This window comes from Capricornis sumatraensis, chromosome 4 (assembly GCF_032405125.1).
Source record: "Capricornis sumatraensis isolate serow.1 chromosome 4, serow.2, whole genome shotgun sequence".
Classification (NCBI taxonomy): Eukaryota; Metazoa; Chordata; class Mammalia; order Artiodactyla; family Bovidae; genus Capricornis; species Capricornis sumatraensis.
The window spans coordinates 15,288,623-15,360,711 of record NC_091072.1 but is presented as its reverse complement, the minus strand read 5'-3'; positions in this window follow the sequence as shown (position 1 = coordinate 15,360,711).

The window sequence follows — 72,089 nt, the reverse complement described above, 5'->3', positions numbered from 1 at the left end:
CTGTGCTCTGAAGCAGAAGAAGCCACAGCAATGAGAAGCCGCCCCCACTTGCGGAGACTAGAGAAAGCCCCCACCAAGCAATGAACACCTAGTGCAGCCAAAGGAGAAAAACAAAGTAATTAATTAAATTATTTTTTTTTTTAAAAAAAAGAGAGAACTCTCATAATTTGCAGCCAGATATCAGATGAGGCTGCATTTCTTTGAAGACATAACTTTGCTGGACATCCAAGATGGATCACTCCCAATAATGCCAATTGGTGTTGACTTCTGGCCATAGACTTGACTGACATCATGGACCAGACCCGTATTCAGGACTTCACTTGATAGCTAACAGTATGGGGATCTCTACAGGGTCCTCCTAAGAGGGAGTGTAACAAAACATCTGGATGGAATTTCAACACTCTTTGTGGTCTGTTCTCAAAAAACATTCAATATCACTTTTGTCACATGTTCTTGATCAGAGTGAGACCAGGATCAGACAGAAAAACACTGGATAAACTTTGAATCTAAACTCTATCATTAGCAACTCCCCTGTGCTTCGAAGTTGGTTTTCAATTAATACTGTTTTGAAGGACATAAAACATTTAGGTTATAATCTTTATGTGTGATTTAATAAGAATTCTTTTTTTTTCCCCCTTTGTATTCAGTCAAGATCCTCTGGAGAAGCAATAGGCTACCCACTCCAGTATTCTTGGGCTTCCCTGGTGATTCAGACAGTGAAAGAATCTGCCTGCAATGAGGGAGACCTGGGTTCTACCCCCTGGTTTGGGAAAATCCCTTGGAGGAGGACATGGCAACCCACTCCAGTATTCTTGCCTGAAGAATCCCCATGGACAGAGGAGCCTGATGGCTACTGTCCATGGGGTCTCAAAAAGTCGCACAAAATTGAGTGACTAAGCACAGCACAACACATACAGTCAAGATACAAAGAGATGACTCATTGGAAAAGACCCTGATGCTGGGAAAGATTGAGGGCAGGAGGAGAAGGGGGCAACAAAGTATTAGATGGTAGGATGGCATCACTGACTCAACGCACATAAGCTTGAGCAAACTTGAGGAGGTAGGGAAGGAAAGGAAAGCCTGGCATGCTGCAGTCTATGGAGTTGCAAAGAGTTGGGCATGACAGAGCAATTGAACACAACAACAATAATATTATATTCTGCAGAGTGGGAGGGGTAAGATACAGGAAATCAAGAACATTCTCCCATTTATACACTTGAGTTCTATTCCCAAGCCTGACCTATCATTGATGATACAATCATGTTCAAGGAAGTTATCAAAAGCCATCAAAAGGAGTGTTGAATTCAATGCCTTTGGCTGGAGAAGAAACAATACAAACATATGAAAAAAAAGAAGGATTTCAAGATTTGTATGGAAATACAAAAAACTTCGAATTGCCAAAGCAATCTTGAGAAAGAAGAATGGAACTGGAGGAATCAACTTGCCTGACTTCAGGCTCTACTACAAAGCCACAGTCATCAAAACAGTATGGTACTGGCACAAAGACAGACATATAGATCAATGGAACAAAATAGAAAGCCCAGAGATAAATCCACACACATATGGACACCTTATCTTTGACAAAGGAGGCAAGAATATACAATGGAGTAAAGACAATCTCCTTAACAGGTGGTGCTGGGAAAACTGGTCAACCACTTGTAAAAGAATGAAACTAGATCACTTTCTAACACCGCACACAAAAATAAACTCAAAATGGATTAAAGATCTAAATGTAAGACCAGAAACTATAAAACTCCTAGAGGAGAATATAGGCAAAACACTCTCAGACATAAATCACATCAGGATCCTCTATGATCCACCTCCCAGAATTCTGGAAATAAAAGCAAAAATAAACAAATGGGATCTAATTAAAATTAAAAGCTTCTGCACAACCAAGGAAAATATAAGCAAGGTGAAAAGACAGCCTTCTGAATGGGAGAAAATAATAGCAAATGAAGCAACTGACAAACAACTAATCTCAAAAATATACAAGCAACTTATGCAGCTCAATTCCAGAAAAATAAATGACCCAATCAAAAATTGGGCCAAAGAACTAAATAGACATTTCTCCAAAGAAGACATACGGATGGCTAACAAACACATGAAAAGATGCTCAACATCACTCATTATTAGAGAAATGCAAATCAAAACTACAATGAGGTACCACTTCACACCAGTCAGAATGGCTGTGATCCAAAAATCTGCAAGCAATAAATGCTGGAGAGGGTGTGGAGAAAAGGGAACCCTCCTACACTGTTGGTGGGAATGCAAACTAGTACAGCCACTATGGAGAACAGTGTGGAGATTCCTTAAAAAATTGCAAATAGAACTACCTTATGACCCAGCAATCCCACTGCTGGGCATACACACTGAGGAAACCAGAATTGAAAGAGACACATGTACCCCAATGTTCATCGCAGCACTGTTTATAATAGCCAGGACATGGAAACAACCTAGATGTCCATCAGCAGATGAATGGATAAGAAAGCAGTGGTACATATACACAATGGAGTATTACTCAGCCGTTAAAAAGAATTCATTTGAATCAGTTCTGATGAGATGGATGAAACTGGAGCCGACTATACAGAGTGAAGTAAGCCAGAAAGAAAAACACCAATACAGTATACTAACACATATATATGGAATTTAGAAAGATGGCAATGACGACCCTGTATGCAAGACAGGAAAAAAGACACAGCTGTGTATAATGGACTTTTGGACTCAGAGGGAGAGGGAGAGGGTGGGATAATTTGGGAGAATGGCATTCTATCATGTATACTATCATGTAAGAATTGAATCGCCAGTCTATGTCTGACACAGGATACAGCATGCTTGGGGCTGGTGCATGGGGATGACCCACAGAGATGTTATGGGGAGGGAGGTGGGAGGGGGGTTCATGTTTGGGAACACATGTAAGAATTAAAGATTTTAAAATTAAAAAAAAAAAAAAGAAAGAAAAAAAGAAGGAATGAGATAGCCTTGTCCATTTCAAGAGGTGATAGACTAATATTAAAATAAACAAAATAGCTAGTGCATAAATTAAGGCTAACTGTGTATTGCAATGTAGTGTTAAAAGGAGTGCTTTATAGCACTTTTTAGCAATTTGGCCTATAGAACATTCTAGTGTATTAAGCACAATATTGAGCTCTTGTTTCGAATACAGAAATTGCTGAGAAAGAGCATGATGGATTTTTTTACACATGCACTCCAGTGCTCAGATTTGCTGAAGCACTGTGCTCCCAGTCAATAGTACCCTTGTAGCTTGTTTGTTTAATTGATTGCAATGCTATGTCAACCATCACGACCAAAGTGTCAAATATTTGCAGACTGGAACACATAGTGTTTGGCACTACTTGGTCCTCCCCTCAATGCTGCTGCAGATGCTGCTGTTTACATATTATATTCAGCCAAACAGAAACCCAAATTTACTTAATTAAAGACAGTTATGTCCGTAGACAGCGTCAAGTCCATCAACGTTGCTGACAATTCTGATTTCAAAGAAAACAAGCACTAGAGTTTCCATCTCAGTTACATTGCTGAGTAATTGTTTTTGATTAATTAGTTTCCATATTAAAAGATTCAATGAAAGGAAGATGTTTAGAAGAAACAAATGTTTGTTCTCTGGATTTGATGATCTCGTCTTAGTACCTCGTTGCACTTCTAAATATTCATCTGCATTTTGCTCCATTTGAACAAAAATATGAAATGGAAAACTGCTGTAGATATGTTGTTGATTTTGCAGCTTTTGTCTGAGAACATCACAAGGGTCCGCATGCTTAACAATTTTCACATTGACTTGAACAAGGACAATAACATCTTAGTGTTTGCATAAATGTCTTGACAGGTGGGATCTTTCAGAGGGCCTCCTGATTAAATGAGCCTAGTGTTCTTGCCTGGAAAATCCCAGGGATGGGGGAGCCTGGTGGGCTGCCATCTATGGGGTCACACAGAGTCGGACATGACTGAAGCGACTTAGCAGCAGCAGCAGTGGTCAGACAAGGGAGCTAGCAGACAGCCCAGAATGCAGCCAGACAGGAGGGCATACAGGTATTACCTAGGGTTCTATATTTTCCCTGTTTCTCCTGCTCTCCACATTGTTAGCACAGAGCCACAAATATGAAGTGGGCCTTCCCTAGAGGGTAAGATGGAATGGAGATTGAGGAGCTGGAAGGAGAATGGCTGATACAACTTTCATAGTGAATTGTCAGGACTTGTGGAGTAGAAGAACGAAATTTTGCACTGAAGCTGCAGCAATCCCATTTTGGTTGAAGAAATATGTTCAAGTAAGTGAATTAATTTTCCCCAAACCACTGAGACTTGTGAAATCCAGCTGCATCAGACTTCAAAGTTCATAACTTTTCCATTCTTCCATGCTAAAAATTTCACTTGCATAGAACTAATAATTACACTTTTATATAAAATATCTACTAAAAAATAACACCATCATATAGTTGATAAAGAACTTTTTTTCTGTTGGTATAGTTTCATCTGCTTTGTGAAACTGACCAATACCTGAATACATTATAAGCTTGGAGGAGAGAAAGAACTGTCTTGATTTACTATATCTAAAATTCATGGGGCCCGGCGAGGTGGCCCCCGAAGTGGCCCTGTAGCGAACCCGCCCACCATTCTGTGGACCAGTCAAGAAATAAAAGCCTCCAGGCCCCTCGGCCCCACCAAAAAAAATAAAATTCATGCACCCAGTTTAATGTGGATAGTGCTTTATAAATACATTTGATCTAAGAACTGTGTAAAGTGAATAATGTGATGACAATATCAAATGCCGTTTTCAATCACATTATGTATGCTAGATTCTGTGTTAAGAGTTTAAATAAACCATCTCTTTTACTTTTGATATGCAATAGTGCCATTTGTTGTTGTTGTACAGATACGGAAATAAGTTCAGAATTTCATTAAAAGTAATGGAGGCTGCTATTAGATACAGATTTTGACATGCTCTAACCCAGAGGTCAGCAAACTATGACCCATAAGCCAAACCCAACCTTCTGCCTGTGAGACAAAAATGATTTTTACAGTTCTTAATAGTTGGAAAAATCAAAAGAAAACTCATCTTTTGTAACTCATGACAATTATATCAAAATTCAACTTCAGCATCCATAAATAAAGCTTTATTGCAACACAAAAAAACCAGTGGAGGCTGGATTTAAAGTTGTGTCTAACTTACTCCCAAACCTGCATGCACACTCTTAGCCACTGCTCTGTCCATCCTTCCCCATCTTTGCTCTGTGAGGGTTAGAGGAGAGGATGCTATCATCATGATATGGAATTTCATCTTTGAAGATCACAGTCCTGCCAGCTCTGATTCTCATGATATTATGAGGGAGCTCTAACAATTTGAGTGATGTTTCACTCTGATACAACAAGACTTCCAGGGATGGGAGAAGAGACTATGGTATTGCTAGGATTACCTAAGCGCTCCGGAGCCACAAATCCATGACGTTTTGGGATAGTGTCGATCATTAACCCTGGTGCTCTGAGTACTAAGCAATTCAAATTTGGGGATCTACTGAAAGTGTCAACTTAAGCCCTGATCATCCCACAGGTAGGCAGCTGATTAATCGTAGAGAGACTGGTGGTACTGGGGAGAATGCATAGGATCCCTTGCCAGCATACGGGACATTCTGTCATATTGAAGCTGTTCTCTTCTATTTTAAAAACTAAAACTCCCTAACTGACTTGGGCATGAACTATGGTGAAGTGAGAAATGCATCAAGTGGTTCAGGAAAACAAAAGTCTGGATCGTAAACCAATTTCTTCTCATCTTTGCAATTTTATCCTTCTAGGGATAAACTCTCTATCCGTAATTCAATAAGCCAGATCATTTTAAAGTTTTTTCAGTTCCAAAATCTTCAATTGAAAAATAAAATTATGATACTTGGGAAAAAAATCTGCAATCTAGTAATGATGATATGAGCTCGAACTTACTGCATCATTTTAGAGAAGAAAAGAGCCAGCCCACCCTTCCCCTAGTCCTCTGACTAGGGAGTATGGTCTGACCAACAGACTCTGCCCTGGAATTTGAACCTCTGGAAAGACACAGCTTTCTATCCAGGGAACTGAGGGAGACCTCTCAAGTAATTCTCCAATTTTGAAATCACACAATACAACACGGGGTCTATAACTGTGATAGTCACTCTTCTGCATCTTCAGAGATCCTGTGCTGAATATTCATGGCGTGGTAGGCTCTCCTTATGAGATTAGAATGTTTCCACCCACCATCAAAGCACATTGAAGATACATTTCTGAAGCCTGTACTTAAGAGGTTCTGACCAGTTTGGGCAAATGTGAATGATAGCCTATCAATCTATTCCCTTAGAAGAGATGGTACTGAACTTGGATCTATATTGTTAATAATGTAACCTTGTTAAAATGCTCTTCATAGACTGCAATATGCAAACCCAAAGTTGAAAGTGACACCAAGCCCAAATATTCTTTCTTAGTGCCCCCCACCTCTCTCTCTTCCTGTGAAATACACACACAAACACACACACACACTTCCCTTTGCAATTGGCAAGCATTCAGGACTCAGCACTCAATGACAATAGCCACATGAAATGTCCTGTCTATTAGAATTTTCTATAGAGCTTTAAATAACTCCAGTGATAGTCAGTTTCTTTTCTTCTTGTTTTTTTTTTTTTTGGTGGCAGCTAAAAAAGCTGCCCTTAGCCTGAACCAATTTATCAGTTTCAAAGGAAAGGATAATAAAACTATCATTTCCAGCCATAGCACCAAGGGTGCTGCTGATACCTTGATATTAAAGTTTATTAAAAGTAGAGCTATCTCTTAGTTTTTGATATCAAAATTGCTTCCAAGTCTTGTTAAGACTCTGCGTTATTCTGGATGGAAGAGAAGGGGGAAAAAAATGAAAGTGACCCCAATGGGGCGTTGAAGTGACTGAGCTATTAAACACTTAGCTATGGGGCTGATTTTGTGGGGTTCTTCAATTTATCACTCATACAACCTGCCAGGAGAAAATTAATTTAAAACTTACTTCTCTTGCAGACCTGCTCAAGATGCTCAAAAGGTGAGAAAGTTTTGCAGAAAGAGAGTCAAAATAATTGTTGACTCCCTAGAGATTTTTCTCGTTTCTACCTTTCCAATAACTTCCAATAAGTACTTCCAATTGTACTTTCTGACATTTTATCAACAGGATTTCTAAATGAGGGCAGCAAGTACATTTATTATTTATTCCTAATGTGGAATTATCCACAGGGAACAGTTTTAACCTAGGCAGAGAAGAGTCAGAGTAAATAATTTTTTCCATCAGTTGACTAAGGTTGAAGAGTTTGGTTTTAATGGGAGGTGATTGTGTGCTATTGGAAAGCACTTTGGAGACAAGTAGACATTTTGTTCATATTCTGGCTCTTCTACTCATGAGCTGTGTGCTGCTGCTGCTGCTAAGTCGCTTCAGTTGTGTCCGACTCTGTGCGACCCCATAGACGGCAGCCCACCAGGCTCCGCCGTCCCTGTAAGCATGTGCAAATTATCCAACACCATTGAGGTTTCTCTTTCATCAATATAATGGAAATATGATGGACCTAGAGATTATCACACTAAGCGAAATAGATCCAACGAAGACAAATATCATGTGATATCACTCATATGTGTTATCTAATGTTAAGAACTGACACATGTGAACTCATTTACAAGACAAAAACAAACTTACAGATATCAAAAACAAACTTATGGTTACCAAAAGGATGGTGGGGAGGGATAAATCAGGAGCTTGGCATTAACATACAGACACTACTATACATAAGATAGATAGGCAACAAGGATCTCACAAAACTCTGCTTAATATTCTGTGATATCCTAGATGAGGAAAGAGTGAAAAAAAAATATATGTATAAATGAATCGCTTTGCTGTACACCTGAAACTAACACAACATTGTAAATCAACTATGTTTCAATGAAATTTGACAAAATAAAATAAAATGGAAATACTAATACTCACAGATAGGACTGTAGAAAGAATGCTCAAACATTTGCCATAAGAATCCCTTTTATTGATATTATTATTATTTTAAAATCATATTCTGTCTACTTGATGATCTTTACTATTTTAAGGTTGGGCATAACTTATAAAGATTTTTGAATTATGTTTAAAGGAGATACTTTTGGGAACTCACGGCATTTGTTTAAAATGCTTGTGCAACAGCTGAGAAAGTGTGCCAATCCCCTTCCGTACACTACTGCATTTATTGGATCAGTTCTTCTGTGGCAGAATAAACTTTGATTCCTTACCCTGAATGTTATATTTTCCCCCTTCAACTGCCCACATTCTGGCTGCACAACATGGGCTGATGTCAACCTGAGAAGAAAAACTGTCAGATCAATGCTGAGCAATAAAGATGCTAAACTCAGAGTTTCTAGATTTAAGAGCTACAGATTAAGGCATGCAGGAGAAAGAAAAGCTTCAGATGTTATAGCAAGTCATTTCCTTCTCTGTCCCTTCCAACAGCCCCCTGGACATGAAGAAGAATTCTTCCAGCAAAGAAAGAGACAGCTAAACCTGAGGGATGTGAAACTCTTACCAAAAGGTCTGTCTTTGTGTTCTCCAAGCTTCTCCAACAAGGGCTAAGCGGGGAGATGAAGATGGATTGTTGATGAAAGCTTTTGTTGACCTTTCCTCTGAAGCTGGGGCAAATGAGAAAAGAGAAAAACTCAGCTACAATGATCAGTTCTAGAAATATAAGAAATAGCCATAAGAGATATGAGAGGCAAAGGACTCCCACTCAGAACTGTGAGTTACCTGCAGCACCCAAGTAGCACAGGGTAGCATTCAGAATTTTCTGTAAACTCAGAGGGGAGTGCAGATGACTGTTGGAGGGACGGGAAGGGAAGAGAAGAGATAGAGATGGAGCCAGAGATAGAGAGGTGGGGGGGGGGCAAAGAGCAGTTTAGAGTTTTCTTATAGGGAAAAAGGGACATGCTTCTGGACCATGTGACATGCACATTCCTCCCTGGGGATTATAAGCATCCTGTCTCCCTGGCTCCATCTTGGAAGATTTTTAGCCTCAGGTAACTGTCCAGTTACCACTCAAGGATACCCATACACTACTGGACCAACTACCAGATACAGTGAGATTTATCTTGAGTAGAAATCTTAGAAATAAGCAGCAGAAAACTTTTTTCAATGTAATGACTGGCTACTTTCCGAAATACATGGCTCTAGTAGTTTAAGCCTTCCTACATCCCCCTCTACTTATAAGTCCTAAAACCATCAAAGAAGAGGCAGACAGAGAAAAAAATATATATCACAAGAGAGGCACTAAGTTAAGATTATTTAAAAAATACAAATCACAGGACTTGAATTCAAAAGAAAGTGTAACTAGAATTTACCACAAAATAATCATAATAAATATAACTGCAAACACAGCCAGGACCACAAGAGCAAACACTGATATGGTGATACTATGTTTTGCTATATGCCAGACACTCCTCTGAGTCCTTTATACAGATTAACATGTATTATTCACAACTGCCTTACAACTTAGTTTATCGGTTAGGGTTGCCCTGGTGGCTTCGATGGCAAAGAATCTGCCTGCAATGCAGGAGACCTGAGTTCAATCCCTGGGTCCAGAAGATTGCCCTGGAGAAGGGAATGGCAACCCACTCCAGTATTCTCGCCTGGAGAATTCTGTGGACAGAGGAGCCTGGTGGGCTACAGTCCAGTCCATGGGGTTTATCTTGAGTGGAAATCTCAAGTGACTAACACTGTAACTTACTCTTATTGTCTTCACTTTGCTAATGGGAAAACAGAGGCGTTAATGTAACTTGCACAGAGTGACGCAGATGCAAGTGGCAGAGTACCAAGTCTGAGCCCCAGTCTACTTCCCTAAACACAATACAACTGCTTTATACATAAAAGAAATATTATTGCACTGCTCCCAGTTCTGTGACTTCCACACTTATATGTACTTGCCCAGAGCTATCCCCATGATGACAGCGACAAAATCCAAATTTAGGTCCCTGCCAGAAGTTGAGACTCAACACGATATGAGGAAAATAATAATTAAAAGACCTTTCTAATTGGAGACTAGTAGAAAGCAACATCTGTATGAGTGTTGGTGATGGTAACGTCTCCTAGATCCTATTTTCTCATTTGATTTTTAGAGCTGGATAATAAATGATTTGCTATCGTGAAGTGTTTCTATCAAGCTTTCTAAGTTAAAACTATTGTTTCCTGCCGTGTGAGCCTTTGGGAAGACAGTTACTGATAGGTAAGCTTGTCCGGTTATTATTTTTACAGAAAAAAGTTAGAAGGTTATAGAAACATATATACACCACAGTTCAGTCACTCTATTGTGTCCGACTCTTTGCGACACTATGAACCGCAGCACGCCAGACCTCCCTGTCCATCAACAACTCCCGGAGTCCACCCAAACCCATGTCCATTGTGTCGGTGATGCCATCCAACCATCTCATCCTCTGTCGTCCCCTTCTCCTCCTGCCCCCAATCTTTCCCAGCATCAGGGTGTTTTCCAATGAGTCAGCTCTCCGTATCAGGTGGCCAAAGTATCTGAGTTTCAGCTTCAACATCACTCCCTTCAATGAACACCCAGGACTAATCTCCTTTAGGATGGACTGGTTGGATCTCCTTGCAGTCCAAGGCACTCTCAAGAGTCTTCTCCAACACCACAGTTCAAAAGCATCAATTCTTCTGCACTCAACTTTCTTTATAGTCCAACTCTCACATCCATACATGACTACTGGAAAAACCATAGCCTTGACTAGATGGACCTTTGTTGGCAAAGTAATGTCTCTGCTTTTTAATATGCTGTCTAGTTTCTCTCTTTCCTAATCATGCCTTATTTAAAAATATATTTCAAAATTCTTTTCAGACTCCTGTCCTGGAAAAAGTGTTTGCCTCCCCCCCCCACCTTTTTTTTTAAATTTCTTTACTTTTTCTCAGTTGTGTAAGCTGGAGGGGAGGATTTGGTTAAGAAAAAAGTGTTAAGAGTCTTGCTGTGTGTTCCATTGTAGAGTAAACAGCCCCAGTCATTTATTCCAGGCAGATCAAACCATGGCCACATTATTACTTATTGTTTAGCTGCCTGGGTTTAGGAGGAAATTACCCAGCTACCCAGGGACCCAGGGTTTTAGCTTCAGATCCAGCTGTGCTCATAACACAAGGCACAATGCTTAGTGGCATTGTCAGCCATTTAACATAAAAAGAACATGCTGTAATCAAGTGAGGAGTGTTAAACTGTGTCACACTTGGGTCCCATTTCAGGGAGCCTAGGGGACCTGCTATTGATTTTTAAAGGGAGAAGAAAACACAGAAAATGCTCCCAAATGGAAAAGGGTAAGCTTCCTCTATAACACTTTTTTCCTAAAAATATTATTTTTTTCAGCTTCAACTTGTCAACATGTCCTCATTTTGAGAAAGTTGTCCTGATGGCTTTTCATATAATTTACTATCAGATTCCTAGTTTTTTGTCCATGTTATCAGCAACCAGGGAAAGTCAGAAGCCCCCAAAGGCAATAGTTAAGCCGTCTTGGGTGACACCTTGAGAATGGTATCTAGTTCTTAGCAAGAATAATGTTACCTGCCACCTAAATAAATGCTAAGGTTTAGTGTGTGGAAATAATAAAGCCAGAGAGATGAAGTGGATTCTAGATACATTAAATCTGGAATAGCTTCAAGTAACAGCCTTCAGCAATAAAGTGAAACTTCCATCCTGTATTCATAATGTCAGTGTGGTTGTGGAAATATAACTTTAAAATGTAAGCACCCAAGGTTGTCTTCTCAAAAGAATCTCTTCAGACATTATTTTAAGCCCCTTTTAACATGGAAGCATGGTGTCATCAATCGGGGGCCCTTGAGTGTAGACAGTAAGAATTCTGGTTCACATCCTCATGTTAGAGAGATTTCTCTTGAATTATTTAGAACCAAAGGTATTTCTACATGGACAAGTACTCACTCCAAGAGGAGTGAATTATCATGGAAAAACTGGACCCAGAGAGAAAGGGGACATGGAGAGTTGTCCCATCTTTTTCAATTGTGGGCCAGGAGGCCAAGGGTTGGTGTTGGAAGGAGACAGTTACATGGTTGGACACAGAATCAAAAATAGTCATGCTCAAGTACAAAATCCACTACAGGCTCTAGAAGTGAAATTAAAAGATAAATAACCACCAAGTATGCCTCTCTTCGATCCTGTGAAGAATTAGCAATTTTATTTGATCTATTTGGAAATCTCAAATCGGATTGAGATTTGAGAACTCTCAGAAGTTCTTGAGAGTTCCCTGGTGGTCCGGTGGGTCAAACTTGGTACCTCCATTGTAGGGGACCCAGGTTTGATCCCTGGCTGGGAAACTAAGATCCTATAAATGGCATGGCCATTAAAAGTCCTCTTATCCAGCACTCATCATTTAGCCTCACTGAGCCTGTTTCCTTTCCTTTACACTGGAGCTAGTGAGATATTGTCTAATTTATAACTTCCTCATGAGGATCAAAAGGGGATAATGCATGTTAAACTGTACTACAAACTATGAAGAAGTCTATAAATGTCACATGGTAATTAGGAAGTGAAAAGGTTGTGAAAAAATAAGCAGGTGCTTGAATGTAAGCTTCATAACTTCAAGGACATTTGTTCATTGACTCATTCTCATATCTAGAAAACAGTCAGGCACAGGGTACGTGCTTAATAATAAGTGTTGAGTGAGAAGATAAATAATTGTCTCACTTCTCTCTGGATGGGGAAAGATTCTCCATTTGTTTTTGAAAGTCTTGTCAAAAAGTACACTGCCTTTGCCAGCAGTGGACAACCTTGGTAAATTTCTTTCTTTTCTTTTTTTTTTTAAGTAAAATGAGAATGTTATCTTATTCCTATCCCAAGGGGAGAAAATACATTATCTTATTTGATCTCTTTCTGTGTTGAAAGCTGCAAAAACTGTGTGTATGCGTGCGTGTGTGCATGTGTGTGTATTCATACACACATGAAGACCTCAAGCAAGGCCAATAGAAATGCTAGTAAAAAGTCAAAATTTGAACCTTCTGCACCAACACTACCCTTATTCATGAATTTTAGCTCGCTATCAGAATGCACAATTGACAATGACCTTGGTATTTAGGGGCTTCCCAGGTGGCTCAGTGGTAAAGAAAGCACTTGCCAGTGCAGGAGACGCAGATTCTATCCCTGGACGCAGAAGATCCCCTGGAGAAGGAAACAGCAACCCACTCCAGTATTTTTGCCTGGGAAATTCCATGGGCAGAGGAATCTGGTCGGCTACAGTCCATGGGGTCGCAAAGAATTGGACATGACTGAGCATACGCATTCACTTGGTATTTATGAGAAGAACCTGGAAAACTGTTGACCTGTCCACACACACACATATACCAGTTCTGGTCTTTATTTTAAAACGTGACCTTATAATAACTATTAGGAAAAAAATACAAGCTTTAAGGGTGGAAATGTCAAACCACTTCATCATGTTTTGGATGGTTTTCCCATTTCTTACTATCTTTCAGAAATAAAAATTCAATGCTGTGGTAGGAGCTCTGTCTTTATAATGGCAACTAAGCTTGCACAGTACTGGTTATCTAGCAACACAGTCCACCAGACAGTGGCAAATAGAATTTGTGATAATTTTGATTAGAACTGGACTAAATTTTATCTTTATTCTAGCAATAGAGAGTTTCCTAAATAATTCATGGTATAAGTAAGTGTGCTGGAACAATATTTAAAATACTTCAAAGAAACAATTGATTTCAAGAGCCCTCTAGCGCTTGAGAAGTATCATTTATAAACAATTAATCAGCATACTACTTATAAATTATCCTTATGTGAGTGTTAATAAACAAGGTGCCTAAAGATCTCTATCTGTCAATCCTAAAGGAAATCAGTCCTGAATATTTATTGGAACGACCAATGTTAAAGCTGAAACTCCAATACTTGGGCCAACTGATGCAAAGAACTAACTCATTGGAAAAGACCCTGATGCTGGGCAAGATTAAAGGCAGGAGGAGAAGGGGATGACAGAGGATGAGGTGGTTGAATGGCATCACCGACTCGATGGACATATGCTTGAGCAAACTCCAGGAAACGGTGAAGGACAGGGCAGCCTGGCATGCTGCAGTCCATGGGGTCACAAAGAGTTGGACACGGCTGAGCAACTGAACTGAACTGAAAGACCTCTAGTAGGAAGCAATTTGCCACTCCATTGCCAGCTACTGTATGTCTTTGAAAGCTACAAAGCTGCCTTGACAGAATTCTACAGTGCAGCTTTTAAAAAATGTTCTGCATATTCAAATTGGAATCTTCCCCCTCCACACACATCTAGCCACATATACTCTGAGATTTTACTATAATAATAGTGAGATTTTACCATATTTTCTTCCCATTCAGAGAAGAAAACTCAATGTTGATTATGACTTCTTCGTCTGCGAGAATGAAGGATAGGGGGTCCCCACTATCTGCACTGGACTCTGCTCCCGGTCCTTCTTATACAACTTCCCTAAAATAAGCACCGTGGGAGCCTCTCCCACTGGCCCTGCCTTGTATCACTGGAAGAATAACTCTTTAGTCTCTCACCAGGGTTTTGGCAAAGAGCAGAGATCACTGAGTCCAGATTTCCCTGGGGAATAGTTCAAATTGCTTGTCCACTTGAATGATGGTCCTGGTGAAATGTCTAATTGATTAAACTGCCTGGTGTTTATTATTCTAATTGTCCTGAAGAAAGTCTGGATGATTCTCCATTAACCCACAATGAAACTCTGGGGGAGTATTTCCACAGCTCTTCAGAGCCTGTGAACCTAAAAGCAATTGGGCATATAAATTTAGAGAGTCTTATTTGTTATGCCAGCTTTAAGCAGAGGAAAAGAATGACCATATTCATACTATGTCAACATTCCTTTCAAATAACATGCACAAATGATGCTAAACATCTTAGAGTCCTTAGAGGGAGATCATGGACAGACACCATGGTACACACATGAGCCGCTGTACTGCTCACATTTGATGGCAAACAGCCACGTATGGCTGCTCTAGCATGTGTATCTTTATTCATAGTGGCAGATGAGACAGAAAATACATCTAGCCATGAAAATAATATGCTGGTTCATTTTTAGTATGGGTTTCTGCTCTCTACCTTTAGTTGGTTGATATTAATAACACTCTGCTCAGTGTTTTGTGGGGCTTCTCTGGTGGCTTAGTGGTGAAATAATATGCCTGCCAACACAGGAGACACACGTTCAATCCCTGAGTTAGGAAGATCCACGGAAAAGGAAATGGCAACACACTCCCGTGTCCTTGCCTGGGAAATTCCATGGACAGAGGAGCTTGGTGGGCTGTACTCCATGGCAACACAAAAGAGCAAGACACAGCTTGGTGACTAAACAATAACAGCAGTTACGTGGCAGTCTGGATGGAAGGGAGTCTGGGGGAGAATGGATACATGTACTTATGTATGGTGGAGTCCCTTTGTTCTTCATCGGAAACTACACTATACTGTTAATCAGCTATACTCCAATATAAAATAAAATATTTTATTAAAAGCCAAAAATGAATAACAATACAGTGCAAACTGGGGTTGAAGAGCAAGGAAGGAACATTGCAGAAGTGAGCATGGGAATGTTTTCAATACATGAGGACATGCTAAAAAAATGATAGAATAGACTAGTAATGGTGTTAGTGAGATGAGCAGGAGGGAAAGTCTGTGCGAGAATAACCACAAAGCTGAAGAGAGAGACAAGGATTGAGATCAAGAGGGGAACTAGGCATTGGAAACAATTTGCCATGGTTGAATCCAGCTTAACTCTGCTTTGTAACTATGATGTGATTGTCGTTGCATTTTTATTTGATCCACAGCTTGCATTTGGCTCTCACCTGGGAAGGCCTTAAACACTTGTGACCTTTGATGATACACTCCCCTGGGTACCCTTTCCCCTCCCTCCCTGAGAGCATGCAAGCATGCGAGCACGCGGTAGCAGACTCATAGCTTCACTGCAGGGAGAGTTATACAGACACAGAGCATCTCAATTCTTAGAGCCACGGATACTGATTAACGAGCCTGAAATGGTCTCGTTCTCCAGACATAATTGTGAGTGAATCAGAGCAAGCTGGGCATTTCATGTGATGAAATCTGCTTGTTATAGCAGACACTTCTTATACTTCTGGGTTTCTGGTTGAGAGAGCTTCAGAAAGTGTCTACAATAAACAGGAGAACATTAAAGTCTAAAATAATCTAATCTCATTTCATGTGAAACCTGAAGATTTCTTGCAGAAAGATGACGGTTGTCTCAGCTCTGATACATACTAAGTACGAAATAACTCCTTTAGTATGAGAAAATTGATGAGGTTTGGGATGGCACAGTGTCTCTAAGGTAGGAAAACAGCTATAATCAAATCTATGGAAAGATTTTTCAAGATGCTGGCTTGCTTGAACTTTTTAGTTCTTTGGAGTCAATTTAGTTTATAAATTGATAACTATGCATTGTGTTACTTTGTGGTCATTCCAAAAAGGTCAGTTGACCTCATTAAAAGTCTTATGCACTTTATTGCTGTTTTATTTCAAATGTTTCATGACATCTTTGGAAAATATGCACTCCGGGATCCTAAAATTGTATACCGGAAAGGATATTAATTTTGAAGGTAATCTTGAAGGTGGATTCATACAAGTCTGACTCTGGATTGATAACAAAGTCAGCTTTGTAGTGTTACATGAATGGTTCATGTAATGACAGCCATAGTCCTTTGTACAGAGCCAAAGATTTCAAGGTGGAGAATCATTCCCCGCGTCAATGGTGCTATGACTTTGGGGGTATAGAGATTTCCAGAAAGAATATCAACATGGGAATCTTCTTTTTGAACATTTGGATTATTCTAGAGCCAAATCCTGCTCACAAAGATGATTTGCTGGTGTAAGTACCTAACTGCTTGGACATGTGATAAGTTGGAAGGTGTAGTTCCTCACTAATTTTGCCCCCAGTTAGTAGACTTTATCTAGGAAATGATTTCAGACCTCAAATGCTACCCTAGTGGTCAGATATTTAGTTTTGTTTCTCCAAGTTTCCCCAGAAATTGTTCCTTCAAAAATAGATTTTGGAAGACAATATTAGGGTCTTGTTATGAAGATGGTATTGAGGATTATTTTGAAAATGTTAACCTTGTGAGATCAGATATTCTTGATTGGGCATATCAAAATAAAAGTTGCCATAAAGTGATACTTGAGGTTCCCTTAAGCACTATAGATTTAATAAATGTCTGAATATTCTTCAGGGAGCTTTTTTTTTTTTTTTCAAGTGAAGCAGGACTAAGGAGATGTGGGACATAAAATTCTGGACTTTGCTAAGAAATACTAACATTACTTCAGTGAATATTATCTGTTTCACTTAAAGATTATGTCATCTGCAAATAGTGAGTTTTACCTCTTTCCTTCCAATTTGGATGCCTTTTATTTCCTTTTCTTGTCTGGTTGTTATGGCTAGGACTTCCAATATTATGTTAAATGACAAGGGAAAAACATAAAAGCATATGTGATGCAGCAAAAGCAAGACTAAGAGAAATTTATTTCTCTTACATTAGAAAAGACGATAAATCTAAAATCAACAATCTGAGGTTCCAACTTAAGAAGCAAAAAGGGAACAAGGCAAAAATGATGAAAGAAATAGTAAAAATAAGAAAAATTAAATAAAATAGAAAGGTTAACAACAAAATTAGTAAAAAAAAAAAAAAAAAAATTATCAATGTCCAAAGCTAGTTCTTTCATGAGGTCAATAAGACTGATCTAGCTAGATTTTCTGAAAATAAAGAGAAAGAATACAAATTACTATGGACAAGAGTGAAAATGAAATTATCACCACAGATCTTACAGATATTAAGAGAATAATAAGAGACCACAATGAACAACTTTATGCAAACAAACGTAACAACTTAGATAAAATGGGCAAGTGTTGGGAAAACACAAGTTGTCAAAAATTGGTGTCAGCCTGAAGGGAAAGGACAAAAATGTTGGCTGCAGATCCCAACATCAACCCAACTTATATGAACTGTTTCATCTTCTGTTTTCAGAGCTGAGGATACTTGTGGGATTAGATCACATGTTACATCTGAGGCTTCGGGAGGAGCAAGAATGCCTGTTAAACCTCAGCATAAGTAGCAATTCATGATAATGGGGAAAATTAAAGGAAAGAGGCAATGGCTCTGATTTGATCAGAAATTATTTCTGGATACTTGTGAGATCAATGGGCTTCCCAGGTGGCATTCGTGATAAAGATCCTCTCTGCCAATGCAGGAGACATAAGAGATGCAGGTTCGATCCCTGGGTCGGGAAGATCCCCTGGAGGAGGAAATGGCACTCCACTCCAGTATTCTTGCCTGGAGAATCCTGTGGACAGAGGTGCTTGGTGGGCTACAGTCCATGGGGCTGCAAAGAGTTGGACATGACTGAAGTGACTGAGTATGCAGGCACATGAGATTAACTACCCATTGTTTTAATTGGTGTAGCACCTATATTCAAGGTTTCAGGACAAATTGAAAGGAAAATAAAATCCTGTCCCTCACGTTTTCATGACAATCTACTGTCCTCGTTCAGAAGTTGGATCAACTGTAGTATAAAAAAAGAGCACATCTTCATAGTTGTTGGAAATTTTCTCTAGACCTCACTATGTGCATTCTTCCTAATGTTAGTTTATGATTCTCTTCAATTTCCTTTTCATCTAAATTCCTGAGTATTTTGACAGAACAGTTGGCACTTGAACATAAGATAAGGCGAGTGGGCTCTTTATTAACTCAAAATTCTACCTTTTCCGTTTTCTTCAATATCTCCCAGGACTTTTGTAATAATATGCAAGTGGAAAGTGAGTCTCTCCAAATATTGTGCCAAAGATCTCAAAACAAGAAGAAGAAAAGTTACAACTAGAGCTGAGTTGTTGTTTTTTTTTAATTATGAGTCCTATTTACATTATATTATAGTGTTTCCTTTAGTCTGGTGGTAGAACAGCTGTTTAAAACGTACTTAACATTTCAAGCAACCTTTCAAAATTACATTCATTTCATAAGTAGAACTCTGCCAGCAGAAAGGAAAATGCAAGTCTTTCTGGGGTTTAGGGGGTCTCCTGTCTTTAAATCCTTTCTTCCTTCAAAGCCTAGGAAGTTCCTAATCTCCTAAGCAGAGCCTGAAAAGAGAAAGTCAATCAAGCATGAAATAGTGCTCCTTACTGGCCCATTAGGCTAACAAATGAGGCGAGTGTAAAATACCACCTTACAAATTGCCGCTCCTCTGCTCTTGTGTGTGTGCATGGTAACTGCATTGGATTGACTGGTAAAGGCACATAAACAGCATTTATTTTACAATCTGGAAACAGAGGAAAGAAGACCATTTCCTGTTGTCTAAGGGGCAACACTTCACACACTGGGCTCTGAAAAAACAGAGTTGGTGTCCTCACTGTGTATTTGAGAAATAAAAAACACTCTGCAAACGCTTACTGAACTGAATCAGGGGGTTTGGAATTCACTTTTTTTTTTTTTTTTCCGAAGAGGTCCTTTTCAAATACCTATGATTATTTCCCAAAGAAAATGTATTCCTGTGGAAGGGCCTAAGTGTTAGGATTTTATTCTCATCTCTGCACAAACTCAATTGACCTTATACAAGTGGGAAAAAATCTGAGGATCTCTCTCTCTCTCTCTCTCTTTTTTTTTCCGGTCAAATGGGAAGAATATTCTCTGCTTTTGTAGAACTATATGAAAGAGAAATTTGGATGTAAAATTTCTTTGGTAATTATGATGGAACGACACCTATTTGAAAAACTGCATTTAAGTATTAAAATTGCATGCTATATATGAAATTTAGGAAAATGGTACTGATGAACCTATTTGCAGGACAGGAATAGAGGCACAGACATAGAGAACAGATTTGTGAACACAGCAGGGGAAGGAGAGGGTGGGAGGAATTGAGAGAGTAGCATTGAAACATACGCATTATCATATTGAAATAGATAGCTGGTGGGACGTTGCTGTATCTCACACAAGGAGCTTCGCGCAGTGCTCTGTGACAGCCTAGAGGGGAGGGATGTGGGAGTGGGAGGGAGGCTCGAGAGGGAGGGCCATACTTGTGGCTGAATCGCATTGTCGTACGGCAGAAACCAATGCAACATTTTAAAGTAATTATCCTCCAATTATTATTATTATTTTTAAGTGGAAAAGTACACACACAGACACACACAGGCAAAACTGTATGCTTTCTGTGGTCTGGTCTGAAGTATGATCCCAAATAGTCAAAACCATAAAATCAATGGAAGTTTTTTTTCATTCAGAGCCAAAAATATTCATTCAGTTCAGTCGCTCAGTCATGTCCGACTTTTTGCGACCCCATGAGGGAGCACGCCAGCCTCCCTGTCCATCGCCAGCTCCCAGAGTTCACCCAAACTCAAGTCCATCAAGTCGGTGATGCCATCCAACCATCTCATCCTCTGTCCGTCCCCTTCTCCTCCTGCCCCCAATCCCTCCCAGCATCAGGGTTTTTTCTAATGGGTCAACTCTTCGCATGAGGTGGCCAAAGTATTGGAGTTTCAGCTTTAGCATCATTCTTTCCAAAGAACACGCAGACTGATCTCCTTTAGAATGGACTGGTTGGATCTCCTTGCAGTACAAGGGACTCTCAAGAGTCTTCTCCAACACCACAGTTCAAAAGCATCAATTCTTTGGCGCTCAGCTTTCTTCACAGTCCAACTCTCACATCCGTACATGACTACTGGAAAAACCATAACCTTGACTAGATGGACCTTTGTTGGCAAAGTAATGTCTCTGCTTTTGAATATGCTGTCTAGGTTGGTCATAACTTTCCTCCCAAGGAGTAAGCATCTTTTAATGTCATGGCTGCAATCATCATCTGCAGTGATTTTGGAGCCCCCCCAAAATAAAGTCTGACACTGTTTCCACTGTTTCCCCATCTATTTCCCATGAAGTGATGGGACAGGATGCCATGATCTTCATTTTCTGAATGCTGAGCTTTAAGCCAACTTTTTCACTCTCCTCCTTCACTTTCATCAAGAGGTTTTTTTAGTTCCTCTTCACTTTCATTAGTAGCCAATAAAGATGAGAGTAAATATCAAGTAAGACTGTTACTTATGAATTAAATAATAGAGGATCACTATCTAAATGTCTCTTTGAATTATGGAACATCAACACTGAAAACTATTGGGCCTCCGCATTCAGTTGGAAAGGAAATAAAAGTCCTTATTTTAGTTAAAAAATTAAATAAAACAGAAATTAAAATTAATAAAGTGCTTTCCTTGCACACTAAGAGTGGAAAATATCAGAGCTTAATATGATCAAGGAGAAAAAAAAATATGATCAAGGAGGCCAACTAGAAAAACCAAAAATATTTTTTGTGACGTTTAAAATTTTTTATTGTGAGCTGTAAATATGTGGGTCACTAAAACTATTGAAAGGGCCTTTGATGCCGTGAAACTTCAATATCAAAGCTAGAACTGAATCTTTTGGAAATATTAAAAAAAAATCCTTTTCTTCTATCATATAAATAATGTAATAAGTAATGCCAAAAGTTGAAGATTAGTGGGGAAAGGACAAATTGTACACAGGTGCTTCTATTTCACATCTTGAATATGTTTTCCACATTTAAAATCACCTAAAATGCTACTAATAAATACTATTTTAACCTTTAACTTCAATATGTATCCAATTTTATTCAAAACTATAAAATAGCAAGCATATAATATATTCACCTCAACTACATTATTCACATTGGATGTGTAACAGTTTTTGTAATATAGTCATGATTATAAGCTTTCTGCCTAAAAATTGTTATTCAAATAGTCAACATGGAGCCTATAAAAGAATTTTAAGAAAGAAAGCATAACCAATGTTATAAAGGCCAATATACTGGCATGTTGCCAAGCATGGCACCTACCCATATAGGCTGCAAATTCAGGTTCACCTGCACAACTTTTAAGTAGAAAGGTCTTACTAAGGCCATATTTTGTTGATAAAACAAAATCAGCCCTTCAGCCCCAGTCCCATTTCTTGTCACCCTGATTATTGACCTTTCACCTATCTTGACCCAAATTATAATGCATTACTGGAAAGACTACAAAGAATGGATTGAAGTATTGCTACTTTTGCAAAGTTCCCAGTTGGTTTTTAATCCTTTAAGCAGAATTAATTCTATGAGGAAATTTTATAGCAAACCTAGAAAATTATCTATGAATTCAGAGTAGCAGGTATACTTGTCTCAGATGACCTTAGACTGTCTGATGTACACGAACCACTTGGCAGAAACAATGTGTGCATCTTATCAATGTCAGCTTTTAAGAGAGTGTCTCATTCAACTCTGAAGAAAGGGAAAGTGGTAATTATGTCCACAGCAGAAGCTATAGGCTTCCTTCCTTTCCCTTGTCCTTGTTCCTTTGTCCTCAGTTCTGACATTAAAATACTCTAGAACATGAATTTTCAACAGAGACAATTTTGCCCCCAAAGGAGCAAAAATTAATTCTTGTTTTCAATTTTTATTGGAGTATAATAGTTTTACAATGTGTTCATTTCTATGGTACAGCAAAGTGAATCAGCTGTACACATGCATATATCCCCTCTTGTTTGGATTTCTTTTCCATTCAGGTCAACACAGAGCACTGAGTAGGTCCCTTGTGCTATACACTAGGTTCCCATTAGTTGTCTATGTTATACATAGTAGTACATTATATGTCAATCCCAATCTCCCAGGTCATCCCACCCCCTTCCCCCTTGGTACTGGTAAGTTTATTCTTTCTGTCTGAGTCTATATTTCTTCTTTGCAAATAAATTTCTTCTTTGCCAAGTCCATCTGTACCATTTTGAGATGAGAGAAAGGATGTTAAATGTTACTCCAAACACCCACAGTACAGAAAGACATTTACAGTACACCTGTGTATTAAAATGATATAGTTGGGGGATATAATAAGGGGGAAAATGTCTATTTTCCCCCAATAATAAGTAAAAGGTTGAGAAACACTGCTTAACAGGAAAAAAAAAGTATTCATCTTGTTCAAGTTTTAAAATTAAATAAAATGCAATATAAAAATATAAATGGTGAATGCAGTCTGAAGGTCACCTAGGCAGGCAACAAATGGGAAAAAAAAATTATGTGCTGGAGGGGAAATAATTGCCATTTGTTAACAGTGATGAAAAGCTGCCTATTCATGGAAGCCTGCACATTGTTAAAAATGGGATGCTTTCAAAATTGGAGCACGCAGAGGGTTACAGGAAAATTTCCCCAGAATACTGATGGTACAACGGCATGGTGCACAATGTTGTTGGTACATAAGCTGGTATTTGACTCATAGGGGCTGAATTGGAAGAGAAGAAACCAGAACCATAGACATCATAGTCAGTGTTGACTGGGGCAGACATGAACAAGAGACTGACATGTGACACTAAGTCATGAGATCAAAGTTTGTCTCCATTCTTCTTGGAGAGGAACTCATGGCATTTCACCAGAATGTCCCATGGCCTCCTTTCATCTTGTCATTGACTTGGAGACACTGGATGAGGAGATAAATGCTGAAATCTACTTGGCTTGAGTTTCCTACTCAGCAAGTCACAGCATAAATCTTGGTGAGTTTTAACGCTCACAAATGAAGTTTGTTAATGATCAGGATTGAAAGATAAAATCTTTATACTAATGTTTGGACTATGACATAAAACTAAAATTTTAGATGCTAATACAACACAGAGTAATAACAGCTTTAAAAATCCATCGTAATAAAGCTGTCATTTCAAGAAAATGGAGGCATTTCTGTGCTTCAAGAACTTCATCACCTCTTCCCTGGTGGCTCACCTGGTAAAGAATCTGCCTGCAATGCGGGAGACCTGGGTTCGATCCCTGGATTGGGAAGATCCCCTGGAGAAGGGAAAGGCTACCCACTCCAGTATTCTTGCCTGGAGAATTCCATGGACTGTATAGTCCATGGGGTCGCAAAGAGTCAGACCCAACTGAGTCACTTTCACTTTCACCTCTTCTACCAAGAACACTGCTGTCCTTTCATGATCCAACAGCCATTCCGAGCCACAAACATTTGGAGGAACCCTAGCCTTCTAATCCTGATCCTATCTCATGCTTTCCTTTCCTTTTGAAAAGGACCATGAAAGCTGAGCGCTGAAGAATTGCTGCTTTTGAACTGTGGTGTTGGAGAAGACTCTTGAGAGTCCCTTGGACTGCCAACCAGTCCATCCTAAAGCAGATCAGTCCTGGGTATTCATTGGAAGGACTGATGTTCAAGCTGAAACTTAGGCACCTGATGTGAAGAGCTCACTCATTTGAAAATACCCTGATGCTGGGAAAGACTGAGGGCAGGAGGAGAAGGGGATGACAGAGGATGTTTGGATGGCATTACTGACTCAATGGACAGGGGTTTGAGTGAACTCCAGGACTTGGTGATGGACAGGGAGGCCTGGTGTGCTGTGGTTCATGGGGTTGCAAAGAGTTGGACACGACTGAGTGACTGAACTGAATTGATGAATAAAAATGTAAAACAAGAGGACTCTGATGTCAAACTATCTACTTGACATCTCTGTTGAGATGTGTAAAAAGCATCTGAATAGTCATACTCAACACTGATCTCCTGAATAGACATACTCAGAACCACTTCCCTGGTGATCAGTGGTTAAGAATCCTCACTTCCCCTGCAGGAGGTGTGGGTTCCATCCAGTAAGATCCCATATGCTGAGCAGTGAGGCCAAAAAAAAAAAAAAGAAAAACCCAAAAAACAAAAACAAAAAACCCACCAACAAAACCAGGTGCCCTACTCTCTGCTCCTAACCTTAGTCTTCTTTTTGTCTTGATTTTTCTTTTCTGTACTTTAGTGAGTTTATTAGAAAAATCACAGATTTGTACCTTCAAAATAGACCTCTAGTTTAGCCCCTTTCCAAACCACAATCAATCCCCCACTTCCTTTACTGTTGAATTAATCTCCTCTACCTCCTAGCTTCTACTTTTATTTCCTAAAATCTGCTTTAAGCCAAGCAGCCAGATGATCTGTTAAATCATATCCGATCTTGTCACTCCTCTGCCCAAAACTCACAGATAGCTTCTATTTCAAAGTCAAAGTTCTTACTATGTTCATAGACACCACCTCCCAGCCACACACATATACCTTATCTAATATTCCTACCTCATTTCACTCCAGTTCTACCATCTTTCTTGGCATTTTTCAAACTTTCCAGAGGAGATCCTATCTCAAGGCTTTTAAATTTGCTCTTTCCTCTTCCTAAAATGATGGAACCTCAGATACCTTCTTGGTTAGTTCCCCCTTCCTTCATACCTTAATTCAAAATTCCTCTCGTTAAAATTTTTCACCAATTTCCTGCATGATCCAACTCATGGAATTTTATGCCTTCTTCTCTATGTTAATTGCTTCCTAACAGTATATATTTAACCTATTTATCTTGTTTACTGTTGATTTTTTACTACTGGACAATAAGCCCCACCAAGGCAGGAAATTTTGTCTGTTTTACTCACTGTTGAATCCCCATCACTTAGAACTGCATCTGTCACACAGTAGACATTATCTAGTGTGAAAAAAAAGTATTATTCACTCAGTCGTGTTCGATTCTTTGTGACCCTATGGACTGTACCCCGCCAGACTCCTCTATCCATGGAATTCTCCAGGCAAGAATACTGGAGTGGGTTGCCATTCCCTTTTCCAGCAGATCTTGGCAACTTACGGATTGAACCCTGTCTCCTGCATTGCAGGCTGATTTTTTGGCATCTGAGGCACCAGGGAAGCCCCTATGTACTATCTAGATAATTGTCAAATGAATGAATACATTTCCAAGGGTTTTATTTAGTAGCTTTGATTGAGTGGATATAGCAGAGGAGAGTCAGCTTTTGAAGGCCACTTAAAACATGATCTTCAAGTTTAATGTGCATTAATTCAGGGCTGCTATCAGGCCTTTGTAATCTTACTGGGCTCTGGGTCCCTTATGCATCTCATTGCCCTGGTCTGTCAGGTTCTATTTTATCTGCTTCGAGTCAGGAGAACTGAAGTCACTTCAGTTTCTCTCATCAAATTTCACTCACCCGCCTAAAGAAAATTCTACCCAAAGCATCAGGAGGTCCTGTAACAGGATGGGCTGGATGCACTGTGTTGCGCCACTTTTCCAGGCTACACAACTTCATTAGCAAATGCCTTTAATTGCAAGTGTTCTTCTTCTTCTTCCCAAGGAGAAATTATCCCTCTGGGTTATAATCTGACTAATGTAGCCAAAATCTTTCACCTACTCCTTCTTCTCCCTCACCTACTGTGTGTTTAACACAGAAACTGTCAGGCGAGCAAACTCTGTCTGTGAAGCGCTCCCTCTGTCTGTGTTTGGAGCATGTGAGGACCACATCTGAATGTTAGAGTTAACAAGAGGTTAAAGTATACAACCAACAAGGACCTACTATAGATCACAGGGAACTCTGCTCAGTGTTATGTGGCAGCCTGGATGGGAGGGGAGTTTGGGGGAGAATGCATACATGTCTATGTGTGGCTGACTCATTTCAAAATGATAGTGACTAAACAACAACAAATATGTATGGCTGGCTCTCTTTGCTATTCACTCGAAACTATCACAATATTGTTAATTGCCTATCAGTTCAGTTCAGTTCAGTCGCTCAGTCGTGTCCAACTCTTTGTGACCCCATGAATCACAGCACGCCAGGTCTCCCTGTCCATCACCAACTCCTGGAGTTCACTCAGACTCACGTCCATTGAGTTAGTGATGCCATATACTCCAATATAAAATAAAAAGTAAAAAATTTATAAATAATAAATATATATGGGTCACTGTGTGTGCTGTGTTTAGTCGTGTCCGACCCTGCGATTTCAAGGACTGTAGCCCGCCAGGCTCCTCTGTCCATGGGGATTCTCCAGGCAAAAAATACTGGAGTGGGTTGCCATGCCCTCCTCCAGGGGATCATCTGGACCCAGAAATTGAACCAGGATCTCCTGCATTGCAGGCTGATTCTTTACCAGCTGAAGCTCCAAATGTATATGCGCAATGCATATTTTCTTGAAAAAAGAATAAACAGGAGGCAAGAGCAAGAGGAGCACAGATGTTATGGAGAGGCCTCACTTTCTGAAGAGTGAGTTAGCCTGGTAGATGTGCTGGGCTGATCGGGGGAAGGAAGCAGCGCTCCGCTAAGATTCACTGAATCACTCCAGATCCGCGTCTGTCCAGAACGATCAGAGATTACAGAGCCAGGGAGTAGAATCTGAATTGTGATCCCAGAGACGGCTGTGATCAGAGGCAGGAAAATAATAAGTTCCAAGTCTCTGGAGTGAAGGTATAAATGGAAAAACAAGAAGAGAGAGTTCCAATGGATAATGAGACACAGAAATTTTAGGGTAGGCAATTCCCACCCGGAACAGGAATGATGAGAGGGGACCCAGGACCTGCTTTTATGAATCCCCACTTTAGGGCAGCTTGTGTGTCCTTTAATAACAAAAGAGTTCTTTAATCATCTTTTTGGAATTAGGTGGGAAGAATGACACTATTTCTGAAATAGCCTCACACCAGCAACTGAAACCCAGAGCACAGTGGCTGACCTGCAATGCACACAGAGCACAAAGCCACTACCACACTAGTAGAAAGCCTTTTGGAAGATGCTGGAAGACTCAATACCAGAGATGTATTTTGTCTCATCCATCAAGCAGGTTTCTGGAGAAGGGACTGGCAATCCACTCCAGTATTATTGCCTGGAGAATCCCATGGACAGAGAAGCCTGGCGGGCTACAGTCCGTGGGGTTGCAAAGAGCGGACACAACTGAGTCACTAACACATATCAAGCAGGTTACCAAAAGCTCCCCTAATTCTACCTCCTAAAACTTGGGAGATTTTATTGACAAAAGTATTTTTTTTACAAGGAAACCGAGGAACATTCTGTTGAAAGCATCAGCAGTGCTGGTGGAGTTCAAGTCAGTGACTAGAGCTGCAAGATTACATTTTCACCACATCCGACCATTAGTTGTGTGATCCATGTTTCCAGTTTGTCAAAGAACACCTTTTCCTAGATGTGGGGAGTGGCTTCAAGCTCCTTCTTTGCCAGTTAGGTGGGCTTGAGATTCAAAGTCCTTTGGGTTTGTCAAAAATGGCATACACAGACCAAAGCAGAACAACCATATGGGGATGCTTACTCACTGAGTAAATGTAGACAATATGGGACAATGTAAATAGTATCTAAGTAATAAAAGATAATGGTCAACACAGCAGGTCCGGTTCAGACAGTGTGAGCCTCTGCCATCTAGCCACTACTTGGTTTTGCTCAAGTCACTATTATGGGATTGGTCAAAAAGTTCATTCAGACTTTTTCATAAAATGGTACAGAAAAAAAACAACAACAACTTTTTGAGCAACCCAGTATCTCCACAGCTGTAAAGGAATCCAGACATCCAGTGTGAATTTGACATAAAAAAAACAGGAAAATTAGGAACATGTTCAGATGCCCAGGGTACTGGGAGATGTTTAAGACATGACACAGTATTAAATACTAAACACTGCTGCTGCTGCTAAGTCATTTCAGTCGTGTCCGACTCTGTGCGACCCCCTAGACGGCAGCCCACCAAGCTCCTTTTTTCCCTGGGATTCTCCAGGCAAGAACACTGGAGTGGGTCGCCATTTCCTTCTCCAATGCGTGAAAGTGAAAAGTGAAAGTGAAAAGTTCAGTGGTGTGCGACTTTCAGCGACCCCATGGACTGCAGCCCACCAGCCTCCTCCATCCATGGGATTTTCCAGGCAAAAGTACTGGAGTGGGGTGCCAATGCCTTCTCCAAAATACTAAACACTAAACTTGGCTAAAAGCATAAGATTCAGGGCTGATATTTCATTTATACATGCTGCTAGTTCTATGTACCAAATGTGGTCGCCTAATGGGTCCAGAAAGAACTGAACACAGAGTAGAGTATATATAGCTAATTAATATGCACTAACATTTATGGAGCATTTACAATGTGCCAGGATCTATGCTAAGTTAATTACACTGATTCTATGAGATATATAGTATTATTCTCATTTTCTGAATGATTGACGTTTAAAATGTTAAACAATGTACCCAAAGTCTACAGCTAGTTATGAAAGAGATGGGGAAAGACACAGACCTGTCTGATGCAAAAGCCCATGTTCATAGTCATTAAACATTCTACATCTCAATGTAGCCCAGAAGGAAAGGCAAACTATGATTATTTAAAATTTGATCAGAGCGTTTTAGAGCTGAAAGGTGATTGAGACATGGCTTTTTGTTCCAAATATCTATCACTCTCCTTCCATCAGGCAATCAGAAATGAGGGTATTAACTGTCAAATTACTAAAATGAGTAAGCTCTCAATTAACAGGTGAATGAACAAAGAAGATGTTGTGCATATACACAATGGAATATTATTTAGCCATAAAAAGAATGAAATTCTGCTATTTAAAAAATGTGGATGGACCTAGATGCTACTATGCTTAGTGAAATAAGTTAGACAGAGAAAGATAAATACTTTATATTATCAGTTATATATGGAACCTTAAAAAGAAACCAAATGAATAAATATAACAAAATAGAAAAAATAAAAAATAAAAAAATAAAATGAGTAAGCTCATTCCATCTTCTGTGTTTCTCATTAGAGAAGCAAACTTGTAATACAGACATCCTTTTTTAAAAAATTATCATTTCTTCTAATATTTAATATGCTAACAAATACTTTGGCATTACAACATAGAATATATAATGTATATTCCAGGATAAAGGGCTTCCCTGGTAGCTTAGACAGCAAAAGAATCCACCTGCAATGCAGGAGCCCTGGGTTTGATCCCCGGGTTGGGCAGATACCCTGGAGGAGGGCATGGCAACCCACTCTAGTATTCTTGCCTGCCTGGAAAATTCCCATGGACAGAGGTGCCTGGCAGGCTACAATCCATGGGGTCACAGAGTCAGACATGATTGAGCAAGTAAGTACACACACACACATTCCAGAATATAATCAACAATATAAGAGGCTAAAAGTTAATAGCTCTGGGCATTGATGAATCAATTATCCTTCTAAAATCAGTCACCCTTTAAAGAATCACAGTGAAGACAGCCTAAAAAAAGTAACAAAATCAAAATTCCAGAAAAAATAATTCTGACAAGAACTTCCTCTGTAGGGTGTTAAATCAGAGACTTGACTGTAATTTAGCATATCATTTGGCACAACCCTAAAATCTCATTCATACCCCACCTGGGATCTTTAATTTGTGAGTCATATAGCATACTCTATGGGCTGCCTGGTGGGCTGCAGTCCATGGGGTCATGAAGAGTCGGAAACGACTGAGTGACTTCACTTTCACTTTTCACTTTCATGGAGAAGGAAATGGCAACCCACTCCAGTGTTCTTGTCTGGAGAATCCCAGGGATGGCAGAGCCTGGTGGATTGCCATCTAGGGGGTCGCACAGAGTCGGACATGACTGAAGCGGCTTAGCAGCAGCAGCAGCAGCATGGGCTTTCCAGGTGGTTCAGCAGTAAAGAATCTGCCTGCTGTGTAGGAGACATGAGTTCAATCCTGTGTTAGGAAGATCCCCTGAAGGAGGAAATGGCAACCCACTCCAGTACTCTTGCCTGGGAAATCCCATGGACAGTGAGTTGGACACGACAGAGCATGCCCAAGTAACATGCTCTATATGCAGGAAAAGATGATGTTTGCTCAAGTGTAACTATTGTATGGGGGCAAAAAATGAGAGAAGAAAACTTATTGTCCAGACTGATGCTCTTAAAAAAAAAAAAAAAATCTGTCTCTTCTCTTGGCCATGCCATGGGAAGTGTGGGGTCTTAGTTGCCCCATCAGGGATAGAACCTGTGCCCTCTCCAATGGAAGCCTGGAGTCGTAACCACTGGACCACTAGGGAAGTTCCCAGACTAAAGCTGTTAATAAGGATTATGTCAACTACCTACACATTGTAGCAAGGAGAAACATGCACGTTTATGTCAGACACACTCCGTGTTTCTGTGCTAGCTAGAGATATTTTGTGCTTTCACTAGGAAAACTGAAGTAACTGATATTAGATACCGAAAACCCTTTGATATCTTTAGTGCTCCCAATTCGATAAGCCAAGTCATAGATTGTGACTTGCGTTTTTAGTCAAAATACAGGGTAGACGTTAAAAATCATACATTCCAGAGCCAGCTAGTCTTGGCTTCAGTGTCAACTCCATCATTTACTATTTATGTGACCTTCTGTGCCTCCAATACCTTATTTATAAAATTGGGGGAAGAGTATACAGTATGTACTAGTAGGTTGTTCTGAGGCGTGGAAGAGTTTGCATATGTGAAGTGTTTTGTACAATGACGTGGCGAGTGTTATATGTGCTTGTAGTTATTATTATTAAATAAATAACCTACTGAAGAGTACATTTGAAAAGGGATCACTTTGTGACCTCTATTATCAGATTGGAGGCATGTTTTCTCATAAAAAACATAAGCTTGAGGATATGACAAAAAGACTTCTTAAAATTCAGCAAACCTTTTTAAAATTACAGGCTTAAAGGAAAAAGAGAATGATAATTTTTCCGATGAAGTATTAAAACAGTACTGAAATCAAGTCACTGAATATGAATGAGACAGTAGCCAGGGTTGTTTCTCTGTCTTACAAACAAATAAGGCTAGAGGGGGGAAAATAGCGTAACTTATCAGAGCTGTACATACCAAGAAGTAATTTCAAGTTAGTTGTGCATCTCCCCAGCACTCCTTAGAAGACTAGTAACACTCCGAGTATTTAAGTCTTGTCTCCTGATAATGTCTAGAAATAAAGCAAAGTGGTCCAGGCTGAAGGGAAAGAGAGAAATAGAAATCTTTCCGAGCGAAAGAGTCAACAGTAAAATAACCACGGGGACACGATTGTGAAAATAGCTGACTCACTGCTTGTGAGCCTCTCTCTGTGTCTTGGCAGCATCAGTAGCCTCTGATGAAAATGAGAACACAAAGATTTATTTATGTCTATTATTATCTTAGTCACCTGATTCCCTGCATTGTAATTTCTCCTTTGAGTTAGTGAGTTGATTCTGCTAAAATTTTGCTGCAAAAAAGTGCCTTCCCTGTCAGAGACAAGAACTAATACTGCCAGGTCTCCCTTCAAGTCTAGCTAATGCCAGCAGCCACTTGATTTCTGTGTGATTACAGGAGCCCTGAGATGTGACTCAGCCTTGACAATACATTCCCTGCCTGCTTATTCTTGCCATCATTTCTCCCTAATTGTAAGCACAAAGGTCTCTAGGTGAGATGACTAATTGATTGACTCTTTTCTTGATGGAAATGTTATCCCCAAGAGAGAGAGGCTGGGAGGGCAAATCAGGATACATATGTCGATGAGGACAGGCAGCAGGAGAGAGGAATGTGTATTGCCAAGGAGTGGGGTTGCTAAGGAAACATATTCCACAGTCCAGTATCAACTAGCCAGTGGTGGGATGAGGACTGCTCCTGGCAGCTCCTGCAAGCCCACTGGGAACATCTCTCTCCAACTCTACATTCAGTTGCAACATGGTGAACTTGGTGGTCATTTGAAACTGTGCGGATATTTACACCACGGGAATTGGCAAATACTACAAATTAGGTCTTTTTTTTTCCCTTTGCCTTTAATGTCCATTGTTCCTAGGTGGCGCTAGTGGCAAAGAACCCACCAGCCAGTACAGGAGACTCAATAAGAGGCATGGGTTCAACCCCTGAGTCAGGAAGATGCCCTGGAGGAGGGCATAGCAACCCACTCCAGTGTTCTTGCTTTGGAAAATCCCATGGACAAAGGAGCCTGGCAGGCTACAGCCCATAGGGTCGCAAAGAGTTGGACATGACTGCAGCGACCTGGCATGCATGCACAGATCGATGAGCATACCACTGACAGTGGCTGATCCATCATAAGTAACATGCCTGTGTGTTAGTCGCTCAGTCGTATCCGACTCTTGTGACCCCATGGACTGTGGCCTGTCAGGCTCCTCTGTCCTTGGAATTCTCCAGGCAAGAATACTGGAGTGGGTAGACATTCCCATCTCCAAACATGCCGATAAACCACCACGAATACTCTCACCTGGGTTAGTTTTTTCCAGCAGGAATGTAAAACAGGAAGGTAAATATCGAATGAGTTACAGGTTAGTTAGAAGTGGCAATACGTGCTATTGCTCTGAAGGGCAAAATGCTATTTTTATATTCCCCTCTAATCCCTGCACTTGCTTCTATTGAATCTCTTATTGTTAGAACAGGTATTGATCTAGTTCCCTATATTCCTCTTATCCATAACCTGGTGAGTTCCTTAAGGCTAGAACCACATATGACTTAGTTTCATGTATCCAGTGTTTGGTCATGTCTAACAAAGTTCTGATGGTTTCTAGAGTGGCTGCCTCCCGATTTCTTCTCCTATGGTAGAATGAAAATATTACATGTTCCAACAATCTTTTGAGATTATTGTAATAATAACATGGCAAAAGACAGCCACTCTCCTAGGTCGAAATCTCAAATATTATTTCCAAAGAATGCTAAAAAATGCAGAGCATGATATGACTATCCATATTTGTTGGATGCATTGGAGATAGTCAGATAGTATTTAAAAAATCAGAAAGATCTTGGTCAAAACAATGTTTTGCCACTTCTGAACTATATGTGAAAGTGTTAGTCCCTCAATCCTGTACGACTATTTGTGACCCCTATGGGCTGTACCTTGCCAGGTTCCTCTGTCCATGGGATTCTCCAGACAAGGATACTGGAGTGGGTTGCCATCCCTTCTCCGGGGGATCTTCCCGACCCAAACAATGAACATGTGTCTCCTGCATTGCAGGCAGTTTCTTTACTATCTGAGCCACCAGGGAAGGCTCTCAACTGTATAAGCTTTAGAAAATCATGTAACTTTAAACTTTAAGCAAACCATGTTGACCCCATTTCCACATTAATTTATAAGTATATAAATCCTAGCTCATGGAGTTAACATGAGAATTGTAATGAGATTTCCCTGGTGGCTTAGAGGTTAAAGCATCTGCCTATGATGAGGGAGACCTGGGTTCAATCCCTGGGTCAGGAAGATCCCCTGGAGAAGGAAATGGCAACCCACTCCAGTACTCTTGCCTGGAGAATCCCATGGACGGAGGAGCCTGGTGGGCTACAGTCCACGGGATCACAAAGAGTCAGACGTGACTGAGTGACTTCACTTCACTTCACTTCATTACATATGAAGCTTGTAACCAGTGCCATTGTTGATGGATAGTAGATGCTTGACAGATATTAATTCCTTTCCCTTTCTTCTATGTAGCAAAACCTTTGTACAAACCAAACTGCCCAATGATGTGAATCTCTATCATTTCAATCACAACAGTCATCCTCAGCACAAATGGAGTTTCTATGGACAAGCTTTTCAAAGTGATGATCTCATATATTAGTAACTAACCTCTTTAAGAAAGTTAAAATCCAGGCCACTTTAGGTGTAATTCTGTTCTACAAAGAAGAAACAAAATTCCAGTCAATTAATTACCACTATCAACACACCAGCAGACAAATGTCTTCCAGGAAAAGCCTTTGGGAAGTTTTAGGCAGAGCATAACTTAATTTTTTGTAGTACTGTTAAACGTCTGTATGCCATCCCTCTTTCACAACATTTAGCATAATGTGATGCTCACAGTCGGAGGCTATTTGCATTAAGTTGTGTAACGCATGGAAGATGCCTCTTTAAACCAGCCGGGGACATCAACTTGCCTGTGCTTGATAGATTGGTTTTCTCCTTCTGGGCCCAATTTATGAACTGAGTCAAGTGAAGCCCAGGGCTCTCATCTTTTCAAACAAGTATATTAAACTGAGACTGGAGCAGAGGAAGAGAAGCTTTACCAGACATCTTTATCAGCATCATTTTTTTTTTTTTTTTTTTTTTTTTACTTATGGACACATTCACTCTATATCTAATTACACCAGTTTTGAAATATGAGTACAGAATTAGGACTGATGGCTGCCTCCTCTTTGATGAGTATTTCTTAGACTCTAGAACCTAAAGCAGCCGTGAAATTAAAAGACGCTTACTCCTTGGAAGGAAAGTTATGACCAACCTAGACAGCATATTCAAAAGCAGAGACATTACTTTGCCAACAAAGGTCTCTCTAGTCAAGGCTATGGTTTTTCCAGTGGTCATGTATGGATGTGAGAATTGGACTGTGAAGAAAGCTGAGCGCCGAAGAATTGATGCTTTTGAACTGTGGTGTTGGAGAAGACTCTTGAGAGTCCCTTGGACTGAAAGGAGATCCAACCAGTCCATTCTGAAGGAGATCAGTCCTCGGTGTTCTTTGGAAGGAATGATGCTAAAGCTGAAACTCCAATACTTTGGCCACCTCATGCAAAGAGTTGACTCATTGGAAAAGACTCTGATGCTGGGAGGGATTGGGGGCAGGAGGAGAAGGGGAGGACAGAGGAGGAGATGGCTGGATGGCATCACCGACTCGATGGACGTGAGTTTGAGTGAACTCTGGGAGTTGGTGATGGAAAGGGAGGCCTGGTGTGCTCCAATTCATGGGGTCACCAAGAGTCGGACATGACTGAGCGACTGAACTGAACTGAACTGAGAACCTAAAGACATGTTGCTTTCTCCAAACTTTAGAATTAGGAGACAGAACACCTTATCTGCCATAATCTATAGAAAGAGAGATGTCAGATTGCATCGTTAAGTTTCACAATAGTTGCTGAGAGAGTCACTCAGATTCGGATTACGCAGTTATAAGTGACTTTCTACCCACTTGAAAACAAGCACAGCTTGCACAGTTCGAAGTCATTATCCTGTTCTTTCAGCAGCAGCCAGAGTCTGTGTTAGTTGCTCAGTCATATCCTACTCTATGCAACCCCATGGACTGTAGCTCAGCAGGCTCCTCTCCGTCCATGGAATTCTGCAGGCAATAATACCAGAGGGGATTGCCATTCCCTTCTCCAGGGGATCTTCCTGACCCCAGGATTGAACCCGAGTCTCCTGCATTGCAGGTGGTTTCTTTACCATTGAGCCACCAAGAAGTCAGCTTAGAGTTTATTAGAGAAGTATCTTAATACTTGCTTATAAATGCCTGGATTCATCTCAACTTCTCTGTCCTCCCAAATCCTTCACATGTAAAATAATCTGTTCATGTACCTGTCTCTTTCATCAGAGTTAGCATCTACTCTAGGCTAGGAGCTGACTCTTTCTTCTTTCTGAACCTAGTGTGTTGACTGGTACACAGTAAACCCTCCAAATTTTCCCTCAGTTCACTCTTACTGCTAAATCCAAATTTAAAAGGAAGGACCGGGGGAAAGGTGATGCCCACCAATAATCGGATACAAATCTTATCCAGTCAGGTGAAGGAAGCAATGACTGCTATATCCCGAAACTTCTTGAAGTCGATCGTTGCCTCCCAGAGCACCTCTGGACTAATTAGATTAACTGTTACTGTCAGGGCTATCTAATTGCTTGTACTGAAGAAAGCAAATTGCAGACAGTAGATACCAGTGTAAAATCAAACAGAAAACAGGTGTCTGCTAATTAAAACTGAGATTTTAATGAATGACCCATGTGGTTTTGGTGAATAAATACCACTCCCAACATCTGGTGCATAATTAGACTCCTTGTCTTTCTTGCTATCTCTGTCTCTCAGTCTCTCTGTTTCTCTCTCTCCTCTCCTATCTTCCTTAGCCCGTTTTGCCAACATCCCAGAAAATAACCATGCTATGGTAAATTTTTAATAAAGCCCTGTAATCTTTAGTCTTTGCAAAGCAACAAAAGCAAATGTTTCTGTTCAGGTAACTGTGAGAAAACCATATATACATATGGTTTATGTATATGTATGTAAATGCATGTATATATGCATTTACCTAATAGTTTATACATTAAAGATAATAATATATTGGTAAAAGAGGCAACAGGCCTGGAAATGATGGGGAAAGATCATATTAAAACGTTTTAATGCTCGAATTGGTCATGGTACCATAGGGAAGACTTATTTATAAGTTCTGGTTCATCTAAGATTTGAGATTTTAGTTTGAGTTAATTGGGCTTCCTGCTGAGATGACCTCATCTGATGGATGTTGCTTTTTTGCTTTTCGATCCATTTGAAAGTAAGAGAGGAGAAGCTCATTTTAAAATATAATAATAAGTATATGGAATGTGCCTGGGAAGTAGGTTGAACTGTATAGAAAAGCTTCATATTCAGGGTAGCTGAAATAAGAGCTCTGACTTAGAATGACTTAATAGAAAGGACAGGAATAAATGTCAGGGCATTTTGTTGAAATCATCATTGTGGAAGCATTTTCCCACCATTAGTCTTTGTGCTTTTGAATGCTCCAATAAGTGAATTTCTAGCTGTAGTTATTTTATGCAATTAGACTTGACTGTAATATCGCAGCCACAGAAGCTTTGAACACGAGGCAAAGCTATCGAGTGCTGTGTCAACTCAAACAATCAAATGTGTTGCGAGCTAAGGAAATCAAGCGGCTCTGTTCAAGTCTCTTCACTCATTCTAAGGTGCTAGATCAAAAGACCAGAGGCTAAGAATGTGGACTTGCCTTACAGGTTAGGGGCTTTGGAACACTGTAAAAATTTAATTCAAGAATGGAACCCATATCAACATGACTACGAAACAAATAAGCACTGTGGCCCTCAGCAGAGGTTTTGAATAACATCTGAGGAGCTTGTGTTCTATTTCAACTGCCTTTTTATTAACAATATAACTATTGGGTATCCAGGGTTAAATCAACCTTGTATAACTAGAAAAACCAATTTTGTCATTATAAGTCATCCTTTTCCTGGATTGTTGAATTTGATTTGTCAACAATTTGTTCAAGATGTATTCACCAATATTCATGAGTTTGGCCCCCAGTTTTCCTATATTTGTACGTCTTTGTCTTGTTTTGGAATCAGTAGCTTCTATGTGTCTCCTTTTCCCCCCTCCTCTGAATGAGAACATCTATTGTGGTTTCCCTGCCCCATTTTCCATTGTTATATTTTAGTGATGGCAAAGAGGGAATAGTAACAACTTGTCTCTTTCACGTAATACTTTGCCAGAATATGAGAATCCATATATATAAATGGGGAGTAATGGACATCACCAGAATCCTGGATTTCCAGATGTGAGCAGTAAAAGGTTTGGACTTTAGTTCCACTAAGGAGGGCCTGAGCGTGTCTAATGTGTTTGGAGGAGTGTGAAATGCACATCTGATGATCAGAGGTGTTGGCTGTGACAAAACCTGCTGACCGATCTTCAGATCCATTTGCTATTCTTCCCAGCACTCAACTAGGCTATGTTTTCTGATCTTCCTGGCAATTAGGTATGATGGTCAAGGAAGTTCTAGTTATGGATGCTGAACAGAAAGTGATAAATATCATCTCCAGACCTACCTACACCAGAAGGTCCTTCTGTGGGTGATCCCCCATGTTCTTTTCCCTTTAACATGATGGCAAACACAACCATTTTCAGTCACAGTCAGAAGATATCCCCATTTCTGGCCATGCAGGATACCAGACAAGCAAATTCAAATCGTCTTTGGAAGAACACATTTCAGAGAGAGAAACTCAGGTAACAAAGAAAAAGTTACAGGGGAAATGAGTTTGTAAAAGTATTAATAATCACAACATGTACAATTTAATATCCCGCTACTGATTGAAAACAAGAAAAAATACTGCAAAATCAGAATCTCAAAAAGTTATCAGAATTTTATTATGAAACATGAAGACCTAATATATTTAAGAAAAACTTGTTCTCTGGTCATGGAATAGGTGACCTAGTGATTGGGAACACTTGGTAGATCACATGATAGAATAATAAACTTGCTTTTTAATAATCTACTGAGACAGTGGGACATATCTGTAGGAACAATTAGCATTACACCAACTAACACATTCTAATTTCTTCCTTCTCTAAGTCTGCAACTTCAGATATCCAGAGGACAAGCCAGACTCTGTGACTTCAGCTTACATTGCTCTTCATCTCTTTTTCATATGTCCCTTTTCTTTGGCCTCACTGCATCCTAGGTGTTTTTCCATCTGTCCTTTCACTCAATATCTCTTTACACTTGACTATTCTAGTAATATAAATTATCATATGACTTGCTTCTAAAAGAGTTATTATATTAAACTTTTTCCTTGGTCATTTTGTACTTCCTTCCTATATTTCCATATACCACGACCATGTTTTTCTTAAGTATATCAGGTCTTCATGTTTCATAAACAAATTCTGATAACTTTTTGAGACTCTGATTCTGCAATATTTTTCTTGCTTTCAATCAGTAGTGGATTATTAAGTTGTACATGCTGTGATTATTAATATTTTTACAAACTTCTTCCCCCTGTAACTTTTTCTTTGTTGCCTGAGTTTCTAGATCTGAAATATGTTCTTTCAAAGATGATTTGAATTTGCTTCTGTCTGGCGTCTGAAGACAACAGCACCCCAGGGCCACTTTGGGCTAAGCATTCAACTGAAGGTTATTGGATTTGGATGTTGGTGATATAGATGGATAGTATGCATTTTATCACACAAATAAGTATGGGTGAGTTATGACAGGATATTTTATAAGACACACTTTTTATCTCCCTTCTCATCATCTCCTTTCCTCCAAGTCAAGACTGGCAGCCAATCCTGATTTTTATCTCTCTCTGCAGGAGTTTTTCTTGTTGCTGTTACTTATCACACTGTTCAAGAGTTTCTTATTTTTCTTGGTGGGATGGTGTGAGAGGAAATTTACCTTTATTTAATGGCCTCCAATCTAACTCTTCTTCTTGCTTATGCCTTAGGTATTTTTTCTCCTGCATTTTCATATTGTAGGTAATTAAGCTCTAGCCTCTATGATTAGCAAATATCCTAGGCTGAATAATGGCTTCATAGTGCATTCATGACAAATACCTGTATTTCCACTTTTTCATAACTTCCTTCTATGGATGTTTTACTTTGGCTAACTTTTTATTCATATGTTATAAAGTATGCTGTCTCTATTTACCTAGACTTTTCTATCTTTATTTCTCAGAAGTTCCTTGTGGGCATTAAGCTCCTTATGGTGTCACCAATGAATTCTCTTCTCCCAGTTTTCATACACAACAATAGCTATAAACAGATATTTATGATAGCAGGGGAGGGTTTTCAACCTCAACTAAGGCAAGCAAACTGTATTGTTACAGGTACACAAATTCACATTTTATAGACTTACACGTTTATATAGAGAAATTTGTAAAGTGGATTAGTAAAATGGTGACTACAAACAAATGATTAGCAAAATAATAAATCACTATAAATAAATATAGTAAAATGATGACCATGAATAAATAGTAGAGTTCCATGAAAGCTGAAAGCACTCAAGAAATGTTGAATGATGATGACATCCTTAAAACAAAAAAAACTGACAATGGGATCTTGTTGGCAAGTGGAATTGATAAAAGGACCTGGTTCAAGTTTGTTTATACAGAAGGATAGATGGAAAAACCTACAGAGAGCAGTACCACACAGTATCATCTTACTTAAGAACTTTCAAACCTAATAGGAAAAATAAAATGATTCAAAATGCACTTTAAACATTATTTATAACCCACTTTGCTTCAACATATATTTTAGTGAGGACACTCATAATTTTTTTCATTACCTGCATGTAGCCTTATTAAAGTGGATCCAGATAGCAGCCTTGGAGCTGGAAGGCCAAATGTAAAAACAAACTTATTGATTTTTCTCTACTCAGAGGCAACATTTGCTGATATTGGCTCTTCATTCCCCAAATAGAAGGTGCTTATTTCACAAAGGTGGGAGCCTAGTCCTTTTTTGATCATGTTGACTTTCAGAAAGTCTCTTGTGGTATTCCTGACCTTACTTACAGAGTGACTATCATGGAAGATTCAACTCATTAAGCAGACATAAGAGATTCTGACTAGTTTTAAGGAAACCACTCCCTTAGATGATTCCCTCACATGGCATTCAAGCTGGACCATTGCTCATCAAAGCCACACTCTTGATTTATTTTGCTCATGAAATATGCAGAGGTCATGCTCCCACAAAATGAGCAGATCTAATCCTAAAAAGTGTGCTATCAGGCTTGCAAACTAACAATAAGATTTCTCTCCAGGCTGGCAGCTGACAGGTAGCCCTTTATTTTCCAAGACAAATTTGAAAATAATGGTACATCGTACTGGAGTACCTTGTTTGGGGCATTGTTTACATGGTACAGGAGTACCCGGTTTGGGGAATTGTTCTTTTTTCTTTTATGCATGAGAATATTTTTAATAGCTAGAAGAGGACCAAAACCCTCCTAGTTCTCTGCTTCTGGCAGCATGCCAGCTCTTCCATCTAAAGTGATCAAAGACTGTAAACACCACGTGGAAGAGTAAGAGATCTTTTTTAAGTAGTAGGACTTTATTGAAATTTTTGAAGCAGTAAAATTATGCAAGCATTCAAAGTGAAATTTGAGGAGTGCTGAGGTCATTTATATCTTTCAGGCTCTAAACCATAGGATCAAAAGGGAATCATTTCATAGAAATTTAAATCTCCCCTCCCTGGGCACACCAGTGTCATGGGAAGATTTACCATGGTCAAACACTCACAATAAACACTTTGTACTCATATCCAGCTCAGAAAGGTCCTTGATGTTGCAAAATCTAGCCTTTTGGAAGCTAAGGTAACATGTTCACCATCACCAAGGACTTAGCTTCTCTGAGCTATAGAGGATCTTGTGTTGCCAACATTCTCTATTAAGAAGAGATGGATGGGAATCATGAAATGAATTCATAGTACATATACTCTTTTCACATGGCATTTACGGAACCCAAACTATACTAACCAAACATGTTTGCTGCTTAGTATATTATCTTGCTTTCATGATAAAAAGATTTTAGTTTCTTTTAAATATAAAAAAATGCTTAAATTCAAGCTTATAAATATTCTCAATGCTACTCAGAAAGTTTCACCTGGGATATTAAAAGAGTAGTCAACTTGTAGTGAGAAAAGTTATAAAATTATAATGCAGTTTTAAAAAGGGTGTATCTATACCCATAATTTGTGTATCTACACCCATAATCACCCATGATTCTACCTACTCTTTCTTAATGAATATGATACCCCCATTCATGCTTTTCCTTAGATCTTAGGGCTTCCCTGGTGGCTCAGACGGTAAAGCGTCTGCCTGCAATGCGGGAGACCCAGGTTAGATTCCTGGGTTGGGAAGATGCCCTGGAGAAGGAAATGGCAATCCACTCCAGCACTCTTGCCTGGAAAATCTCATGGACGGAGGAGCCTGATAGGCTACAGTCCATGGGGTCACAAAGAGTCGGACACGACTGAGCGACTTCACTTCACTTATTTCCGTTCAGTTCAGTTCAGTCCAGCTGCTCAGTCGTGTCTGACTCTTTGTGACCCCATGGACTGCAGCATGCCAGGCCTCCCTATCCATCACCAACTCCCGGAGTTCACTCAAACTCATGTCCATTGAATCGGTGATGCCATCCAGCCATCTCATCCTCTGTCATTCCCTTCTCCTCCTGCCTTCAATCTTTCCCAGCATCAGGGTCTTTTCAAATAAGTCAGCTCTTTGCATCAGGTGGCCTAAGTATTGCAGTTTCAGCTTCATATTTATTTCAGGCAAGGCTTTATTCGAGTCCCTCTGCAGCAGGGGGCAGCAATAACAAACATCAGGCCCCCTTGCTTGCTTGCTCCCTAAGGAGGGGATGAGTTGTTCCTTATATGATGTAGGTTCAGAGATTGGGCCAGAGGGATGGCTTAGCTATTTTGCCCACCCCTTGGGTACTGTGTGAAAGGGGGTAATGCACAGTACCCTGCTTTTGCTCCCGATCCTCTGCCTTTGCTCCAGGTTCTTTGGAGCAAAGACAGCTGGGTTTTTGGTCTCTTGGTATAATTTGCACTAACTGCCCATAAATGTGTTATTTTCAGCCCCACACAGTTTCTCTGTATTTTGTTGCTGGAAGAGATCTACTCCACATTACTTGTGCCCATATACTGAAATACATGAAGCATATCATTACTTATTAGCATGTTTCTGATGCTTTCCTTACTAACATGGTTAATATTGCTCAATTGGTTCATAATTTGCCAAATAACTTAGGCTACCAATCAAATGAGGTTGCATATGCTCTCCCAGGGCTTCCCAGGTGGTGCTAGTGCTAAAGAACTCTCCTGCCAATGCAGAAGACTACAGACACGCAGGTTCAATCCCTGGGTTGGGAAGATTCCCTGGAGGAGGACATGTCAACCCACTCCAGTATTCTAGTGAGAGAATCCGATGGACAGAGGAGCCTGGTGGACTATAGTTCATGGGGTTGCAAAGAGTCAGACACGACTGAAGCAACTAAACATGCACACACTCATTGTCTCATAACATCTCACAACTTTGCTGCTGCTGCTGCTGCTGAGTCGCTTCAGTCATGTCTGACTCTGTGCGACCCCGTAGACGGCAGCCTACCAGGCTCCTCCGTCCTTGGGATTCTCCAGGCAAGAACACTGGAGTGGGTTGCCATTTCCTTCTCCAATGCATGAAAGTGAACAGTGAAAGTGAAGTCGCTCAGTCGTGTCTGACTCTTCGCAACTCCATGGACTGCTGCCTACCAGGCTCCTCCGTCCATGGGAGTTTCCAGGCAAGAGTACTGGAGTGGGTTGCCATCGCCTTCTCCAACAACTTTGTCTACTCACTCTAAATTTCCCTGGTGCCCAGTTGATCTCTTCCTGCTCTCACCCCACCTACTTGCATTCCAAATGAAAAATCAATGGCCCATTTTCTCTTATTCTGCTACTTGATGCAGAAATTAAAATATTTGTTTTATAGTCTTGTTGTTGTTGTTAAGTCACCCAGGACCAGTAATGCTGGTAATCCATCTCAAACAATTTCATTCTTCCCCATTCAATATACCCAGTGTCCCATGTGGCCATTTAGTCCTTTTTTGCTTTTTCAAAACCTTAGTGCCTGGGACTTTCCTGGTGGTCTGGTGGTTGAGGCTTCCCCTTCCAATGCAGGGAGTGTGGTTTCAATTCCTGGTCAGTGAGCTAAGATGCCACATACTTTGCAGCCAAAACAATGCAAAGCAAAATAAATAAATAAATAAATAAAATAAAATAGAAGAGACTTTGTAACAAATTCAAGAAAAACTTAAACAAAAATATTAAAATGAAAACCTCAACCCCTGACCTCTTACTGTCTTTACTTTTAGCGGTTGACTTCAACTCTGTCTCCCCCAATTTTCTTCTCCTTCCCCAAGTTTTCCTTCCTGCCTCTTGACTCATTCTTTCCTATTTCTTCAAGAAAAAAATCAAATACCCCTTCCTTAGCTGAAAGCTTGATTGGTGCTATTATCAGTTATTCCCTTTCTCTATTAAATCATCAGTTTTAAAGTCATAAACATGACAACCCTCATTATCTACTGTCTATACATAGACTCAAGAACATTTTAAATAACTACCTTTTCTGATCCTCCATCTATATCAAGCTATCTTTTCATCTTATATTTCTTGCCCTTCTAAACTTCTAACTATACTACCTCAGAGAAGGACGGGGTAATTCTCATACCGTCTAGCTGACGTGCTTATGAATCCACACACCCTGTGACCCTTCCGCTATTGTTCTGGATCCCATACTCACCTGCATAAGGCAATCAATACAACAATCATCTCCTCTTCCGCTCGCAGAGACGTTTCCCCTGTCTATTGAATAATTCTGGGATGCGTACAACTATGGCGATAAAGCCCATGTTAAGAAAACAATGTCTTCCCTTGTCTCATACACCTACGCAGCTACCATTCAGTTTCTTTGCTCCTTCACTCAACAGCATTTGAAAGAATTGTCTAATGTGTCGTCACTTGCTTGACTACCCACTATTCTCAACCGACTCCCATCAGGCTGTTGTCGTTCAGGACTTGTAATATCTGCAGGAGCTGCCATAACAAAATACTACTGATGGAGTGGCTTAAGCAACATTTTTTTCCCATGGTTCTGGAGGCTAGAAATCCTCGATGAAATTGTTGGAAAATTTGGTTTCTGATGAGAAGTTGTTTCCTGGTTTCTAAACAGCCACCTTCCTGAGGAAACTGTGGCATTGTTTCAAAAGTTAGACATATCTACCAAAATACTCAACTGTTACACGCCTAGATGTTTACCCCTGAGAAAGTAAAGCATGTGTTCATCCAAAGAACTGTACCTGAATGTTGAGAGCAATGTTACTTGTAATAATCCAGAAATGGAAACCACCAAAGTACCCAGCAATATCAGAATAGATGAACTAATGTGTCATATTCATACAACAGGATGGTACTCGGCAATGAGAGGGAATAAATTCTTCATATATGCAATATCATAGGTGGATCTTAAAATAATTATGTGGAGTTTAAAACACACAAAATTATATTCTGTATGATTTGATTTGTTTAAAATTCTGGGAATTCTAACTAGTCTAAAAACTTCTAACTAATCTAATTAGAAGGATAAAACAACTACAAAAGGTGTAATACTTTATAGGGTAATGAATATATTCAATATTTTGATTATGATTGACCCACAGGTATATGTACATATGCATATATACACATACATATTAAAATGTGTCCAGTTTTGCACATTGCTTATTTATGCTTTTATTTTTAATTGTAGGTATACAGCATAATGTTTATGCAAATATTATACATATGTTTATATATTACAAAATAATCCCTACAGTAAGTCTATTCACCATGTGTCACCATCCAAAGATATTACAATATTATTGATTATCTCCAGTGATATGATAGTCATTTCAGGAATTTTTGTTATAAAGGTTAGCAGGAAAAAGAGGATATAGAGTTGAAGATGAGGTTTTTGTTTTTTTTTGTTAGTTGGGAGTTAGTTATGACATTTTTGACTAAAAGTTTTTGAATAGGCAAAATGTTATAAAATGTAATTAAGACTGTTGCTATTCTATACTGCAGTTACCTGCAAAAAAATACACAAAGAAATAAACCCTTTTACTAGATAGATGATTTTCAGCCCCACAATGCCCACTCACTGTTGTACAGTGAGTAAATTACATGATAATAACATGGTGACCCTGTTTCCAGATCACGAGAACAAAAGTTGATCCTAGGAGAAAGAATAGTTTACGCATTAAAATGAACAGTACAACACAGTACTCTGGGACCAGTATAGAGAGGAGGTAGGCTTATTTGTAGAAGATTTCATTATTTTATTCATATAGATTAAGTGATTGATTTCTACATGGCAGATACTATCCTGAGAGCTTGGGGTGCAGAAGTGAAAAAAACCCCACAGAACCAACCTTACCTCATAGAGTTTATATTCTTATGGAATGAAGGGCAGATTGGTGAAAGTTAAAACAAAATAAATGATTATAAACGTTCTAATTTATAAGTACTATGAAAAGAAATAAGAATGTAAAAAAAGGTAAGGAATATGGATGTTTTTCTTTTGCATGTCTATTCACAGTGAAATGAGAGGCAAGATCATAAGCAGATGTGTTAACAAGTTGAGTTGGGGAATAAGGTACGACATAGTGACCTAGAAAGTAGGACATTGAATTGTTTAGCACAATGTGGTGGGATTATCAGGCAGTATGGAGAAACCGCTTGAGATTTGAGGTAATAAAATTGAAATATATCCAATCAATATAGCATATTTTTCTTTCCCCATCTTCAGTTGAACAGGTAAAGACAGTAAACGTGTGGAGAATGGAGCAGATTTGACCTGCATTTGGGGTCGTTAATTTTGCAATCACTCAGACTGTAAACTTCAGGAACACTTAACCCCAGGTTTTAATCTATTTTTTTATATCTAATCATGCAGTGAGTTATTCAACCCATGAAGATGGCCGAGGTCAGAACTCAATGATACAGAGTAGACAGAGGAAAGAGCTTATGGAGAAGGCTGGGACAAAGAAATTGAAGGTGAAGGAAGAAAACCAGGAAGCAGGGCTACAAAACCCAAAGCAGGAGAGACTAGTCAGCAATGGCAGCCCAGCTCTTCAACTAACACCTCCACCAACTCAATGCATCTCACATCGGTTTTCTCTTTTCCATTCCTATTGCTTCTGCCCATTTTGATGAGATTATTCCATTGTTAGTACTTGTCTCCAGAACTATAAATGGTGTTTCAACTCATCCTTCATGGCTGTCAAAGTTCTTATCTGAACAAATCAGTTCATGTTATTTTTTCCTACTCCAATACCTAAAACCTCAGAACTTGGGCAATCCAGTGCAAGTTTTTACTTCAAAGTCCTCCATGTGATGGTACCAACCAATTCTTTTGACTTAATATCCTCCAGCATTTTCTTTTACTCCTTTCACAGCTGATCATGAACATTCTTGCACCGGGCAGAGACTTTCAATTCCTCCTGACTTTGTACATATCCTAGAATTACCCTCATCCTAGAATTAGCAAGATATCTCTTTGCATAGACCAAAAAATCTTTTCATTCAAGAATTAACTCAAATGTTAACTCCTTGTGAAACCTTTTCTGAGTCCACTAGTCATCAATATTTTCTTTTCTTAAATGTGGATGTTGTAGTTACCTGTTTTCACAGTTAGTTTATTCCATTCTCTATTATAGAAAGATTCAGACACATAGCTATTACCGTTAATGACTCTCCCTTTTTCATCCCAGTATTTTCTAGCCCCAAATCTTCCAAATTTTGCACCCCTCCCATATACTTGTTCAAGTAGTTGATGCTTGAATTCTGAGTTCATTTGGGCCAAATTATGAAGAATTTCCTATATATATGTGTGTGCACGTGGGTACATGTTGCAAAAATATACAGATCAATAATACCTTGCTGATTTTCTCTCAAAAGCACCTACAAGTTTTAAGTAAGTCATCGTATCAGAATCTAGAGGGTTTAATTTTCTAGTTGTTAAACATATGTTAAGTATAACATTTGATACTTGATACTGAGAGCAAAGATGCTAACTGAATTCTCCTACTAAAGAGAAACTGAAGTCCAGTGAGATGTAATAATTCACTCCTGAAGATACATATTCATGTGCACTCTGGAAACTCTCCAAATCACTCAGTACCATCTCTGACTTGATTCAGCGATGCAGTTATACATCTGGGACTTTTAAAAATGTCAAGGCAGGGAGGTGTTTAAGGATCATCTAATAATAATAATAATAATAATCACAATTATGTGGTTTCCGCATGACACCTTACAAACATCATAATTAATACAATGGCCTTGTGAAGTGGATATTCTTATTTCCATTTTCACGAGAAATTTATTCTTAATACGATGGAGTAACTTACCTGCAACCATTGCTTTCAAATGTGACATATGACAAATCAATGGTGACGTGTAGCAGTTTTATTTACTTTGAAGTGGAAACTTTATTCTTATAGCTGTTGATTATTATAGTGAAGTCTAAGCCGTATGGAGAATCAGCTCCTCTATGGCATCAAGACCAGAACATAAAAGATAAGAGTAGATAGCTGAGGATTTTCCAGGTGGTCCAGTGGTTAAGAATCCTCCTGCCATTGCAGGGGACATGGATTTCCTCCCTGGCCTGGAGAGATCCCACATGTCATGGGACAACTAAGCCTGTGTGCTCTAGAGAGAGAAGCCACAAGAGAAGGCACGCAATGAGAAGCCCGTGCACTGTAATGAAGAATACCCCTACCTATCACGACTAAAGAAATCCTGCCTGCAGCAACAAAGATCCAGCACAGCCATAAATAAATAGATAGATAGATAGATAGGTAGATAGACACATACACACATTTAAAAAAAAAAAAAAGAGTAGATAGCTGAGCATAGATGGGAATTTGAAGCGCCTTACTCCTGGGTTCTTGTCCAGACCTTGTCTTTTTTTGCGTTGATGTTAACCCTTGGTGGTAGATATTCTCTAGCAAAACTCATGGGTCTTTGCTTCAGGAGCTGATAAAAAGATCTGATCCTAGAAGACATTTCATTTTCTCACAAATGATTTTTGTGTCTTCTCTTCTGCCAACCTGAACATCAGTCAAATTCTCAATAACTGAGTAATGTACAGCAAAATCTTGAAACCAGAGTTTTTAAATTCCAGGTTTCAGAGCTCATAAACCCTTAGTTTTGAAAAAAATAAGCAAGCGGTTGCTCTGCCCTAGAATTTTCACTCCAATTAAGCGCTGCTTTCTTGAAGGGTGAGCACGTCTGCTAGATGTTAGAATGTATTTATTTTTATTTTTAAAATTTTTTGCTCGTAACAAAGAGTATGATGATTTCTCCCTCATGAATAACTGATCATCAGAGGAAGTCTCAAAAGACATTGCATTGATTTGCATCTCGGAGTAAAACACAGCTTTTAAACCCTGGCTAGGATTTCCCCTTGATTATCTCTGGGAGAAAGAAAACACAATACACCCAGAGGAGAGATTTTAAGTTGATTCTCTCCTTTTGTACTTACAAAAAAGACTTTTCTTCCCAAACCAATCAGCAACCCATTGGCCGGAACCCAGGCCTGGCTCATAGGAAATTCAAGTCCACAGTGGATAGCGGGAAGCTGCCTTTTTGAGCAATATCTCAAGAAAAGTAAAACAAATTTGATCATTATGAAGCTTGAGTCACCTCATCACTGTGAAGCACCCCCTGATATTCTCACCATTGCATGAATGGTGAGAAATCTTGATGTTGACAGCCTGCCTTGTTCTAACTGGAGATTAGCATCAGTCACCCTGGTTACCTGCTTAGAGGTCTATATTTTCGTTTTTCTGGAAATAGAGCAGGAAAGGGTTCACTTTTAGCTAACATTTATTGGGTCCTCATTCTGTGCCAAATTCCATGCTAGATGTTTTTGGACCAAGCACTGAAGCCTAGGAGCAGATAGAAGGGCTGCCCAGGATACCCAGGCCAGACTCGGAGTTGAATACATTTTTCCTTGGAGAAAAACAGAATGAGAAATCAAAGCGTTCAAAACATTGCACTTATTTATGCTGACAAAATATTCAAAGAGCCAGCATGAACATTTGCTCTAAGGGAAGAGGGGGGAAAAAAACAAAACTTAATAAAATCCATTTCATCTATCTGATTAAGCTAAAATGGTAGTTGAAGTTGATTGTTTTATTTGGCACCTAAGTATGGGAATTTTTTTTTTCTTTGCATATTAGTAGCAATGGCAGGACCACGTAGAGCATCTGGCAAGTGAGGATTTTAGCACTAACTTTATTTTACTGGATTAGGTGGTGACTGGGCCAAAAAAAAACAAACAAAAAAAGAAAGTATGTGTGTGGGTACGGTGCTAAGTAATATCCCAGATACCAGCAGAGTAATTAAGCTTTGGCCAATAATACTTAAATGAAAGGTTCCGAAGCAACATCTTAAATAAGTAGGGAGATGTTCCCAGAGGTTAGCAGTAGCTTCTAATCACAGATTTTTTTTCTCATTTTATCTCTTTATGTATAACTTTTCTATATCATCCCAATGGGATGAACTTGGCTTCTTTATCTGGATTATTAAAAATTATGGATGAACAGCAGTGGTTCCTGGGTCTTGCTGAGCAAACAGCATGAACGTTTGATGAATTCATGGTAAATGACAGCCATGGTGGATGGGCAGTGCTTGGTAAAAGGATGAAGAGTTGAACTTCATCCTCAGAAACAGCTGTAGTACAGTGGAAAGAATATTGCATCAGAAGCCAGGAACCTCAGTGCCACTCAGTACAACTATAGCCACTTCCTATCTATGTGACACCTGCAAGTCACTTACCTTCTCTGGGTCATAGGGTAGTGGGGGTAAAGGGGTTTTGAAAATTCCTTTAGGGAGCATGATTTCATTACAAATGAGAAAAAATTAAGCTGAATAGCACTAAATGAGAACTATGCCTATCATTTCTACCTTGGTCCCCATTAAGATCATTTCTCACTCCATGTTTGAGGGTATCTGTCCCTTGATTGCTTGTTGATGGCTCCACACCTTACTCTGGATCAGGACCTCACACTGATGATGCTGAATGGAGACAGAAAAGTCTGGGATGTTGAGAACAGTAAGAGGTCGACAGGAGATCTATCTGGGGACAGAAGGACCTGAATCTAAAATCGCTCAGATCATTCTGCTTACTCTCCACGTGTCCTTTATGCCACCTTTTGCCTTGCTTCAGTCCAAATACAGTATTGTAAAGTAAAATAAAGTAAAAATAAAAATTTAAAGTATTAAAAAAAAATGGTCATGTGATAGGATGAAATGAGCACTGGAACTACTCCACTAAAACTTTTTAGCAACTCCCAGTTGTTATTAGAGTAACAGTCAAATCTTTAGTATAATGTGACTGGTTTACATTTCCCCAGGCTTCCCCTCTGTGTTCCAGTCATTCCAGACATAATGAAATTAATTTCCTTACACTGTGTGCTCTCTCTGTCTCCTTCTCTTTCTGTCTCTCTTTCAACTCCATGACTTCATTATTTTCTTGTCTCAGACAAGAAGAGATGAAGCAAGAATGAAGTGAAATAAAGTGAAAATCGCTCAGTCATGTCCAACTGTTTGTGACCCCGTGGACTATACAGTCCATGGAATTCTCCAGGCCAGAATACTGGAGTGGGTAGCCTTTCCCTTCTCCAGGGATCTTCCCAACCCAGGAATTGAACCTAGGTCTCCCACACTGCAGGCAGATTCTTTACCAGCTGAGCCACAAGGGAAGCCTAAGAATACTTTAGTGGGTAACTTACCCCTTCTCCAGCGGATCTCCCTGACCCAGGAATCAAACCATCTGCATTGCAGGCGGATTCTAAGAAATGTTAACTCACATTCAGGTCTCACTTTTGTTAACACTCATTCCAAAATGTCATATCTGATCCCTGTCCCACCAACACTCACCTTAGCTGTTCTCTCATGCCCATTGAGCTTTATCACCTTCCTCCTTGCTCTCTTGCTTACTTTGCCCTAGTGCCTAACACAGGGCCTGCAAAATGAACTGTCTCATTCACTGTATTTGTTTAACTGAACTGACAGAGAAACGAGAGACCATGATACTTCTATCAACTTGATGTTATAACTTGGGTTAACTTTACCATTTTAGCCTCAATATCATAATCTATAGAAGAAAAAGTTGATTGTATAAACTTTGTAATATGATGCTCTGGGCTTCCCCAGTGGCTCAGTGATAAAGAATCTGCCTGCAATGCAGAAGCTACAGGAGACGCAGGTTCGATCCCTGGGCCGGGAAGATGCCTTGGAGAAGCATGGCAGCCCACTCCAACATTCTTGCCTGGAAAATCCCCTGGAACAGAGGAGACTGGCCGGCTACAGTCCATGGGGTCTCAAAGAGTAGGACACGACTGAAGCAACTGGCACACAGCACACACAATATATGCTCTGGTTTATAGAAATAGTTTTACCAGAACAAAATAGCATCCATAAAAGGGAATTCAGATGTGTCCTCAATAACAATATCCAGAAATTATAGACTTTTAATCAGGGTGGGTAGACTATTCACAGAGAAGAGAGACTTTATGTTTCTATTTCAAGAAATGATCATACAATTTTGATTCCTGATTTTTAGGAGATGCCTGTATTATAACAATGATTAAATTCTCTTTTTCATGATGACTCTATTTCACGATCTTACTAAATAACTCAATCAACCCTCACACAGCATAATATTACTATCTATTGTATGCTTGAAGTAGCTGTATGAGGGATCTCCTTTTCTCAGCTTGAGTTCATTTGGCAAATCTCCTCCTCCAATCACTTTTGAGTTAAACTGGTGGGAAGAAAAATGAGAGGAAGAAAAATAGACATATTTATTGTTAAAAGAGAGAATAAATCCATCCCAGATAGAGATGCTATTAATATTCTGAACCACATGTTCAAACAAAGTTATGTTTCCTGTACAGGCTAAGAAGCTGTGGGGTAATAAACAAGACTGTCTGTGGCTTCATTTTTCCAGCTGTTAGTGGAGAGATCTGACATTTACCAACATGCACTCAGCTGTTTGACAGAAAATGGAATTATCACATCTTTCCAGCAACTGTCCACCAGGCAGATCTCACTACTCACTGCTGCCAGATGTCTTCTTGAGCCTAGAGTGGAATTTCCTGCAGAAGAAATTTCAAGTGCAGTGAAAATAAAGGGTAGGGGACATTTAAAGGCAAAAAGTAGCTCTTAAATACAACAATTTTCTAGGCTATGTCTTATTCTTTTGATGAGAAAGAAAAAAAATTCAATGTGTCTTCTGTCACCTCAGCCATCTCTCTTAGCCCTAGTCTCACAAAAGGCATCATCTTTAGCAAATGAAAGATGGTATTGTGTCACTATCGTCTTTGCCAAGCTTCTGCATTCTCTTCATTGGTACATAGGTTAGAAATGTAACACTCTGTTGGAAGAAGCATGAAAATGAGATATGGAAGCTTATTTAGCAATCAACTGCCCCCTCCTTTTCTTTTCTTTGCTGAAATCTGAAACTCCGGAACAATGCCATTGCTAAGCAACAGATCAGATATTTCTGTTCAAGATGCAGGTAAATAGGAAGATATAATGCCTGCTCAGTCAGAGCCCACATGTATGCATCAGCCTTCTGTTCACCAGGGTCTTCAGTGTTCATCAGGGTCCTTGCATGCTGCACTGTTCATTGAGATGTGTGCCAATCTGGATACAGGAGGCAAAAATTCTGAACCCAGAGGTGTCATTAAGAACGGGAATTTGCCAGGGCCACTTAATGTCTCTAGATCTAGTTTCTCAACGTGTCAGTTCAGTTCAGTTCAGTCACTCAGTCGTGTCTGACTCTTTGCGACCCCATGAAACAGCATGTCAGGCCTCCCTGTCCATCACCAACTCCCAGAGTCCACCCAAACCCATGTCCATTGAGTCGGTGATGCCATCCAACCATCTCATCCTCTGTTGTCCCCTTCTCCTCCTGCTTTCAATCTTTCCCAGCATCAGGGTCTTTTCAAATGAGTCAGCTCTTTGTATCAGATGGCCAAGTATTGGAGTTTCAGCTTCAACATCAGTCCTGCCATTGAACACCCAAGACTGATCTCCTTTAGAATGGACTGGTTGGATCTCCTTGAAGACCAAGGAACTCTCAAGAGTCTTCTCCAACACCACAGTTCAGAAGCATCAATTCTTTGGCACTCAGCTTTCTTTATAGTCCAAAACTCACATCCATACATGACTACTGGAGAAAACATAACCTTGACTAGATGGACCTTTGTGGACAAAGTAATGTCTCTGCTTTTTAATATGCTGTCTAGGTTGGTCATAACTTTCCTTCCAAGGAGTAAGCATCTTTTAATTTCATGGCTGCAATCACCATCTACTCTGATTTTGGTGCCCCAAAAGACAAAGTCAGCCACTGTTTCCACTGTTTCCTCATTTATCTGCCATGAAGTGATGGGACCAGATGCTATGATCTTCATTTTCTGAATGTTGAGCTTTAAGCCAACTTTTCACTCTCCTCTTTCACTTTCATCAAAAGGCTCTTTAGTTCTTTGCTTTCTGCCATAAGGGTGGTGTCATCGGCGTATCTGAGGTGATTGATATTTCTCCTGGCAATCTTGATTCCAGCTTGTGCTTCTTCCAGCATAACATTTCTCATGTTGTACTCTGCATAGAAGTTAAATAAGCAGGGTGACAATATACAGCCTTGACATAGTCCTTTTCCTATTTGGAACCAGTCTGTTGTTCCATGTTCAGTTCTAACTGTTGCTTCCTGACCTGCATACAGATTTCTCAAGAGGCAGGTTAGGTGGTCTGGTATTCCCATCTCTCTCAGAATCTTCCACAGTTTATTGTGATCCACACAGTCAAAGGCTTTGGCATAGTCAATAAAGCAGAAATAGATGTTTTTCTGGAATTCTCCTGTTTTTTCCATGATCCAGCGGATGTTGGCAATTTGATCTCTGGTTCCTGCACCTTTTCTAAAACCAGCTTGAACATCTGGAAGTCCACGGTTCATGTATTGCTGAAGCCTGGCTTGGAGAATTTTGAGCATTACTTTACTACCATGTGAGATGAGTGCAGTTGTGCAGTAGTTTGAGCATTCTTTGGCATTGCCTTTCTTTGGGATTGAAATGAAAACCGACCTTTTCCAGTCCTGTGGCCATTGCTGAGTTTTCCAAATTTGCTGACATATTGAGTGCAGCACTTTCACAGCATCATCTTTCAGGACTTGAAAGAGCTCAACTGGAATTCCATCACCTCCACTAGCTTTGTTCATAGTGATGCTTCCTAAGGCCCACTTGACTTCACATTCCAATGTGAATCTCAGTGTGTAAATGTGTAAATTTCAATGTGTAAAAGGAGGTAATTGGATGATAGATTACCATTTCCCACATTTTAATTGCATCAGAATAATCTGAAGAAGATATTTCTGTGTAATCTATGAGTCAGTTGATTTTGGAGATTAACCAGATGTCTGTATTATTAAGCAATCTACTAGTGATTTTGGGACAAACTCAAGAGTAGATCAACAGTTTCTAAGAATCCTTTCTCTCATGACTTTCTAAGTTTATAAATCTGGATCAAATGTGTTCAAAATTGTTCATCAGTTAAAAATCTAACAGACAATTTCTTAGGAACATCATATTGTCACCAAACCAGGAAAACTTTGTATATTTCATAAACTTTGTTTTATATAATTTATGAACCACTAGAAGCAACAGTATCATCTGACCCTGAAATTACTTTAACAAAAGTCTCCAATGTATACTCAAAATAATAATGGTAGTTAAGACAAGCATAGCATGCATTTTGGGCTAGGAATTCTTTTAAGTTCTATTGCCAACTAGTCTAATCTTTACAACTCAGTAAAATTGGTGGAATTAACTTCATTTTACAGATGAGGAAAATGAGACTCAGTGGGTTTAAATATTATTATTATTAAATATTATTCAGGGTCCTGTCGCTAATACTAGATTAAGCTAGAATTTGAACCCAGGAAGTCTGGCTCCAATATTCATACTCACTACTATGCTGTTCTGAACCTAGTTTATTGGTACAGTTTTGCTGTTTCCATAATTTATTGGGTTCTGTCTTGATTGATTCTTATATTTTAATTCCCACTAGCAAATTCCTAATTAATGTTGATGCCAATTCACCTTAAATAACTTCAAGAATTTACTGAGCACCTTGAAATATGAGTAGCATCATGCTACAACATGTAATAATAAGACCTCTGCTTTCAAGGAATTATGTAGCCTTTCTGAAGTTCCAGGTTTTCTTATTTCTGGTCTGTCTAAAACAATTTTCTTTTTTTTTAATTACTTTATTTTATTTTTTACTTTACAAAATTGTAGTGGTTTTCCATACATCAACATGAATCTGCCACAGGTGTACACGTGTTCCCCATCCTGAACCCCCTCCCACCTCCCTCCCCTTACCATCCCTCTGGGTCATCCCAGTGCACCAGCCCCAAGCATCCTGTATCCTGCATCGAACCTGGACTGGAGATTCATTTCTTATATGATATTATATACGTTTCAATGCCATTCTCCCAAATCATCCCACCCTCATCCCACCCTCTCCCTCTCCCACAGAGTCTATAAGTAATTTTGACCATGGCTTTGTTCACTTTAAAATGACAAGTTTGCTACCAGCATCTCGATGCTTCAGGTTACTGTATACTTTGCATCAATAATGAAAAATACTTTATCCTCTTCTTTCATGGTAGGTAAAGGTACTCATTACTCAGCCTCTTTACTGAAGTTTCATACAAAGCAGTCAAAATATTACACAGAAATGCTACCCATATATAAATGTTCTAAATCAAACTTTCCCATCGTTGAAATCCTATTTAGAATTCGTATTTGCTAGGAAATCCTAAATCAAATTAAGAAAAATTGATTTTCAAAGCATTTATAACTCCCCAAAGAATATTTTGCAAGTGTGATTGTAGATGTGTTTGAATACATTTGTGGAACAGTTTCACACATAGATAATATTCAGAATTTATATAAGAAAGCTATATTTAATTCTGGTCTTAGTTAGTTGAATCTGATATCATAAAATCAATCATGTGTCAAAGCTTATTCTCAAAATATTAAAAATGTAATTTTTATGTAAATAAACAGTGATCATTTGTCAACATTTTAATTTAATTCTTTAATGAGGAAACCAGTGATTTTAAAAAAAAAATGATTCAGAAATACATAAAATACATGGGATTTTATATAGTCAATGAAGTAAAGTAAAATACTGACCTGAGATTCTTTTACATTAGATTTAAAATAAACATTTGCATCTTATATTTCATTAAAATCATGGATTTAAGTTATCTTTCCTAGTTACAAAAAAATAAAATCACCTTGTCTTATCACAAGTTAACCTCTAGATTTATGGAGTTATATTTGGGCCATGATTGATAGTTAACCTTATGTTAAACATAAAAATCCCCAAAAGAGTCAGTTGGCACTTAGATAAAATGTTGGACAACCCATTCCAGTATGATATTAAACTTTTACATAGTCAATGTTTTGCTTTAGTCCCAAATTTTGGATCTTTAATTACATGTTTATTTCATAGAATCCATCATGCAGTCAGATATTTGGCTCATTTTGGTGGATAACAGTAATTTTTAGTGTTAAGTTTAGCAAGCATTGGATATCTCTTTCCCGCAGGCAAAGTTACTGTAGATTAAGAGAGATTGTATCAGTACAGGTGAGTTGAAAGTCCATGGGACCATGAAGAAAGAAATTGTAATATGGCAGGTAAGTGGTGAGAGAGGGATCAACAAGGAAAGACAGTGACTGGTAACTTAGGAGTCATTACGTAAAAAATGGGATCAGTATGTCTAAACATAACTTTAAAGAAAACAACTGTCCCTAATAGGTATCCACTGGCAAAAATAAAAGGTAGATTAGCTAGGCAGTACTTTTAAAAGTATTCGGAGGTTTGAGACTTTTTTTCCTCACCTGTTTTATTGTCTGTTGTTGCATATACTCTACTTTGTTAATAGTCTCAAATAGAAATGCAGGACTATTTTCTTAGCTATTTATCTTTTGTGATTGTACTTGCCTGGAACATTCTTCCCTCGAGTATCCCTGTGGCTCACTCAGTTCCTACAGGCGTCTGAGCCTTTGGCCTCTCCTTTCAGATCCTTTCCCTGGCCACCTTCTCTGAAACAGCCTTCCCATTGATACTTCTTATCTTGATTTGCCTCTCTTCATAGCTAGAGACACACTGCATCAACATGTATTTATTTTAAAAATAAATTTTATTTTTAGAGTATTTTAGGTCCACAGCAAAACTGACTAGAAAGTAGACTGGGCTCTTCCAAACCTCCTGCCCTGTGTCTTACAGCCTTCCCTACTACCAACATCTCACACCACTACTAATAATAGTGCAATTATAAAAGTCAGTGAATCTACACCAGGATGGGGTTAGGGGAAGGGTTAGATTTGGGGTTAGGGTTAGAGTTAGGGTCATCGTTACTCAAAGCCCATTATCTATATATATATGATAAATATAGCATCATACAGAAAATTTCAGTGCCCTAAATATCTAACTGCATCCTGCCTGTTCATCCCTCCCCTTCCTCAAATTCCTAATTACCATCAAGGGAGTAAAAAGTTCCAAAATCTTTACTTTCTCAAAGAATGGTACAATCTTTAGAGCATAGTAACTGTATTAAAAACAAGACTTTTAACCTCTAAGCACCTGATAAATATATGCCTGTCTGATGCTGGACTGGTGCTGATGATGAAGATGAAGTTCCAACACGTTTGCCTGTCATGGTAGAATTACAAGACTTGCCGCTTGATCAATGCATTGACTTTGGGAAGTGGAAAAAAGACAAAAGAGGCTGGCACATGGAGGTCAGAAGCAGCATGGAGAAGAGCAGGTGATTTCTTAGCAGTAATCATTGTTTATTTTCTTATTTTAAAGGGTTTTGTTTTTTCACCCAACCCATTGTTGCTTTTGAATGGAATGAATATGATGACTGATAGGCTGTGTGTTCTGAAGATTCTTATCACAATTTGATCTAATGTCAGGAAATAACTTGGAAGCCAGACCTGGACACACCTGCAGAGTTAAGCATGTCTGAGTTGCTTCTGCTAATGTTTCCAGGAAGCTAACTACCATGCCAGGTACATGACTTGTTGCTTGGCAACCTCAGAACCCAAGCTTTAACTGCACTGGAAGTACTGTTCTGATGAGGGCCCATGGGTATTTTGGGAATTAATCTCAGAACACTGTGGCCTGATATCCAAAGTCAAAGCAACTAGGAAGATAGGGACAATTTTCCAGAAAATTGATAAAATATTCCTATGGCTTTAATTGATTTGATTGAATTAAATTGATGCTTTTGAGTTGTGCTGGGGAAGACTCTTGAGAACCCCTTGGACAACAAGGAGATCAAACCAGTAAATCCTAAAGGAAATCAACCCTAAATATTCATTGGAAGGACTGATGCTAGAGTTGAAGCTCCAATACGTTGGCCACCTGGTGCAAAGAGCCAATTCACTAGAAAACACCCTATTTGGGGGGCCCTAGTAATTTTGCATCAGTAGTGAGAACTTCTTTGGTATAATTGTTCTCCAGTTTCTGGGTCATCTGCTCAGCAGCTCTATGGTGGGGCTAATGGCAACCTCCTCCAAGAGGACTTATACCACACACCTCACCTCCCTGGTCTGCTGCAGCCAGATCCCCTGTCCCCTCAGCAGGCCACTGCTGACCAGTGCCTCTGCAGGAGAAACTCAGACACTCAAAGACAGGTCTGGCTCAGTCTCTTGTGGGGGTCACTGCTCCTTTCCCAGATCCTGGTGTGCACAGAGTCTTGTTTTGCCCTCCGAGCATCTCTTGTGGATATGAGGTTTGATTCTAAACTCAATCGTGCCCCTCCAATCATCTTGTTGGGCTTCTCCTTTGCTATTGGACACAGGTTATCTTTTTTTAGTGGAATCCAACATTCTCCTGTCGATGTTTGTTCAGCAACTAGTGGCAATTTTGGCGCTTTTCCAGGAAAAGATGAGCACACATCCTCCTACTCCGCCATCTTTGCCAACATCCACTGGATCACAGAAAAAGCAAGAGAATTCCAGAAAAACATGTACCTTTGCTTCATTGACTATGCATAAGTCTTTGGCTGTGTGGATCACAACAAACTGGAAAATTCTTCAAGAGATGGGAATACCAGACCACCTTATCTGCCTCTTGAGAAATCTGTATGCTGGTCAAGAAGCAACACTTAGAACCAGACATGGAACAATGGACTGGTTCCAAATTGAGAAAGGAGTACGTCAAAGCTGTATATTGTCACCCTGCTTATTTAGCTTATATGCGGAGTACATCATGTGAAATGCTGGGCTGGATGAAACACAAGCTGGAATAAAGATTGCTGGGAGAAATATCAATAACCTCAGATATGCAGATAACACCACCCTATGGCAGAAAGTGAAGAAGAACTAAAGAACCTCTTGATGAAAGTGAAAGAGGAGAATGAAAAAGTTGGCTTAAACCTCAACATTCAGAAAACTAAGATCATGGCATCCTGTCCCATCGCTTCATCGGAAATAGATGGGGAAACAATGGAAATGGTGACAGACTTTCTTTTCTTGGGCTCTAAAATCACTGCAGATGGTGACTGCAGCCATGAAATTAAAAGACACTTGCTCCTTGGAAGAAAAGCTATGACCAACCTACACAGAATATTAAAAAGCAGAGATATTACTTTGCTCACAAATGTCCTTATAATCAAAGCTATGGTTTTTCCTGTGGTCATGTATGGATGTGAGAGTTGGATCAAAAAGAAGGCTGAGCACTGAAGAATTGATGGTTTTGAGCTGTGGTATTGGAAAGTACTCTTGAGAGTCCCTTGGACAGTGAGGAGATCAAACCAGTCCATCCTAAAGGAAATCAGTCCTGAAAATTCATTGGAAGGACTCAGGCTGAAGCTGAAACTCCAGTACTTTGGCCACCTGATGTGAAGAATGGACTCATTGGAAAGACCCTGATGCTGGGAAAGATTGAGGGCAGGAGGAGAAGGGGATGACAGAGGATGAGATGGTTGGATGCCATCACTGACTCGACGGACATGAGTTTGAGCAGTCTCAGGGAGATGAAGGTGAAGGACTGGGAAGCTGGCATGCTGCAGTCCGTGGGATTGCAGTGTCAGACACTACTGTGTGACGGAACAACAATAGCTGATTTACAACATTGTGCTTGTTTCACGTGTGCAGCAAAATGAACCCACACACACACACTCTTTTTCAGATTCATTTCTCATATAGGCTATTACGGAGTACTGAGTAGAGTTCCCTGTACTAAACAGTACATCCCTATTAGTTATTTACTTTATATATTTGTCATTTAGTCACTCAGTCATGTCCGACTCTTTGTGACTCAATGGACTGGAGCCCACCAGGCTCCTCTGTCCATGGGATTTCTCAAGCAGGAATACAGGAATGGGTCACCATTTTCTGCTCCAGGGGACTTTCCCAACCCAGGAATTGAACCTGTATCTCCTGCAAGTCTCCTGCATTGCAGGTGGATTTTTAACCCCCATTCAGTTCAGTTCAGTCGCTCAGTCATGTCCGACTCTTGGCAACCCCATGAATGGCAGCACGCCAGGCCTCCCTGTCCATCACCAACTCCCGGAGTTCACTCAGACTCATGTCCATCGAGTCCGTGATGCCATCCAGCCATCTCATCCTCAGTTTCCCCCTTCTCCTCCTGCCCACAATCCCTCCCAGCATCACAGTCTTTTCCAATGAGTCAACTCTTCACATGAGGTGGCCAAAGTACTGGAGTTTCAGCTTTAGCATCATTCCTTCCAAAGAAATCCCAGGGTTGATCTCCTTCAGAATGGACTGGTTGGATCTCCTTGCAGTCCAAGGGACTCTCAGGCATCTTCTCCAACACCATAGTTCAAAAGCATCAATTCTTCGGTGCTCAGCCTTCTTCACAGTCCAACTCTCACATCCATACATGACCACAGGAAAAACCATAGCCTTGACTAGACGGACCTTAGTCAGCAAAGTAATGTCTCTGCTTTTGAATATGCTATCTAGGTTGGTCGTAACTTTTCTTCCAAGGAGTAAGCGTCTTTTAATTTCATGGCTTCAGTCACCATCTGCAGTGATTTTGGAGCCCCCAAAAATAGTCTGACACTGTTTCCACTGTTTCCCCATCTATTTCCCATGAAGAGATGGGGCTGGATGCCATGATCTTCATTTTCTGAATGTTGAGCTTTAAGCCAACATTTTTGCTCTCCTCTTTCACTTTCATCAAGAGGCTTTTTAGCTCCTCTTCACTTTCTGCCATAAGGGTGGTATCATCTGCATATCTGAGGTGATTGATATTTCTCCCGGCATTCTTGATTCCAGCTTGTGTTTCTTCCAGTCCACTGTTTCTCATGATGTACTCTGCATATAAGTTAAATAAGCAGGGTGACAATATACAGCCTTGACATACTCCTTTTCCTATTTGGAACCAGTCTGTTGTTCCATGTCCAGTTCTAACTGTTGCTTCCTGACCTGCATACAGATTTCTCAACGGGTAGTTCAGGTGGTCTGGTATTCCCAGCTCTCTCAGAATTTTCCATAGTTTATTGTGATCCACACAGTCAAAGGCTTTGGCATAGTCAATAAAGCAGAAATAGATGTTTTTCTGGAACTCTCTTGCTTTTTCCATGGTCCAGCAGATGTTGGCAATTTGATTTCTGGTTCCTGTGCCTTTTCTAAAACCAGCTTGAACATCAGGGAGTTCATGGTTCACGTATTGCTGAAGCCTGGCTTGGAGAATTTTGATCATACTTTACTAGCATGTGAGATAAGTGCAATTGTGCAGTAGTTTGAGCATTCTTTGGCATTGCCTTTCGTTGGGATTGGAATGAAAACTGACCTTTTCCAGTCCTGTGGCCACTGCTGAGTTTTCCAAATTTGCTGGCATATTGAGTGCAGCACTTTCACAGCATCGTCTCTCAGGATTTGAAAGAGCTCAATTGGAATTCCATCTCCTCCACTAGCTTGTTCGTAGTGATGCTTTCTAAGGCCCACTTGACTTCACTTTCCAAGATGTCTGGCTCTAGATTAGTGATCACATCTCATGATTATCTTGGTCGTGAAGATCTTTTTTGTACAGTTCTTCCGTGTATTCTTGCCACCTCTTCTTAATATCGTCTGCTTCTGTTAGGTCCAGACCATTTCTGTGCTTTATTGAGCCCATCTTTGCATGAAATGTTCCCTTGGTATCTCTAATTTTCTTAAAGAGATCTCTAGTCTTTCCCATTCTGTTGTTTTCCTCTATTTCTTTGCACTGATCGTTGAAGAAGACTTTCTTATCTCTTCTTGCTATTCTTTGGAACTCTGCATTCAGATGCTTATATCTTTCCTTTTCTCCTTTGCTTTTCGCCCCTCCTCTTTTCACAGCTATTTGTAAGGCCTCCTCAGACAGCCATTTTGCTTTTTTGTATTTCTTTTCCATGGGGATGGTCTTGATCCCTGTCTCCTGTACAATCTCATGAACCTCATTCAATAGTTCATCAGGCACTCTATCTATCAGATCTAGGCCCTTAAATCTATTTCTCACTTCCACTGTATAATCATAAGGGATTTGATGGAGGTCATACCTGAATGGTCTAGCGGTTTTCCCTACTTTCTTCAATTTGAGTCTGAATTTGGTAATCAGGAGTTCATGATCTGAGCCACAGTCAGCTCCTGGTCTTGTTTTAGTTGACTGTATAGAGCTTCTCCATCTTTGGCTGCAAAGAATATAATCAATCTGATTTCGGTGTTGATCATCTGGTGATGTCCATTGTAGAGTCTTCTCTTGTGTTGTTGGAAGAGGGTGTTTGCTTTGACCAGTGCATTTTCTTGGCAAAACTCTATTAGTCTTTGCCCTGCTTCATTCCGCATTCCAAGGCCAAATTTGCCTGTTACTCCAGGTGTTTCTTGACTTCCTACTTTTGCATTCCAGTCCCCTATAATGAAAAGGACATCTTTTTTTGGGTGTTAGTTCTAAAAGGTCTTGTAGGTCTTCATAAAACTGTTCAACTTCAGTTTCTTCAGCATTACTGGTTGGGGCATAGACTTGGATAACTGTGATATTGAATGGTTTGCCTTGGAGACGAACAGAGGTCATTCTGTCGTTTTTGAGACTGCATCCAAGTACTGCATTTCAGACTCTTTTGTTGACCACGATGGCTACTCCATTTCTTCTGAGGGATTCCTGCCCTCAGTAGTAGATATGATGGTCATCTGAGTTAAATTCACCCATTCCAGTCCATTTTAGTTCGCTGATTCCTAGAATCTCGACGTTCACCCTTGCCATCTCTTGTTTGACCACTTCCAATTTGCCTTGTTTCGTGGACCTGACATTCCAGGTTCCTATGCAATATTGCTCTTTACAGCATCAGATCTTGCTTCTATCACCAGTCACATCCACAGCTGAGTATTGTTTTTGCTTTGGCTCCATCCCTTCATTCTTTCTGGAGTTATTTCTCCACTGATCTCCAGTAGCATATTGGGCACCTAATGACTTGGAGAGTTCCTCTTTTGGTATCCTATCATTTTGCCTGTTCATACTGTTTATGGGGTTCTCAAGGCAAGAATACTGAAGTGGCTTGCCATTCCCTTCTCCAGTGGACCACATTCTGTCAGATCTCTTCACCATGACCTATCCATCTTGGGTTGCCCCACAGGCATGGCTTGATTTCATAGACTTAGACAAGGCTGTGGTCCTAGTGTGAGTAGATTGACTAGTTTTCTGTGAGTATGGTTTCAGTGTGTTTGCCCTCTGATGCCCTCTTGCAACACCTACCATCTTACTTGGGTTTCTCTTACCTTGGGCATGGGGCATCTCTTCACGCTGCTCCAGCAAAGCACAGCCACTGCTCCTTACCTTGGAGGAGGGGTATCTCCTTACTGCCGCAGTTCCTGACCTTCAACGCGGGATAGATCCTCTAGGCCCTCCTGTGCCTGCTCAGCCACCACTCCCTGGGTTGCTTCTCCCGGCCTCTGGCCCTGGCCTCGGGCATGGGTGGCTCCTCCCAGCTGCCTCCCCTGGCCTCGGGCTTGGGGTGGCTTCTCAGGGTCACCACCCCTGGCCTCAGGTGCGAGGTGGCTTCTGCCGGCCACCCTTGGACGTGGAGTGTCTCCTCCCTCTGCCACTGGCCTCGGACACTGGGTAGCTCCTCCCAGCCTCTGCCCTGACGTTGGACGCGGGGTGTCTCCTCCCGGCCGCCACTGACCTCGGACGCGGGGTGTCTCCTCCCGGCGGTTCCTGCGCCATCGCAGCCTGGCATTCTAGGCCGCTGTCCCTGACTTCGGACGTGGGGTAGCTCTCTTCCGCGCTTAGTGCACCAGCCCGCCGCCACCGCCTGCACTTAGTGTGCCCCTGAGCCGCTATTTTATATGCAGTAATATGTGTATTAAATATGTCGATCCCAATCTCCCAGTTTGTGCTTCCCCACTTACCGGCTGGTAACTACAAATTTGTTGTCTACATCTGTAACCCTATTTCTGTTTTACAGATAAATTCATTTAAAATAGAAACCTTTAGATTATGATACAGTTTATCATCAGCAAAATCATGATTACTGAATAGGTATGAAGATCCTACTTTTTTTCCAGGTTGAACTAAAGTACTAATTTTTAGTTTCTGGTGCAGAGACAGTAGTGAATTGTAGGAATTAGATACTTGCCTCTTTCCATGGCTGAGGTCCCTTACCCCTCAACTCTGTGCTCACTATACTGGTAGCTAACAACTTTACAGCATTTTCGTGAGCAGCGAGTATTAAAGCACCTCACATAAAATGACTCATTTAATCATCACAAGGATCATCAAAGATAGGTGCTATTATTTCATTGCACAAGTTAGGAAACAAATACAGAGATTAAGTAACTCTAAGAAATGTCACAAGGTCATTAAGCTAGGATTTGAGCGTGTGTTCTTTGGCTCTAGAGTTTGTTTCCTTGAGGCTCAGGAGCCAGTTCTGACCTCGACAGGGGTTTAAGAAATTCTAAACTAACACATCAGGGGCTTCAGTGAATTTATTTGTCGCTTGGTAAGCTCTAATCTCATAGCCTAACTCTGACAATTGGATTTCTGCATTATTCCCAGGGCCAAATGCATATCTCCTAGGAACATTCTATTTTCTAGACACTGGCTTTTCCCAACTGGAACAATAAACTTCTGCCCAGCAACTTCACAAGTGAGGAAAGAAATAGCATTTTTGACATTGGTATAACATTGCAAGTCAACTATACTTCAATAATAATAAAGAAACAGCATTTTTGGTAATTGGTTTACTCCTATTTACATATTTATCAATTCATTATTTGGCAGCAATGCACTTTGTAAGCAGTTGGGGATGCAATTCCAGGCACAATGAACACTACAAGAAATAGAAGGGAGACACAGGGAGCTCAACCCAGTGCTCTGTGACAAATGAGAGAGGTGGGAAGGGGTGGGAACGTAAGGTTCTAGAGGGAGGGGACATACGTACATTTATGGCTCATCCATGTTACTGTATGGCAGACACCAACACAACATTTTAAAGCAATTATCCTCCAATTAAAACTTTTAATAAGAAATAGAAGGGAGATTAACAAATATTTTCTGGTGCTTTCTACACACTGTTCATTGTTCTTGGTGGTGAAATTATGATAGGGGCTGAAGCCAAGTTCCTATTTTAATGGAACTTGCACTCAGGAAGACAGGTACAGACAAATGTATGTCATAAACGGTAACGACACTCTGTGTTAATGTTTGAAGAGTTACGGAGTAAAATAAAGAAGGCGAAGATAAAAATAATAAAATAACAGGCAATTTTTAAAAATAGAAGGTCAGAAAGGTCTCCCTGAGGAGATAGCATTTGAGCCAAAACTAAAAGATAAGAACAGGCCTTGCATGTGGACAAAGGACCATCATTGTTGGAAACAGAAGAATACTCACACACACCCTGTGGAAGAAACAAGCAACAGGGAAGGTAATGTGTTGGAAGAGGGTAAGTTAGTAGGAGAAAGAAGATGAAGTTAGAAAGCTGCTAAGGGCCAGGATTGTGTGAAGTTGTAAGCCAGGGAAGAACCTGGGTGACTGTTGACTCATTGATGTTATTTATTCAAGTCCATAAATTTGCTCGTCTGCACCTTCTCAAAATCGTGTTCAGTCTTATAAGAATCATAGAATATTAAAGCTGGAAAGGATACTCACATGATTCATTGTGGTCATAAATATCATACCTGATTCTCTCAGAAAATGCCCCCAAAAAGCAAAAACAGCAACAACAATTAACAACTTAAATGGTTAGTGAGTGTTTATAAGGCAATCAGTGTGCAAAACACTATGTACATGGTTTTCAATTGTTTTCATTGGTCTTTTCAGTCTCAGAAAGAAATGTTAAAAACAAATCTCACAGAAGTTAATCAGCCTCACTGTCTGGGGACCATCCATCCAGAGGACATGTCAGGACAGGGCGGAAATAAAAATGTGCTTTGTGGAACAGGTCAGAAAGCCTTCTCTTATCTCTCTCCATTTCCCTTTTCTTATTGGGTGAGTATTTTTTCTGTGTGTGTGTCTGTGAGTGTGTGGGTTTTCTTCCCTAACTAGATTGACTTGGCCGATAGGGTACTTTGAACAGGAAAGGCAAAGGTGTCACAGGAAGTTAGGAAAACTGAAGATATCTTAGTATTATGGAGCCGGTTTAAAATTTTCCAGGACCAAGTGTAAATTGCTTAGTCTTGTGTTCAGATGCCTCAGGGCATGCATTGTCTAATTGGAGGCAAACTCACATTTAACCGAGGTTACAGATCCTGAGATCCAAAATCAGGAAATCCACCTATGAATGTATATTAAAAATTGAGACTGCTAAGGGGATGGAAACTTTTCTTCTTCTAATGCATTGTTTCTGTGGATAGACAACATGAAAAGCCAGAGTATAATGAGAAGACTGCACAGAATCAGAACAAAAATAGTTAAATAATTTAATGTTTATGGATATCCAGCTATGACTCTTGCTATCAATAATACAGGTAGATTGAGTCCTTAGACCTACCTGTCCACCAGCAAGGGCTCCCATGGGGGCCTCCCTGGTGGCTCAGGAGTAAAGAATATGCCTGCCAATGCAGGAGATATGGGTTTGAAATCTGGTCTGGGAAGATCTCACATGCTGAGAGCAACTAAGTCCATGTGCCACAACTATTGAGCTGGTGCCCTAGAGCCCAGGAGCTGTGGCTACTGAGCCCACACACCACAGCTGTTGAAACCTGCCAGCCACAGAATCCTCGCTCCACAACAAAAGAGTCCATCACAGTGTGAAGCCCGCGTATCACAGCCAGAGAGTAGCCCCGCTCATGGCGACTGGAGAAAAGCTAGAGCAGCAGGGAAGACCCAGCACAGCCAAAATTAAACAAGCAAATAAAACAAAAGCCAGCAACAAAACCTTAAAAAAAAAAAAAATACGAAAAAGGAAGAAAGAAAGGGCTCCAATGAACAGTGCCAATATTTGCCCAAATATTTCTCTATTTTCCCTGGTTTTAGAGTTGAAGTCATTTTTTCTCAGCGTAGCGCAACAGTAACTGGGGTCCCATATGGCCCATTTCTTACATGGCAACACTTTAAAGATACCACAGTTTAGCAAGAGTAATTAAAAGACAATTTTAGCCTTTACTTGTAAGCTCTCAATGAACATTAATGAGCATCCAATTCTTAACCCACAGCAGGAATCCACAAAAAGAATTCCCTTTCCTCTCCTTTTCAATTCTCTCACAGACTGCAGGTACCTTGAGCTCCCATTGGCTCATTTCTTTCATCTCTCTCTAGGAACTACCCCAGGACGTCCTGCCCATGTGGGATCTTTGCATTCTGCTTTCCCTGGCATCCTGCAGCAACCTCCTCCCGAGAGGGGCCATTGACATTTATGGCCATGCCCACCAGCTGTGCCAACTTGCTTCTAGAGGATTGGAGAAACCAGCAACTTTCCATGCCTCAGTCTCCCTCCATCTGCAATAAAGTTCACAGAGGACCTTGGGAATGGAATTCTTTTCTCATTTAGCCTGAATTTCTCAGGAGATATTCTAGTATAGAATTCTCAAGGAGAAGCTCTGGTAAATAAAAATTCTTCATCTTGTTATATCCATAGAGAGTAGCACATTCAAGGATGTAACTGAGTCAAGGTCGCTTCCAGGTGACCATGTTTATCTCTGCTGTGACCCATTATCAGTCGATCAGTTCAATTCAGTCGCTTAGTCGTGTCCGACTCTTTGCAACCCCATGAATCGCAGCACACCAGGCCTCCCTGTCCATCACCAACTCCCGGAGTTCACTCAGACTCACATCCATCGAGTCAGTGATGCCATGCAGCCATCTCATCCTCTGCCGTCCCCTTCTGCTCCTGCCCCCAATCCCTCCCAGCATCAGTCTTTTCCAATGAGTCAACTCTTCTCATGAGATGGCCAAAGTACTGGAGTTTCAGATTTATCAGTAGATAATATATCCAAATATATAAACAACAACAACATTATTTTCTCTATCTTCACATTCTTGAGTGATATCCCACTGTAGCCCTTGAACTTTTGGACTCTGTAATAATCTAAAGGATTAGTTTTTATTTTCACAATGCTCATGTACTTATTATCATGTTGACTGCACTTCAGTTGTATATCCATTAAAGCAACACAGAGAATAACTTTAATTCTCAACTGTCTAAAATCTAGAAAGTACTACAGTAGCCAGTAAGTCAGCCTACAACCTTTCCCTTTAGTTAGCTGCCAGATCCAATCTAATCCAATACCAACATATTTTTGTTCCAAAGGGATATCATACCAGAGAACTATAATGAAATTGGAGTTGAGAGGCAACACATAATCTTATAGGGAACAGTTTACCCATTGGAACTGCTTTCATGGGAAATATTTAATGCACAGAGAGTTTTGAACAAATTAAGTCAAACAGTGGCACTTCAGAGCAGAGTGGCACTGGAAAAATTAATGTTTTTTTGAACCCAATGTTGTAGAATTCTGTGTTTTTGAGCTCTCTGGTCATCCACTGTATATGACACATTTGATGGCATGTATATGCTTCCAACATATTTTTATGATCCTAATGTTGAACTACTTTGACTCCTCTATCTTGTAACAAATTTTCTGTTGTTTTTCTCTCCTTCCTTATTTTTGACCTTGGATTCATCTTCCTTTAATCTTTTATCATCTATCATTGCTAAATGATACACGTAATAATGAATCTATCATTGCTAAATAATATATATAATGAACTTCACATAATTCACTATTTCTTCAGCTTTATGCTTTTATCTGCCAGTTCAACCATTCTTTGATCTCTATCTAGGCCATCTTCCTCTAGACATCTTAGATATATGGATCTAACTCAGCCCCCAGAAACTTTGAACACTTTCCAAGTCTCTATTACTGACTAAATCATCCCTAGTAATGTCAAATGTTATCTAGAAGGAATTTTAAACAATGGTACCTTTGGTTTACATAGATAAGAGCATGTTTACTGTAAAAATCAACTGCATAACTGAACATCCAGCTCATTCATAAGTAAGAAAAGGGGTTACTATTTGAGGCCCTTAGAATGAAATAAAAATCATGTCTGTCACATTTAGCCCCCAAAGTTCTTTCACCCATACTCTTCAACTGGTTGCAATTCCAGTAGCATTTCAAATTTTGTAGGGTCATCAGACACTAGCTTGTCAGATTCTTTGCTTATGCATAAAGTTCCACTTCTAAGACCCCAACAAATCGATGTCTATTTTTTCCCAAGCACTTCTCATTTAGCTTCTATCTCTGAAGAGCCAATTTTGCACTCAGGAAAATTATAATCCTGTTAATAAAGATATTAATTCAAAATAAGAATGGCTTGGGAAGTGATGGTGTTGATCACACATAATTCACACTTAACTAAGAAAATAACACATTATTTTCTTTGGACAATGAGGGCACCCTTGGGAGTGGAAAAAGATTTCAGAAGTCCTGACATGAAATAAGTTCAACTTGGATCAGATAGCATTCATCTTTGAAAACCAATACCCTTGGCAGATAACCACACACACACAAACCAAATTCCCTTTTACTTGGATAGGTTAAAATACTCATAGTTTCCTATGAGTAATCAGTCCTTTAGCCATTAACCTCAATTGCTTTCTAAATTGGCCTATCACTTCCAAGACTTGGATTATTTATCCTCTGACTCTGAAATGACTCTTTGATTATTTATCCTCTGATTCTTCCCTTATGGCAGAAAGTGAAGAAGAACTAAAGAGCCTCTTGATGAAAGTGAAAGAGGAGAGTGAAAAAGTTGGCTTAAAAATCAACATTCAGAAAACTAATATCATGATATCTGGGCCCATCACTTCATGGCAAATAGATGGGGAAACAATGGAAACAGTGACAGACTTCATTATTTTGGGCTACAAAATCACTGCAGATGGTGATTTCAGCAATGAAATTAAAAGACACTTGCTCTTTGGGAGAAAAGCTATGACCAAACTAGACACCATACTAAAAAGCAAAGATGTTACTTTGCTCACAAATGTCCATCTAGTCAAAGCTATGGTTTTTCCAGTAGCCAGGTACAGATGTGAAAGTTGGACCATAAAGAAAGCTGAGTGCTAAAGAATTGATGCTTTTGAGCTGTGGTGTTGAAGAAGACTCTTGAGAGTCCCTTGGACTGCAAGGAGATCCAACTGGTCAATGCTAAAGGAAACCAGTCCTGAATATTCATTGGAAGGACTGATGCTGAAGTTGAAACTCCAATACTTTGGCTATCTGATGCGAAGAACTGACTCATTGGAAATGATCCTGATGCTGGGAAAGATTGAAGGCAGGAGGAGAAGGGGACGATAGAGGATGAGATGGTTGGATGGCATCACCAACTCGATGGACGTGAGTTTGAGCATGCTCTGGGAGTTGGTGATGGACAGGGAAGCCTGGCATGCTGCAGTCCATGGGGTTGCAAAGAGTCAGACACGACTAAGCTGAAATGAATTGAACTGAACTAAACTGAACTAACTCTGAAATGTTCTGGCAAACCAGAAGCTACCAGAGATGATTACAATTTTTCCCTAATAGAAGTGTGTCCAATCGTACAGTTCCCACCATTGGATAAGTTAAAATATCAGCAATGAATTCAAATTCAAAAGACAGAGTATGACTCTCAAAAGACTATGACAATTTCATGATAATTGAGATGCTCTTACACACACACACACACACACACACACACACACACACAATCACCCATGCACAAACATATAAGCTCTTTACAGTTAAAAAGTG